This window comes from Orcinus orca, chromosome 2 (genome assembly GCF_937001465.1).
Source record: "Orcinus orca chromosome 2, mOrcOrc1.1, whole genome shotgun sequence".
Taxonomy (NCBI): Eukaryota; Metazoa; Chordata; class Mammalia; order Artiodactyla; family Delphinidae; genus Orcinus; species Orcinus orca.
This window is the reverse complement of record NC_064560.1, coordinates 80416316-80488404: the sequence shown is the minus strand read 5'-3', so window position 1 is coordinate 80488404 and position 72089 is coordinate 80416316.

Below are 72089 nucleotides of genomic sequence, written 5' to 3'. Positions count from 1 at the left end.
ATGTCCATTGGTGTAAGTGAGGTGATAAAGTCCCCCACTATTATTGTGTTACTGTCGATTTCCTTTTTTATAGCTGTTAGCAGTTGCCTTATGTATTGAGGTGCTCCTATGTTGGGTGCATATATATTTATAACTGTTATATCTTCTTCTTGGATTGATTCCTTGATCATTATGTAGTTTCCTTCCTTTTCTCTTGAACCGTTCTTTATTTTAAAGTCTATTTTTTCTGATATGAGTATTGCTACTCCAGCTTTGTTTTGATTTCCATTTTCATGGAATATCTTTTTCCATCCCGTGACTTTCAGTCTGTATGTGTCCCTAAGTCTGAAGTGGGTCTCTTGTACACAGCATATATATGGGTCTTGTTTTTGTATCCATTCAGCAAGCCAATGTCTTTTGGTTAGAGCATTTAACCCATTAACATTTAAGGTAATTATCGATATGTATGTTCTTATGACCATTTTCTTTATTGTTTGGGGGTTGTTTTTGTAGGTCCTTTTCTTCTCTTGTGTTTCCCACTTAGAGAAGTTCCTTTAGCATTTGTTGTAGAGCTGGTTTGGTGGTGCTGAATTCTCTTAGATTTTGCTTCTCTGTAAAGCTTTTGATTTCTCCACTGAATCTGAATGAGATCCTTGCTGGGTAGAGTAACCTGGGCTGTATGTTCTTCCCTTTCATCACGTTAAGAATATCATGCCTACTAGAGCATGGACTTGAGGATATGGGGAGGGGGAAGGGTAAGCTGTGACAAAGTGAGAGAGTGGCATGGACATATATACACTACCAAATGTAAGGTAGATAGCTGGTGGGAAGCAGCTGCATAGCACAGGGAGATCAGCTCGGTGCTTTGTGACTGCCTGGAGGGGTGAGATAGGGAGGGTGAGAGGGAGGGAGACACAAGAGGGAAGAGATATGGGAACATATGTGTATGCATAACTGATTCACTTTGTTATAAGGCAGAAACTAACACACCATTGTAAAGCAATTATACGCTAATAAAGATGTAAAAAAAAAGAATATCATGCCACTCCCTTCTGGCTTGTAGAGTTTCTGCTGAGAAATCAGATGTTAAACTTATGGGAGATCCCTTGTACATTATTTGTCATTTTTCCCTTGCTGCTTTCAATAAATTTTCTTTGTCTTTAATTTTTGCCAATTTGATTACTATGTGTCCTGGTGTGTTTCTCCTTGGGTTTTTCATGTATGGGATTCACTCCTCTTCCTGGACGTGGGTGGCTATTTCCTTTTCCGGAAGTTTTTGACTATAATCTCTTCAAATATTTTCTCTAGTCCTTTTTCTCTCTCTTCTCCTTCTGGGACTCCTATAATGTGAATGTTGTTGCGTTTAATGTTGTCTATGAGGTCTCTTAGGCTCTCTTCATTGCTTTTCATTGTTTTTTCTTTATTCTGTTCCACAGCAGTGAATTCTACCTTTCTGTCTTCCAGGTCACTTATCTGTTTTTCTGCTTCAGTTATTCTGCCATTGATTTCTTCTAGTGTAGTTTTCATTTCAGTTATTGTGTTGTTCATCTGTTTGTTTGTTCTTTAATTCTTCTAGGTCTTTGTTAAACATTTCTTGCATCTTCTCGATCTTTACCTCCATTCTTGTTCTGTGGTCCTGGATCATCTTCACTATTATTATTCTAAATTCATTTTCTGGAAGGTTGCCTATCTCCACTTTATTTATTTGTTTTTCTGGGGTTTTATCTTGTCCCTTCATCTTGTACATAGCCCTCTGCCTTTTCATCTTGTCTATCTTTCTGTGAATGTGGTTTTTGATCCACAGACTGCAGGATTGTAGTTCTTCTTGCTTTTGCTGTCTGCCCTCTCTATTCATTTCTCATTGTAAGCATTTAAGAGTTTTCTACTTTTTCTTGATAAGATTTATGAGATTTGGCATCTATACTAATCCTTTTATAACAACTGACTTTTAAAAATGAAAAACCTTTATTGAAGGTTTCTTTTTCTTTCATTAATGTCTTTCTCTCTGATTCTTTTTCAGTTAGTGTCTTATTTAAGGTAACCTCTTGAATTGGGTGATTTTTATAAGAGATATTTTCCCTTTACCATTTTCTCATGTATACGTTTAAAGTTATAAAATTCCCATTGAGAAACATTGCCTTAGCTGCATCATACAATGTCTTTTGAAGAGGACATTTTTATTAACAATCAAATCAAAATAATTTTTATTATTTTGACCAATTGTGAAAATGATCCCTGGTGGTCCACTGGTTAAGATTCTGCCTTCCAATGCAGGGAACATGGGTTTGATCCCTGGTCAGTGAACTATGATTCCACATGCTGCAGGGAAACTAAGCCTGTGTGCCACAACTACTGAACCCATGTGCTCTGGAACCTGTGCTCCACAACTAAAGAGAAGCCCTTGTGCTGTAGCGAAGAGCCCACACACCACAACGAAAGATGTCACATGCCGCAGTGAAGACCCCACGTGCCGCAACTAAGGCTTGATGCAGCCAAATAATAAAATAAAATTTGAAAATTTTTCAGTGGGCTTCATTTTTTCTTTGAACCATTAGTAATATAGAAATGTGCTAATTGAAATTTCAATATATCAGTAACTTTCTACCTAACATTTGTTATTCATTTCTGGAAATCTAAGAGTATCATCAAAAAATATTATTCTAAATGATTTTAAGTCTTTGAAATTATTGAGATAAGATTTGGGTTCAGTGTGTCATCAATCAACAAGTACTTGAAAAGAATGTGCCATCTAGTTCAGACGGTCTTGGCTTTCTATATATGCCAACTAGCTCAACTTTATTATGTTGGTCAAAACTTTCCAATTCTTGCTGACTTTTCTTTCTTTACATACAGCGACACCTAGTGTTCCAAAATATTAGTGCATGGACTCAGATTGCTAACACTGGATGTTGAAGGGAGATCAGTTAGACAGTTCAATTACTTACTAATGACATTTCACCATTTCTTTAAAAATAGCCAAAACATTCTGGTGGGGAAGAGGGCCACAAAATGCACTAGGACATATTTTACAAGTATTTACTCCTATTAAATTTTAAAAACTCCTTCTCCCTGGATGCAAAATATCGATTAATTCCTTTGATTCTTGCTCTGTGGCCTTTACATGCTTGCATGCATTTAACACGTCCCACCTTCATGACTGAGAATTTCCTCTTTTCTGATCCTATAAAGGAAGTGTTGTGGCTCAAACACTGTGTGTGTGTGTGTGTGTGTGTGTGTGTGTGCATGTACCTCAGCAGATACTGAGTTCAAACAATGTGTTTAGATTGTATGATTTATTAAAGAAAACGGAAAGTAATTTTGTAAGAAAAGTTATAAAAATTTTACTTGCTTCTTTTTGCAGAAACATTATCAACCAATATTCCCTCAACAAGTGTTTAATGCAAATATTCTATTGAAGTATAACATATATCAAAAACTGCATAAATAATAAATATATAACTTGATAAATTGTCAAATTACTTTAATGCAATTAGATAATTAAAGAGAATTATCAGCCCCATCATGCCCTCTTCCAGTTACTAAAATTCTCATCAATTTCTATCCTGTTTTCTAACACCAGAGATTGAATTTGACTATTTTTTAACTTTACAATTATGGAATTGCAAATTATGTGTTTGTATCTAGCTCCTTTCACTCACCTTTATATTTGTGAGATATATACATGTCATTGCATGGAGTTGTAGTTTATTCAATCTCATTGTTATGTACCATGCCTTTTTATGGATATACCAAATTTTTAAATCATTCTACTATTGAAGAACATTTAATTTTTCTCCAGTTTAGGCAGTTAAACTAGTGCTCTATGAACATTCTAATACACAGTGGAAATATTACCTAGCAGAACATTTTGGTTCTTTTGGTTATATGCTGGGGTTGCTGCACCATAAGGTAAAAATATCTTCAGTAATTAAACAAGGTTCCAAAGTAAGTATATCAATTTAAATACTCACCAGATGTTTATGGATCTGTCAGTTGCCTCATTTCTACTCCAACCCTCAGCAGCTCTGACTTTTTAATTTTAACCATTTGGAAAATGTGTGATTACATGGTGGAACAATTTGCATTGACCCTTTTTTATATGTTTACCACCATTCCAATATCCATTTCTCTGATGTTTTTACTGGGCAATCTACATTTTTCTTATTGATTTTTAAGAGTATTTGAAATAGTCTGCACATTTTTTGGTATATGTATAATAATTATAGTCTGTCACAGTATGTCTTGATTTCTCACTTTCTTAATGTTTTCAATGACCAGGAGTTATTAATTTTAATGTAATACAATGTATCAATATTTTGTCTTGATAGTAAGTGTTTTGTGCTCTTGTAAATAAATGTTTGAAAAATCCCAATGCCATGAAGATATTTCCCGAAGTTTTCTTTTGGAGTATGAAAGATATATACTTGTAATATATATGACAGTAAAGCACAAAGGGAGATGAAGTAGAGTATGCTGTGTTTTACCACAATTAGGTTGATACAAACCTAAAGAAGTTTGGGATAATTAAGGCTATATCTAATAATCCCTAAAACTGCCTCTGGTAAAATGTCTTTTGAAATAGAGTTAAAAATCAACATAAGATTTAATAGAACTCAGTAGAATATCTGTTTAACACAAAATAAGAAGTAAAGGAGGAGAAAGAAACAACAACAACAAAAAAGATATAAAAACGTAGAAAACAGTAAAATTGCAGGTATAAATCCAAGAGTATCAATAATTACATTAAATCAAAAGGTATAAATGGTTACCTTAGATAAAAAAGCAAGTCTGAAATATATGCTGTCAGGAATTGCTGGCAAGATGGCAGAGTAGGACATGAGCTCATCCCTTCTTAGAAAAACACCAAAATCATAACTACCTTCTGAACAACCATTGACAAAAAAAAAATGCTGGAATCTACCCAAAAGTACCCTACACCCAAAGACAAATAAGAAGCCACAAAGACATGGTAGGAGGGGTGCAATCACAATAAAATCAAATCCCATACCCACTGGGTGGGTGACCCACAATCTGGAAAATAATTATACCACAGAAGTTCTCCCAGAGGAGTAAAAGTCCTGAGCCTCACATCAGGCTTTGCAGGCTGAGGGTCTGGCAATGGAAGGAGGAGCTCCCAGACAATCTGGCTTTAAAGGCCAGCAGAGTTTGATAGGAATTCCACAGGACTGAGAGAAAGAGAAACTCTACTCTTGGATGGTGCACAAAAGGTCCAGTGCACACCACGATACAGGGAAAACAGCATTGACTTCATAACAGACTGGGCCAGACCTACCTGCTAGTATTGGAAGGTCTCCTGCAGAGGAAGGGGGTGGAAGTAGTTCACTGCAGGGACAAGAACACTGGAAGAAGCAGTTCTGGTAAGTACTCATTGGCATGAGCCCTCTCGGAGGCCACTAATTCCACTACCACCACAAGACCTAGAGCCACCCAACATCCTGTAGGCTCTAGTGCTCGGACACCTCAGGCCATACAACCAAAAGCGTTGGAACACAGTCCCACTCATCATCAGACAGGCTGCTTAAAGTCTTCCTGAGCACGGCCCTTCCCAAGAGAGGGACAAGACCCAGCTCCAACCACCAGTGGGCAGGAACTAGACCCTATCAACAGGAAACCTGCAAAATCCTCTTAGACAGCCTCATCCACCAGCAGGCAGACAGCAGAAGCAAGAAGAAATACAACTCTGCAGCCTACAGAATGGAAACTGCAATCACTGAAAGGTCATATTCCTCTGCTGTATCATCATGTCTACAATCATTTGTAGACAAGATGATACAGCAGAGGAATATATCCCAGATGAAGAAACAAAATAAAACCCCAGAAGAACTACTAAGTGAAGTGGAGATAGGCAATCTACCAGAAAATAATTCAGAGAAATGATAGTGAAGATGATCCAAGACCTCGGAAAAAGAATGGAGGCACAGATTAAGAAGATACAAGACATGTTTAACAAAGACCTAGAAGAACTGAAGAAAAGATGGAGATGAACAATGCAATAACTGAAATAAAAACTACACTAGTAGGAATCAATAGCAGAGTGACTGAGGCAGAAGAAGGGATAAATGAGCTGGAAGAGAGAATGGTGGAATTCGCTGCCTCAGGACAGAATAAAGAAAAAAGAATGAAAACAAATGAAGATAGTCTAAGAGGCCTCTGGGACAACATTAAATGCACCAACATTTGGATTATAGGGGTCCCAGGAAAAGAAGAGAGAGAGAAAGGACCTAAGTAAATATTTGATGAGATAATAGCTGAAAACTTCCATAACATGGGAAAGGAAACAGTCACCCAAGTCCAGGAAGCACAAAACGTCCCAGGCAGGATAAACCCAAGGAAGAAGATGCCGAGACACATAATAATCAAATTGAGAAAAATTAAAAACAAAGAAAAATAGTAAAACAACAAGGGAAAAGCAACAAATAACATGGATGGGTGGAAAATATATTCCATGCAAACAGTAACCATGAAAGAACAGGGATAACTATATTAATATCAGACAAAGTATATTTAAGACACTATATATTGCTGGAGACAAAGAGAAACATTTCATAATGATAAATGATTACAGATCAGAACGATATAATAATTATTACACATACCTAAATAACAGAGCTCCCAAATTCATGTAGCAAAACTGGCATCACTGAAAGGGGAAATGTACAGTTGATCACATAGTTGAAGATTTTAATATGATACCCCAGGAATTGATAGAAGAATAAACATAAGATCAGTAAGCATATAGATGTGAACAATCAACCAACTTGATGTGACATTTAGCACATTCTTTTTAGAATCATATGGAACATTCTCAGGGGGAAAAAAAAACATATAGTAAGCCATAAAACAACTCTCCATATACTTAAAGGGATAAATCATGCAATGTGTTTTCTCTCATGAAGACCAAAGTATGTTCTCTTACAGCATAATTACATTAAAATTGGTGATTTGAATTTATTTGAGAAATTATCAAATATTTGACCATTTATGACAATTAATTTGGTCAATAACAAATTACAAGAAAAATTAGAAAACATTTTGAATGCAATTAAAATGAAGAATATATATATATATATATATATACACACACACATATATGCCAACAAATTGGACAATGTAGAAGAAATAGACTAATTTCTAGGAATGTACAACCTGTCAAGACTGAAACAAGAAGAAATTGACCATTTGAACAGACTGATCACTAGAAGTAAAATTGAATTTAGAATAATAATAATATAAAAAACTTCCAGCAAACAAGTCCAGATGAGACTGGTGTCCACATCAAATCCAGCCCTCCCACCAAAGACACTGGGCACATACAGTTTGCATAGGGACACTCCCACATAAGAACACCTCTTTAAGACCATAATAGGTAACTATTTCACCTAAATTCATAGAGGCAGAGAAAGTTAAGTAAATAAGAAGGCAGAAGAACTACTTTCAATGGAAAGATCAAGAGAAAACCCCTGAAAAAAATAGTGAAAGAGAAATAAACAATTTCCCAGAAATAAAACCTAACATACACAGTCAACTAATATTTGAAGGGAGGCAAGAATACTCAATCTGAAAGGATAGTCTCTTTAGTAAATGGTATTGGGAAAAAGTAACCATATGCAAATAAATGAAATTTGGCACATATATTACACCACTCACAAAAATGAACTTGTAATGAATTAAAGATTTAAATGTTAGACCTGAAACTCCTAGAAGAAAACATAGGAAAAAGTTCCTTGACGTTGGTCTTGGCAAATATTTTCTGAATATGACACCAAGAGCACAAGAAAAAAATAAAAATAAATAAGTAGGACCACATCAAACTAAAAATTTCTGCACAACAAAAGAAACAACAATATGAAAAGGCAACTTATGGAACGGGAGAAAATATTTGTAAATAATATATATGATAAGGGATTAATACCCAAAATACACAAAGAACTCTTAAAATTCAATAGCATAAAAAAACAGCCCAATGGAAAAATGGGCAGAGGAACTGAATAAACATTTCTCCAAAGAAGATGTACAAATATCCAACAAGTATATGAGAAAGTGCTCAACATCACTAATAATTAGGGAAAAGCAATCAAAACCATAATGAAATATCACCTTACCCCTGTTAGAATGGCCATCACCAAAAATACAAGCCATAACTACTGTTGGCAAGAATGTAGATAAATGGCAACACTTGTGCTCTCTTGATGGGTATGTAAATTGGTTCAGCCACTATGAAAAACAGCATTGAGATTCCTCAAAAAATTAAACTAGAGCTACCATATGATCCAGCAATCCCATTTCTGGGTATATATCTAAAAGAAATGAAAGCAGGATCTTAAAGAGATACATGCACCTCTATGTTCATTGCAGCATTATTTACAATAACCAACATATGGAAACAACTGAAGTGCCCATCGACAAATGAATGAATAAAGAAGATGTGGTGTATATATGTACAATGGATTATTATTCAGCCATGAGAAAGAAGCAAATACTGCCTATTGTGACATTATGGATGAGCCTTGAGACATTATGCTAAGTGAAGTAAGTCAGACAGATAAAAACACTGTATGATGTCACTTTTTAAAAATGTGAAATCTAAAAAAAAAGAAAAAACAACTCAAAAGCAGAAGGTAGAGTGATGGTTATCAGGGGCTAGGGGTGGAGGAAATAGGGAGATATTGGTTAAAGGGTAAAATTTCCAGTAATAAGATGAACAGATCCTCAGATCTAATGTACAGCATGGTGATTATGAATAATACCGTATTATATACTTTAAAGTTGCTGAGAGAGTAGATCTTAAATGTTTTCAGGAAAAAAATTGGTAATTATATGGTGGAATGGAGGTTTTAGTTAATTCTATGGTGGTAATCATTTGCAGTATATAAGTGTATCAAATCATCACATTGTACATCTTAAACATTGTGTGTCAATTACATCTCAATAAAACTGGAAAAATAATAAAAATTCAGAAAAGGTAATATTTATTGTATAAGAAAATGAAAATAAAATCTATAAAATTAATAAAGTTTGCTGAACTCTGTTTGGGTTGGGAGAAAATCTAAAAGCATATACACACTTCTAATTATAGAAGTAGTATTTTGTATGTTTGAGAGAGGAGATAATAGGGTGGATAGTGGTTATTAAACTATCTTACATTTTATTTCTCTACATTTACTTTATAGTTTAAGTGACTCTAATGGTCAAATAATAAAAGTTGTACACTAGAGCAAAGTTTAAAAAAGGAAATGATCTCAATGTGATAAAGGCTACAGGGGAAAAGCTCACAGTTAACATCATACTCAAAGATGAAAAACTGAAAGATTTTCCTAGAAGAGGAATAAGGCAAGGGTTTCCACTATTGTCACTTTTTCCACAATGTATGGGAAGTTGTAACCAGAGCAATTAGGAAAGAAATAGAAATAAAATATATCTAAATTGGAAAGGAAAATATAAACTTCTCCTTTTTACAAATGACATGATCTTATATGTAGAAAACCCTAAAGAATCCACCAAAACACTGTAGAGCTCATAAACATACTTGGTACAGTTGCAGGATATAAAATCAACATACAAAAATCAATTACATTTCCATACGCTAAAAACAAGCTCTCTGGAAAGGAAATTTTAAAAAGTAATACCATTTACAGTAGCAACAAAAACAGTAAAATGTTTAGACATCACCTTAACTAAGGAAGTGAAAGCCTTTACACTGAAAAATATAAAACATAAATAAAACAAAGAAAATATAAGTACATAGAGAGACATCCTGTGTTCATTGAATGGAAGACTTAATATTGTAAAATGTCCATTCTACCCAAAGTGATGTACAAATTCTATGCAATTCCTATTAAAATGCCAATGGCATTTTTTTTTACAGAAATAGAAAAAAAAGTCTAAAATTCTTATGATACCGCAAACGAGTCTGAATAACCAAAAATTTCTGGGAAAGAACAAAGCTAGAGGCAACACTCTTCCTGATTTCAAGCTATATTACAAAGTTATGGTAATTAAAACAGCATGGTATTTGCAGAAAGACAGATAAAAAGACAAAGGGAAGAATAGAGAGCCAGGAAATATACCTATGTGTATACAGTCAACTGATCTTCAACAAGAGTGCCAACAATACTCAATGAGAAAAAGACAGTCTTTTTAACAAATGATGTTGGGGGAATTGCATATTCACATGCAAAAGAATAAAACAGTACCCTTATTTTACACCATACACAAAAATAACACAAAATGCATCAAAGACTTAAACATAAGATCTGAAACTAAAATTTCTAGAATAAAATGTAAGGGAAAAGCTTTGTGGCATTAGACTTGGCAATGATTTCTAGGATATGGAACCAAATGTGCAGACAACAAAAATAAAAATAGACAAATGGGACTATATCAAAGTAAAAACAAAGACACAAAAAGAATAAAACAACAACAAAAAACTTTTGTATAGGAAATGAAACTAGTAATGGAAAAGAAAAAGCAACTTCCCAAGTGGGAGAAAATATTTGCAAACCATATATTTGATAAGGGGTTAAACCCCAGATATATAAGGAACTACAACTCAATTAATAACCTGGTTAAAAAATGGACAAAGGAATTGAATAGACATTTCTCCAGAGAAGACATACAAATGACCAATGGGTGTATTAAAAAGTACTTAACATCACTAATTATCAGGTAATGCAAATCAAAACCACAATGAGATATCACCTTACACATATCAGAATGGCAAGTACCAAACAACAACAACAAAAAAGAGATAACAAGTTTATGAAGAAGTGGAAAAACTGGAATCATTTTACACTTTGGAGGGGAATGTAAAATGGTATGGAGGTTCATTAAACAGGATAAAGATAGCACTACCATATGATCCAACAAACTCACTTCTGGGTATTTATCAAAAATAATTGAAATCAGGGTCTCTATGAGATATTTGGACTCATGTTCACTGCTGTACTATTCACAATAGCCAAGACGTGGAAAAAAACTGCATGTCCATCAAAGAATTAATGCATACAGAAAATGTGGTAAATATACTGTGGGATATTTTTTAATGTTAAAAAGGAAATAAATCATGCCATGTGTGACAACATGGAAGAATGTCTAGAACATTATGCTAAGTGAAATAAGTCAGTCACAGTAAAACAAATACTGCATGATGCCATTTATTATGAAGTATATAAAATATTCAAACAAATAGAAGCACAAAGTAAATTAGTGGTTGCCAGAGGATTGGGGAGGGGAAAATTGGTAGTTGCAATTCAGCAGGGATGAAATTTCACTTATGCAAGATGATTATATTCTACAGATATGCTGTACAATATTTCACCTATAATTAACTATATTATATTGTACACATAAAAACTTTTTTAGTGTAGATCTCATATTGTGTTCTTACTGCAATGAAAAAAGTTTTCAAAGCCTCAAACTCTAAATTTAAAGATTAAAGTTAATATTTTAAAGCTTAAAAAGATAGTTACAAATGTTGAACCAATAGTTATAGGTAAAATAATGGGCTTAATAATGAAAATTAATGTTATTTTCCAATAACAAGAAATATTTAATAAACATGACCATAAGATGATCAGCCTCAAGCAAGACTCATCATATTTCACCTGAATGAATTTAATCAGTCAGAATTAGGCAAGAAAACAATTAGAAAATGATAATGTGAGTATCCTAGGTTCTTAGAAATTAAACATGGCTAAGAGAAAAAATTACACAGAAATTTTAAAATGCTCTGAACAGAACAATAAGGAAAGTATGTTGTAGAAATCTTGGTTAAAAAGCTAATGCAGAGAGCACCTTCAAGATGGTGGAGGAGTGAGACATGGAGATCACCTTCCTCCCAACAATTACATGAAAAATACATCTACATGTGGAACAACTCCTACAGAACACCTACTGAACACTGGCAGAAGACCTCAGACTTCCCAAAGGGCAAGAAACCCCCCATGTACCTGGGGAGGGTAAAAGAAAAAGAAAAAACAGAAACAAAAGAATAGGGACAGGACCTGCACCTCTGGGATGGAGCTGTGAAAGAAGAAAAGTTTGCACACACTAGGGAGCCCCTTCACTGGTGGAGACAGGGGCTGGGTGGGGAAGGAAGCTTTGGAGCCATGGAGGAGAGCACAGCAACAGGGGTGCAGAGGGAAAAGTGGAAAGATTCCCACACAGAGGACCGGTGCTGACCAGCACTCACCAGCCTAAGAGGCTTGTCTGCTCACCTGCTGGGGCGGGTGGGGGCTGGGAGCTGAGGCTTGAGCTTCGGAGGTCAGATCCCAGGGAGAGGACTGAGGTTGACTGCGTGAACAGAGCCTGAAGGGGGCTAGTGCACAACAGTTAACCAAGAGGGAATCCTGGAAAAACTCTGGAACTGCCTAAGAGTCAAGAGACCATTGGTTTGGGGTGCGTGAGGAGAGGAGATTCAGAGCACCGCCTAGCTGCAGAAACAGGCACAAGCTGCAGCTATCAGCATGGACACCAGAGACGGGCATGAAATGCTAACACTGCTGCTGCAGCCACCAAGAATCCTGTGTGCAGGCACAGGTCACTTATCCACACCTCCCCTCCCAGGAGCCTGTGCAGCCCACCACTGTCAGGTTCCCGTGATCCAGGGACAACTTCCCTGGGAGAACACATGGCATGCCTCAGGCTGTTGCAATGTCATGCTGGCCTCTGTGGCCACAGGCTTGCCCTGTATTACGTACACCTCCTTCCCCCCAGACTGAGTGAACTAGAACCCCCTAATCAGCCACTCCTTTAACTCTCTCCTTTCAAGGTGAAGAACAGATGCCAGAGGGTGACCTACATACAGAGGCCAGTACAAATCCTAAGCTGAACCCCAGAAGCTGTGAGAACAAAGAAGAGAAAGGGAAATTTTTCCATGCAACCTCAGGAGCAGTGGATTAAATCTCCACAATCTACTTGATGTACTCTGTATCTGTGGAATACCTAAATACTCAATGAATCATCCCAAAACTGAGGCAGTGGACTTTGGGAGAAACAGTAGACTTGGGGCATGCTGTATGCAACTGACCAGTTTCTGATTTTTATATTTATCTTAGTTTAGTTTTTAGTGCTTCTTATCATTAGTGGATTTGTTAATTGGTTTAGTTGTGCTCTTCTGTTTTTTAAATTACTTTAAATTTTTTTTGTATTTTAAAAACATTTTTTATTTTAATAACTTTATTTTATTTATTTCTTATGTTTTTTTCTCCCTCTTCTTCTGAGCCGTGTGGCTGACAGGATCTTGGTGCTCCAGCCAGGTGTCAGGCCTGAGCCTCTGAGGTGGGAGAGCCAAGTTCAGGACATTGGACCACTGCACACCTTCCAGTCCCATGTAATATCAATTGCTGAGAGCCCTCCCAGAGACCTCCACCTCAAAGCAAAGACCCAGCTCCACTCAGAGACCAGCAAGCTACAGTGCTGGACACCCCATGCCAAACAACTAGCAAGCCAGGAACACAACCCCAACCATTAGCAGAGAGGCAGCCTAAAATCATAATAAGTCCACAGATACCCCAAAACACACCACCGGACATGGTCCTGCCCACCAGAAAGACAAGATACAGCCTCATCCACCAGGACACAGGCACCAGTCCCTTCCACCAGGAAGCCTACACAACCCACTGAACCAACCTCACCCAACGGGGGAAGGCATAAAAACAATGGGAAGTACGAACCTGCAGCATACGAAAAGGAGACCCCAAACACAGTAAGTTAAACAAAATGAGAAGAGAGAGAAATATGCAGCAGATGAAGGAGCAAGGTAAAAACCCACCACACGAAACAAAAAAAAAAAAAGGAAATAGGCAGTCTACCTGAAAAAGAATTCAGAGTAATGATAGTAAAGATGATTCATATATACATGCATACATATATGTAATTATATTTATATTTATAAGTAACTTGCTTTTTTTATGTAACAATTTATAGTGAATGTTTTTCATGGCATTAAATATTCTTCTATATTATTATTTTTAATTGCTGCCTAGTACTGTATCATATTAATTTGCCATAATTTATCATACCAACCGTTTGATTGTTTATAGTTTTCAACACTGTTAATATGATTGCAATGGTAATCCTTATAGCTTGAAGTATGAACTTCTATTTATATAACTGCCAAAAAATAAAATTCCTGGGTTAATAAGAAAAAAGAAAAAAGATGATCCAAAATCTCAGAAATAGAATGGAGAAAATATAAGAAATGTTTAACAGGGACCTAGAAAAACTAAAGACAAAACAAACAATGATGAACAACACAATAAATGAAATTAAAAATTCTCTAGAAGGAATCAATAGCAGAATACCTGAGGCAGAAGAATGGATAAGTGACCTGGAAGATAAAAGAGTGGAAATAACTACCTCAGTTCAGAAGAAAGAAAAAAGAATGAAAAGAATTGAGGACAGTCTCAGAGACTTCTGGGACAATATCAAATGCACCAACATTCAAATTATAGGGGTCCAAGAAGAAGAAGAGTAAAAGAAAGAGACTGAGAAAATATTTGAAGAGATTATAGTTGAAAACTTCCCTAACATGGCAACGGATGTAGTCAGTGAAGTCCAGGAACCACAGAGAGTATCCTACAGGATAAATGCAGGGAGAAAAATTCCAAGACACATATTAATCGAACTGTTAAAAATTAAAAACAAAGAAAAAATATTGAAAACAGCAAGGGAAAAGCAACAAATAACATACAAAGGAATCCCCATAAGGTGAACAGCTGATTTCTCAGCAGAAATTCTGCAAGCCAGAAGGGTGTGGCAGGACATATGTAAAGTGATGAAAGGGAAAAACCTACAACCAAGATTACTCTACCCTGTAAGGGTCTCATTCAGCTTCGATGGAGAAATTAAAATCTTAACAAACAAGCAAAAGCTAAGAGAATTCAGCACCACCAAACTACCTTTACAACAAATGCTAAAGGAACTTTTCTGGGCAGGAAACACAAGAGAAGGAAAAGACCTACAATAATAAACCCAAAACAGTTAGGAAAATGGTAATAGGAACATACATATTGATAATTACCTTAAATGTAAATGGATCAAATGCTCCAACCAAAAGACATAGATTGGCTGAATGGATAAAAAAACAAGACCCGTATACATGCTGTCTACAAGAGACCCACTTCAAACCTAGGGACACATACAGACTGAAAGTGAGGGGATGGAAAAAGCTATTCCATGCAAATGGAAATAAAAAGAAAGCTGGAGTAGAAATTCTTATGTCAGACAAAATAGACTTTAAAACAAAGACTATTACAAGAGAAAAAGAAGGACACTATATAATGATCAAGGGATCAATCCAAGAAGAAGATATAGTGATGGTAAATATTTATGCACTCAACATAAAAGCACCTCAATACATAAGGCAAATACTAACAGCTATAAAAGGGGAAATCAACAGTAACACAATCATAGTAGGCGACTTTAACACCCCACTTTCACCAATGGACAGATCCTCCAAAATGAAAATAAATAAGGAAACACAAGCTTTAAATGATACATTAAACAAGATGGACTTAATTGATATTTATAGGACATTCCATCCGAAAACAACAGAATACACATTCTTCTCAAGTGCTCATGGGACATTCTCCAGGATAGATCATATCTTGGGTCACAAATCAAGCCTTAGTAAATTTAAGATAATTGAAATTCTTTCAAGTACCTTTGCCGACCACAACGCTATGAGACTAGATATCAATTGCAGGAAAAAATATGTAAGAAATACAAACACATGGAAGCTAAGCAACACACTAAATAATAACCAAGAGATCACTGAAGAAATCAAAGAGGAAACCAAAAAATACCTAGAAACAAATGACAGTGAAAACACGACGACCCAAAACCTATGGGATGCAGCAAAAGCAGTTCTAAGAGGGAAGTTTATAGCAATACAATCCTACCTTAGGAAACACAAAACATCTCAAATAAACAACCTAACCTTACACTTAAAACAATTAGAGAAAGAAGAACAAAAAACCCCCAAAGTTAGCAGAAGGAAAGAAATCATAAAGATCAGATCAGAAATAAATGAAAAAGAAATAAAGGAAATGATAGCAAAGATCAATAAAACTAAAAGCTGGTTCTTTGAGAAGATAAACAAAATTGATAAACCATTAGACAGACTTATCAAGAAAATAAGGGGGAAGACTAATCAATAGAATTAGAAATGAAAAAGGAGAAGTACCAACTGACACTGCAGAAATACAAAGCATCATGAGAGATTACTACAAGCAACTCTATGCCAATAAAATAGACAACCTAGAAGAACTGGACAAATTCTTAGAAATACACAACATTCTGATACTGAACCAGGAAGAAATAGAAAATATGAACAGACCAATCACAGGCACTTAAATTGACTTTGAGATTAAAAATCGTGCAACAAACAAAATCCCATGACCAGGTGGCTTCACAGGAAAATTCTATCAAACATTTACAGAAGAGCTAACACCTATCCTTCTCAAACTCTTCCAAAATATAGCAGAGGGAGGAACACTCCCAAGCTCATTCTATGAGGCCACCATCACTCTGATACCAAAGCCAGACAAAGATGTCACAAAGAAAGAAAACTACAGGCCAATATCACTGATCAACATAGATGCAAAAATCCTCAACAACATACTAGCAAACAGAATCCAACAGCACATTAAAAGGATCATACACTGTGATCAAGTTAGGTTTATCCCAGAAATGCAAGGATTCTTCAATATACACAAATCAATCAACGTGATACTCCATATTAATAAATTGAAGGAGAAAATCCATATGATCATCTCAATAGATGCAGAGAAAGCTTTTGACAAAATTCAACACATATTTATGACAAAAACCCTCCAGATAGTAGGCATAGAGGGAACTTTCCTCAACATAATAAGGGCCATATATGACAAACCCACAGCCAACATCATCCTCAATGGTGAGAAACTGAAACCATTTCTAAAAAGATCAGGAACAAGACAAGGTTGCCCACTCTCACCACTCTTATTCAACATAGTTTAGGATGTTTTAGCCACAGCAATCAGAGAAGAAAAAGAAATAAAAGGAATCCAAATCGGAAAAGGAGTCAAACTGTCACTGTTTGCAGATGACATGATACTATACCTAGATAATCCTAAAAAGCTACCAGAAAACTACTAGAGCTAATCACTGAATTTGGTAAAGTAGCAGGATACAAAATTAATGCACAGAAATCTCTTGCACTCCTATACACTAATGATGAAAAATCTGAAAGAGACATTAAGGAAAACCTCCCATTTTCCATTGCAATAAAAAGAATAAAATACCTAGAAATAAACCTACCTAAGGAGACAAAAGACCTGTATGCAGAAAATTATTACACTGATGAAAGAAATTAAAGATGATACAAATAGATGGAGAGATATACCATGTTCTTGGATTGGAAGAATCAACATTGTGAAAATGACCCTACTACACAAAGCAATCTACATATTTAATGCAATCCCTATCAAACTACCACTGGCATTTTTCACAGAACTAGAACAAAAAATTTCACAATTTGTATGGAAACACAAAAGACCCTGAATAGCCAAAGCAATCTTAAGAATGAAAAATGGAGCTGGAGGAATTAGGCTCCCTGACTTCAGACTATACTACAAAGCTACAGTAATCAAGACAGTATGGTACTGTCACACACCAAAAAAAAAAAGATCAATGGAACAGGATAGAAAGCCCTGATAAACCCACAAATGTATGATCACCTTATCTTTGATAAAGGAGGCAAGAATATACAATTGAGAAAGGACAGCCTCTTCAAAAAGTGGTTCTGGGAAAACTTGACAGCTATATGTAAAAGAATGAAATTAGAACACTCCCTAACATCATACACAAAAATAAACTCAAAATGCATTAAAGCCCTAAATGTAAGACCAGACACTATAAAACTCTTAGAAAAAAACTTAGGCAGAACACTCTCTGACATAAATCACAGCAAGATCCTTTTTGACCCACCTCCTAGAGAAATGGAAATAAAAACAAAAATAACAAATGGGACCTATTGAAACTTAAAAGCTGTTGCACAGCAAAGGAAACCATAAACAAGATGAAAAGACAACCCTCAAAATGGAAGAAAATATTTGCTAACAAAGCAACTGACAAAGAATTAATCTCCAAAATATACAAGCAGCTCAATATCAAAATAACAAACAACCCAATCCTAAATTGGGCAGAAGTCCTCAACAGACATTTCTCCAAAGAAGATATACAGATTGCCAACAAACACATGAAAGGATGCTCAACATCACTAATCATTAGAGAAATGCAAATTAAAACTACACTGAGGTATCACCTCACACCAGTCAGAATGGCCATCATCAAAAAATCTACAAACAATTAATGCTGGAGAGGGTGTGTAGAAAATGGAACCCTCCTACACTGTTGGTGGGAATGTAAATTGTTACAGCCACTATGGAGAAGAGTATGGACTAAAAATAGTACTACCATATGACTCAGCAATGCATTACTGGGCATAAACCCTAAGAAAACCATAATTCAAAAGGAGTCATGTACCACAATGTTCACTTCAGCACTATTTACCATAGCCAGGACATGGACACAACCTAAGTGTCCATCAACAGATGAATAGATAAAGATGTGGCACATATATACAATGAAATATTACTCAGCCATACAAAGAAATGAAATTCAGTTATTTGTAGTGAATTGGACCTACAATCTGTCATACAGAGTGAGGTAAGTCAGAAAGAGAAAAATAAATACCATATGCTAACACATATATATGGAATTTAAAAGAAAAATTGTTCTGAAGAACTATGGGCAGGACACGAATAAAGATGCAGACATACAGAACAGACTATGGACATGGGGAGGGGGATGGATAAGCTGGGATGAAGTGAGAGAGTGGCATTGACATATATTCACTACCAAATGTAAAACAGATAGCTAGTGGGAAGCAGCTGCATAGCACAGGGAGATCAGCTTGGTGCTTTCTGACCACCTAGAGGGTGGGATATGGAGGGTGGGAGGGAGATGGAAGAGGTAGGGTATATGGGGATATAAGTATACATATAGGTGATCCACTTTGTTATACAGCAGAAACTAACACAACAATGTAAAGCAATTATACTGCAATAAAGTTTAAAAAAAAGCTAATGCCTAGCTTTCAGAGAAATTCATATCATTAAAATTAAATATTAGAAAGGCAGAAAGCCTGAAATCAGTGATCTAAGTGTTCAAGAATTAAAAACCAACAGAAAAGCAATAAGTAAATAAAGTCAGATAAATAAAATATTGAATAAAAGGTCATAAAGCAAAGTTATAATAAAATATCAGCAACTAGTTGGTTCTTTGAGAGTATTAATTATATTGATAAACATTAGTAACTGTTTGATTCTGTCCTTTGGAACTCAGGGAAGGTCTAGGATGCTGAAACCTTTTTCCTAAAAACAGAAAATGGAGGACACAGAAAGTCTTTTGTACTTGGGAATGCCCCACAGGATCCTGCTTGGTTTGGTCAACACATACACAAAAATTATAAGTATTTAGGCAATGTTACGTGTTTGCTAATCTTATTGTTGTCACCATTTCACAATATATACATATACCAAATCATCACATTGTATATTTTAAACTTACACAATGTTAAGTGTCAATTATGTTACAGTAAAGCTGGAAAAAATCCCACTGTATTACAATTCACCCTTTGATATCTTTTTGATTTAATTGAGGTATATATTGGAAGCTTTGCTATCTTGACATCAAATTTGAACTAAATTAGTTGGAATATTTGAGTGGCCTGAATAATAGTGATACTTTTATAGAGTACAGTATAGGTTGCCCCAAAACTGTAGAAACATTTTATCATAAGAATAAAAAAGAAGAAAACAAGCAAGACAATAAGGAGTTCTTGTAGACTGGCCCATAACCAAGTTCTTTATTTATATGCCATTAACAAGAAAAGATCTGAAATTTCTGGAGTCTCCAACAATATCTCAGTGTAGTTGTAAAAATGTGTTAAATTTATAAATTATATTTTTATGACAATTATATCTGGTATTTCTTGATTCTTTCAATATTTAACAATAGGTTAACTTTGGCAGACATCATGATGGAGTGGTGCAGGGGTGAGATATTTCTTTCCTTGTCCCTCTGAATTAACACTGGGCTATTGGTCTCCACGTTGTGGACCACAATATCTCTCAGATTCTAGGAGCATGAAGATAACTCCCAGAATGAGAGCAAAGGTATGCAGTAGGAAAGAGGACTGTGGCTTGCTACCTCTGGAGACAGGCTGGGACCTGGTACCCTTTGCTGCAATGCTGTAACAGGGAAGAGCTAAATCAGACTCCACATTGGACCTGTTTCTTTAAATTTAACCTTTGCTTTTCATTGCTTTTTTTATTATAATCATACATAATGGCCTGACTCAAGGAACACAGACCCTCTGCTTAAACGTTAAACTAAAGTTCTTCTGTTCAGCTCCCAAGGAGACAATCTGACCCTGCCCACCTGTAAATGGCTGAAATTAACACATCCCCTCACCAAGGCTGGCAATTCCAAGGAGATGTCTTGCAAGATTGATGGCCATTTTTACTCTACTTCCTCACTGCCTCTCACTATTTTGCCTTTTTACTTTACTTCCCTCTCTGATTCTATAAAAGAAACTGGCATCCAGACCCTGATAAGATGGCTATTTTGAGACATTAGTCTGCCATCTTCTCAGTCTGCTGGTTTTCCGAATAAAGTCATATTTCTTGCCTCAACATCTCATCTCTGATTTATTGGCCTGTCATGAGGTGAGCAGAGTGAACTTGGACTCAGTAACAAATATGGCTTAGCCAGCCAGGAACCTTGATGCTTGTGGCTAGCCGGCCCCAGTCTGGGAATATTGGGGCAAGACCCTAGCAGCTGCCAGGACAATTTGTCCTGAGGATCTTCCCTTCAAAATTCCCTGAAGTGGCACCAGCTACCCCATCACATGGCAGTTGAAGCAAGGAACCAACAAACTTCTACGAGTCAGACTCAATTTGATTTTGGAGGGCAAGTCTCTCTGGCATGCACACTGGGAACATATCCCCCTCAATTTGGGCTTTTCCTTTATGGGACAAGCCAATTTGGTTGGGGTGCTCTGTTGGAGAAGGAAATTGTTGTTGGACTCTACCTGATTTTTGGAACCAGTTCATTGGGAGCTAGTTCGCTCGTTCTGTAGGGTAAGTCAACTGATTTGGGAACTAGTTCGTTGGTTTTGGTCTTGGTTTTGTGTGCATCGGTGGTAGAATTTGTGCCTTTTGTGTTGGAATTTGTTTGCATTTTCTTTGTTTTGGTGTTATCAAACTTGTAAAAATGGGAAATACTACATCTATCCCGAAGGAGAGCTCTTTGGGGCATATATTAGATAAATGGGCAAAACATAGCCATGAGCCTATGACTAACAAAGACATGATATACTATTTTAATAGGGTGTGGACCCAATATGTTTTAGGATCAGAAGAGCAATGGCCCCTGAATGGCTCCCTCAGTTATTATACGATCTCACAGCTAGAAGTGTATTGCAAAAAAGAAGGGAAAAGAGATGAGATTCCATATGTAGAAGCATTTATGCTATCTCATCAAGAGGAAAACGAGTCAGAGGACTGCCACCTTATGCTGCAATGGTCTGAAAGGAAACCCAAGGGGAAACCCATTCTACAAGGTAAAGAGGGAGAAATGAGAGTGGAGACATGTTATTTCAAGACTTAAAACCCACCTCCCCAGCCTATCCAGCGCCCCAGTGGCTGAGCAGGCTGCACTGGCAGTTGTTGCAACTGCCCCACCCCCCATGCCACCAACATATTCACTGCCTCCTGTTTCCCCTGCCCAGAGGGATCAAATAGAAGTTTCTATGGTAACCCCCGGGGCACAGGGATCTGGTTTAGCATCACCATCTAAGACCCAACAGTGCACCCAATTGGGACGAAGAACCACTTCCACAGCAGGGCAATTTCCCTTGGGCCTATATCCTATAAGATGCCAGGGGACTCCCTTCGACTTGAGGTGTCCAATTCTGTTTTTGCCTCAGGAGCCCCTGATAACTTCAACAGTGGGGAACAAGTTGATTGACCTTCTAATAGATATGGGTGCCACATATTCTGTGGTAAACACCAAGGTGACAAAGAAAACATCTCAGTCTATCCTGGTCATGGGAGTCTGTGGAGACGCACAAAACCGTTCATTCTTACAACCTCTAGAATGTCAACGAGGAGACCTCACTCTGAAACATAGCTTTTTATATATGCCATAGTGTCCAATCCCCCTTTGGGGGACAATATCTTCTTTGTAATTAAATGCTCAAGTAACTTTTTTGCCAGAACAGCTTGACATCAGGGTCCCACAGGCGCCTTTTTGATCTTGTCCATTTGGGGAACTTCAATTCCATTTGCAAGGCGCCACTTTGGATAAAGGTCACAGTTCTATTGGGACTGGGAAGTCACTTTTGGGGCATGTTTGCCATTTGGCTTTTGATTTCTGGGCATCTCTTTGCCATCTGTTTTACTTTGAGTGTGACTTCCGGCTGGTGAGGTTTTGGTTTGGTTTGGTTACTTTGGTTTGAGTGCACAGATATCTGGTACTAACTGCTCGAACTAAAATGGGAAGCACTTCCTCTAAAGTTCCACCCCCAACTGCGAGCCCCTTGTGAAATTTTAAATGACTGGTCGACCTACAGATGTGATCCGGTGCCAAAGAAAACTGGCCTAAAAATTGTTCTCTTACAGTGAGATATTTATTGCCACAGATTGGGGAAATGGACTGAGGTTCCCTTATGTCCAGGACTTTCTCCTATAATTAAAAGCCTGGGGAATCAGAAAAACAAAACTGTCACTTGTTTTACAAATATAGTCTTTACAGGACCAGAAGTGTGGCTGCAAAAATAATCTAAAGCCCACATATCCTTTTACCACTCCCAAAACCTTCCCTATTTATCTTAAGAGGCTTCTAAATATTAAACAAAGGGGAAATAAAGTCATCCTAGGAGAAACTTGCCTGTATTTTTGAGATGCAAATGTCCTATCTGGTCCTCTCAGGAACCATTTCTCTACCATCTTTTTAAAATGCAAATTTTGAAAAAGAGGGTACAGTAATTTAGAACTTGACTTGTTTTCCATAAATATTAGTAAAAAGGGTTTAGCTATCTAGACAAGTGAGCTTGATTTTTTCCATCTGCCAGAAAGCCAACTTTAATCCAACCTCTTTTGTAAACTGATGGGTTTTATATTGCTGTACCTGATTCAGGGCTGAAATCTTGAAATGAGAACTATGATGTCTCTCTTTTAGTGTGTTTGTATGTATCTTTGTCTTTGGATAACATTGTTGAGGTTAATCTCTAAATGAGCTCTATTTAATTGGCTTAAAGAAAACTAAGTGTTCTAATTTCATACTTTTACATGTACCTGTCCAGTTTTCCCAGCACCACTTTTTGAAGAGGCTGTCTTTTCTCCACTGTATATTCTTGCCTCCTTTATCAAAGATAAGGTGACCATATATGCGTGGGTTTATCTCTGGGGTTTCTAACCTGTTCCATTGATCTATATTCCTATTTTTGTGTCAGTACCATACTGTCTTGATTACTGTAGCTTTGTAGTATAGTCTGAAGTCAGGGAGCCTAATTCCTCCAGCTCCATTTTTCATTCTTAAGATTGCTTTGGCTATTCAGGGTCTTTTGTGTTTCCATACAAATTGTGAAATTTTTTGTTCTAGTTCTGTGAAAAATGCCAGTGGTAGTTTGATAGGGATTGCATTAAATATGTAGATTGCTTTGTGTAGTAGGGTCATTTTCACAATGTTGATTCTTCCAATCCAAGAACATGGTATATCTCTCCATCTATTTGTATCATCTTTAATTTCTTTCATCAGTGTAATAATTTTCTGCATACAGGTCTTTTGTCTCCTTAGGTAGGTTTATTCCTAGATATTTTATTCTTTTTGGTGCAATGGTAGAAATTCAGTTATTTGTAGTGAAGTGGATGGACCTAGAGTCTGTCATACAGAGTGAAGTCAGAAAGAGGAAAACAAATATCATATGCTAACACATATATATGGAATCTAAGGGGAAAAAAAGGTCATGAAGAACATAGGGGCAAGACAGGAATAAAGACACAGACCTACTAGAGAATGGACTTGAGGATGTGGGGAGGGGGAAGGGTAAGCTGTGACAAAGTGAAAGAGTGGCATGGACATATATACACTACCAAACGTAAAATAGATAGCTAGTGGGAAGCATCCACATAGCACCAGGAGATCAGCTCGGTGTTTTGTGACCACCTAGAGGGGTGGGATAGGGAGGGTGGGAGGGAGGGAGATGCAAGAGGGAAGAGATATGGGAACATATGTATATGTATAACTGATTCACTTTGTTATAAAGCAGAAACTAACACATCATTGTAAAGCAATTATACTCCAATAAAGATGTTAAAAAATCATACTGAGTAAAAAAAAAAAAGAAAAGAAAAGTAAGTGCTTACAAACCAAACATTTCTAAATACAAGAGAATTTAAGCTAAATGAGTTTCAGGTTCACATGAACTGGGACATATTTAGTATTAAGTTAATGCCTGGCATTAATGTTTAAGTTTGTTGATCTAATTAATATAGACATGTCTTTAGAGCCATCAACATTAAGTATAGTACTTTCACTGCACCTAGGTTTAATAGAAGTTAAATGAAATCTTGTTATATCCATTGAAAATTTGTCAGCAAGAAAATAACTTGATCTGATGAAACTTTAAAGTCAATGTAGGGCTTCCCTGGTGGCACAGTGGTTAAGAATCCACCTGTCAATGCAGGGAACACGGGTTCGAGACCTGGTCTGGGAAGATCTCACATGCCACAGAGTGACTAAGTCTGTGTGCCACAACCACTGAGCCTACACTCTAGAGCCCACATGCCACAACTACTGAACCCACGTGCCACAACTATTGAAGTCCATACACCTAAAGTCCATTCTCCTCAACAAGAGAAGCCACTGCAATGAGAAGCCTGTGCACCACAATGAAGAGTAACCCCTGCTCACCGCAACTAGAGAAAAGCCCGTGCACAGCAACAAAGACCCAACACAGCCAAAAACAAATAAATAAAATAAATAAATTAAAAGAAAATAAAGTCAATGTAAGCAAGATAATGATGTCAAGCAGGGCCCTGTGGGGCTCCCGGACAGGGTGGCCTTTTTGTCTCCAGTTTCTTGTAGGCAAGACTCCAGCTTCCATGACCTTCCCCGAGTTCCAAAGGGCAGATTCAAACAGTTACTAATCAAGGGAGGAGCAGCCATGAAAACACCTGAGGCAAGATTAAAAGGACCAGAGAAGCTCATCAAGATTAGGAGACCCAAGACCACCAGAGACCCTGCACACACCCTAATCTTGTCAGCAACCCCACCCTTTTGAAACTTTGCAGAAGAAAGAAGAATGAAAGACTATTACTGCCTTGATCCTTATCACATACCTCTGAGCACTACCACTGACTATATAACCTATCCCTATTCTCCAGTGAGGGGTACACAGTTCTTGAGGTGCTAGCCTGCTGTGTTCTCTCTCTGGCTGGCAAAGAAATAAAGCTACTCTTAATTTCTCCTCCGTAAATCTGTCTCCATATTTCTGTTTGGCATTGATGCAAGAGAGGGTCTACTAAGGCTTCTATTTTAGCTTCAGATTTTATCTGTTCCTTTTTGCTTTTTGTTAGAACCAATTGGTGATGAGGGTGTTTCCCTTGCCCTTCGAGAACCAGAGTGGCCCCTCACGTAGTTAATAAATCTCTTCCTATTAAAGGGATGGGACAATCAGGCACAAACAGAAAGGAATATAAAAACAGCTGTCCAATGATCTTGCACAAAAGGGGTTCTAGGAAAGTGTGCCCCTGTCTCTTCCCTAACAACCCCATTACGTATTTCTTATGATTGCTAAGGTTTCCAATCCTTTGGGTTAAGACCAAGAAGGTTGCACCAGTGTCTATAAGAAATTCTACCAAGTGGCCCACCACATTAATGACCACCCGAGGCTTGACATTATTTATGTAGATAGTATCTCTAGGCAGAGCTACTTTCGGCCTTGGACCACCTCATTTTTCTGATTGCAAAACCATCAGTGGCCGAGGGGTCCCCATCACTCTCTGGCACCTGGGGCATTCCCTCTTCCAATGTGATGGCTGTTTGAAAAGGGCACATCGATCACAGTCCTCCCTCCAGTGTCCCTTTTGTCCACACCGGGTACATTGGCCTTGTATGTGTACACGTGGGCCTTGTTGCCAGCCATGGCCAGATTGGCCCAGAAAAGCCAGCTTCCCCTTCGGTGGTCTCTGAGTGGACAAAGTCACCGAAATCATTTGGGCCTTTTGCATATTTCTCTGGGTGCATTCAGCCTTTTTGGTCATATCCCTATTACTGAAAACCAAATGAGCCAATTGGAACAAATCATTCATTGGAGTCTGAGGACGAGCAGTTGTTTTCTGAATTTTGCACCTGATTTCTGGAGCAGACTGGGCTATGAAATGCATAGCAAAAAGGGCCTGTACTTCTGGGGAGGAGGGATCCACTTTCACTAGGGGTCCATGGCCCTGTAGGGTGGGTCAGTTAAAATGTCCTCTGTGTCCTTCCTAGAGTTATCCCTCCAAGCTACACACACCTTAAATTCCTTTTGTGTTCCATTGCCTAGATACAGGCCATGAAAATTTGAACATAGGGTACTTCTCTCCTTTTTAAATTTCTTAACTCATATTGTGGCCAAACCTGATTACATAACCTACTAAGTTTTTTCCTATTAATTCCTGTTGTCTAAATCATTCCCAATCCCAGAGTATATGGCCCAGAGGGGTATTGGTTGGGATTGATACAGCCTGACCCATTTCAGACAAGCCTGAGGTGATGGAGGTGAAGTCCCTCTAACTCCCGAGCTATCCGAAATTCCATTGTTAATTCAAAATCCACCGCACAGTTTGGTCAAGATTTGCGCTTAACGATTTTAGATGGTATCCCTTCCATGGTAGTCTCCCAATGAGGTGTTAGTGCCCCAAAAGTTGTCACAAAGAAATGGCACAGGAGACATCCCCAGTAGTGCTGACAATGAGTGGGAGTTCGTTTAGCTGTAAGTTGGGAATAAAGGGTCAGCATTTGTAACGGTCAGAGGGAGGAGAGTAAAAGCAATGAAAAGTACACCTTGGTAGTCACACATGACATCTAGGGTTAACAGCAGAAAGAAAGAAAGAAAGAAATAGAGTAGGAATGAACAAGAATGTAAGAATGTAGGAGAAAAACCTCAGAGTCAAGGAGAAGAGTATATAGAGATTAACAGTTCTGTCCTGGAACTGCTGCTGGATGTGCATAAGCATATGGGGTTGACCCACTGGTCAAAAATGAGCAGACATCAGCAGAGCGTCCTCCCTAGTTACCTGGCTCATGGCGTCCCATGAGTCTCTTAAGGACCAAGACCTAACTCTCAAAATTTTCTTCCTTTATCACCGTGACCTTCATGGTCACCTGCTGAAACCGTGCACCTCAGATTTCAACTTGAATCCATGTGCTGGGACTCAAACTCAGCCTAAACCCAGAACGGGACCTAAACCCACATGGCTGGGACTCAAACCCTGTCAAAACCCTGATAGGGACTCAAACCACCACACGGCTGTTTCAGAAGTGTCCCCTTTTTTTTTTTTTTTTTTTTTTGGTGGTATGCGGGCCTCTCACTGTTGTGGCCTCTCCCATTGTGGAGCACAGGCTCCAGACGCGCAGGCTTAGCGGCCATGGCTCACAGGCCCAGCTGCTCCGCGGCATGCGGGATCTTCCTGGACCGGGACACGAACCTGTGTCCCCTGCATCGGCAGGTGGACTCTCAACCACTGCGCCACCAGGGAAGTCCCAGAAGTGTTCATTTTTGATAACAGATTGTATGAGTTTCTGTGCCCTTAGGTGATCCATATTTGTTTTCTTTCAATCGTTTTGTGACTTTGGTTAAATGAATAAGTATTGTTTCACAGTGACCTATGTTCCTGTTGTGTTTTAAAACATTTTTGATACTTTTAACAAACTTCCCAAATATCAAAATCTGACTAAAGCTTTTTAGTCTCCAGCTGACTCTGGGATACTTCAAAAGAACATCTCTGAGACATCTCAGAGAGGAATGTCAAACTAAGTTTATTTGGTATGTTAAATTACTTCAAAAACATTGTCAGGTGATTGGAGATGAACCTCAGGTTATAGTGTATGGATAAATGTCATTAATATAGATATTCCAAAATTTATATGGAATCACTAACATCCTGACATATTATCAATCATAATTCTAGTTATTCTAAAATGTTATATGTCATAGAAATATCCAAGTTTCCTGCTAATTGTATTGTACTCAAATCTTTAACCATGTTATTTTAAGTTTTGTCCTGGTGCATTTACAAAATGAAGATATTCAGGAAGACTCATAAAAGGAACTTTTTAACAAATATAAGTTTCTGATAGCCTTTAGATAATGTCACTGGACTAGGTGACAAATGACAAAACTAATGGAAAACCTGATTACTTCATCCAGATCTACAGGAATTAATTATCATGGGGCTGAAAGAACAGATGAATGTGGTTTATACCTTTACAAATTTGTGAAATATACTAGCTCTAACCTTTGTTTTTCAGAAAAAAAGCTTTTCTATTATGCTATGACCTACAAGAAGTTGATAAAGTATGTCTTTGTGAAAAAAGATGAAACATTTGTCTTTTTCTCTCTACCTGATTCTGACAGAATTTGGCATCTCTAGCTGGCTCTCCTGTGGACTTGATATTATGCTAATCATTGTTTTAATTTGTTCTTTGTTTCCAAATTGTTTGTGCTTTGTGTATCCCTGCTGCATTATGTCTTTGTCAATGTTACTAGATGCATTATTTATATCCCATCTATTTTATAAGGTTGTTGTCTCTTACAGTACCCAGTGTGTAACCAGGCCTCCAACAAAACTTCTATGGCTAAACATGTTAAGGAAATAGATCACATTTCTAACATAAAATAATTGTAATAGTGTGATTCTAGGTATGGGAAGAAGCAATAATGAAAAATGTCTCCTGGATCATAATTAGACAGAGGATCTAAAGAATGTTTAATTATCAGTAGGGCCTGATCCTAAAATTAGCACCTGGAGTGGTATATCAAGAATTTTCACCTGGGGACTGAGGGAAGATGGCAGAAGAGTAAGTCTCAGAGATCACCTTCCTCCCCACAGATACACCAGAAATACATCTACACGTGGAACAACTCCTACAGAACATCTACTGAATGCTGGCAGAAGACCTCAGACCCCCAAAAGGCAAGAAACTCCCCACGTACCTATGTAGGGAAAAAGAAAACAAGAATAAACAGAGACAAAAGGATAGGGACGGGACCTGCACCAGTGGGAGGGAGCCATGAAGGAAGAAAGGTTTCCACACAGTAGGAAGTCCCCTCGTGGGCGGAGACTGCGGGTGGAAGCTTCGGAACCACAGAGGAGAGCCCAGCAACAGGGGTGCAGAGGGCAAAGCGGAGAGATTCCCACACAGAGGATCGGTGCCAACTGGCACGCACCAGCCCAAGGCTTGTCTGCTCACCCACCGGGTCAGGCAGGGGCTGGGAGCTGAGGCTTGGGCTTCAGTTGGAGCACAGAGAGAGGACTGGGGTTGGCAGCGTGAACACAGCCTGCAAGGGGTTAGTGCACCACGGCTAGCAGGGAGGGAATACGGGGAAAAGTCTGGACATGCCGAAGAGGCAAGAGACTTTTTCTTCCCTCTTTGTTTCCTGGTGAGCGAGGAGAGGGGATTAAGAACGCTGCTTATCTCTATTTACAATAGCCCAGAGATGGAAACAACCTAAGTGCCCATCATTGGATGAATGGATAAAGAAGATGTGGGACATATATACAATGGAATATTACTCAGCCATAAAAAGAAACGAAATTGAGCTATTTGTAATGAGGTGGATAGACCTAGAGTCTGTCATACAGAGTGAAGTAAGTCAGAAAGAAAAAGACAAATACCGTATGCTAACACATATATGTGGAATTTAAGAAGAAAAAAATGTCATGAAGAACCTAGGGGTAAGACAGGAATAAAGACAGACCTACTGGAGAACGGACTTGAAGATATGGGGAGGGGAAAGGGTGAGCTGTGACAGGGCAAGAGAGAGTCATGGACATATACACACTAACAAACGTAAGGTAGATAGCTAGTGGGAAGCAGCCGCATGGCACAGGGATATCGGCTCGGTGCTTTGTGACAGCCTGGAGGGGTGGGATAGGGAGGGTGGGAGGGAGGGAGATGCAAGAGGGAAGAGATATGGGAACATATGTATATGTATAACTGATTCAATTTGTTATGGGGCAGAAACTAACACACCATTGTAAAGCAATTATACCCCAATAAAGATGTTAAAATAAATAAATAAATAAATAAAAAAGAACGCTGCTTAAAGGAGCTCCAGAGACGGGCGTGAGCCGCGGCTAAAAGCACGGACCCCAGAAACGGGCATGAGACGCTAAAGCTGCTGCTGCCACCACCAAGAAGCCTGTGTGCGAGCACAGGTCACTATCCACACCCCACTTCCGGGGAGGCTGGGCAGCCCACCACAGCCAGGGTCCCGGGATTCAGGGACAACTTCCCCGGGAGAACACATGGTGCGCCTCAGGCTGGTGCAACGTCACTCTGGCCTCTGCCGCCGCAGGCTCGCCGCGCACTCCATGCCCCACCCTCCCCCCGGCCTGAGTGAGCCAGAACACCCGAAGCAGCTGCTCCTTTAACCCCATCCTCTCTGAGCGAAGAGCAGATGCCCTCCGGCGACCTACATGCACTGGCGGGGCCAAATCCAAAGCTGAGCCCCTGGGAGCTGTGAGATCAAAGAAGTGAAAGGGAAATCTCTCCCAGCAGCCTCAGAAGCAGCGGATTAAAGCTCCAGAATCAACTTGATGTACTCTGCATCTGTGGAATACATGAATAGACAATGATTCATCCCAAATTGAGGAGGTGGACTTTGAGAGGAAGATTTATGATTTCCCCCCTTTTCCTCTTTCTGTGAATGTGTATGTGTATGCTTCTGTATAAGACTTTGTCTGTATAGCTTTGATTCCATCATTTGTCCTAGGGTTCTATCCGTCCATTTTTTGTTTTTTTTAATTTTTTTCTTAATATTTTTTATTTTAATAACTTTATTATATTTTATCTTACTTTATTTTGTTTTACTTTATCTTCTTTCTGTCTTTCTTTCCTTCCTTCCCTCCTTCCTTCCTCCCTCCCTCCCTCCCTCCTTTCTTTCTTTCTACTTCTACTAATTCCTTCTTTATACTTTTTCTCCCTTTTATTCTGAGACATGTGGATGAAAGGCTCTTGGTGCTGCAGCCAGGAGTCAGTGCTGTGCCTCTGAGGTGGGAGAGCCCACTTCAGGACACTGGTCCACAAGAGGCCTCCCAGCTCCACATAATACCAAACGGTGAAAATCTCCCAGAGATCTCCATCTCAAACCCAGCACCCAGCTTCACTCAACGACCAGCAAGCTACAGTGCTGTACACCCTATGCCAAACAACTAGCAAGACAGGAACACAACCCCACCCATGAGCAGAGAGCCTGCCTAAAATCATAGTAAGTCCACAGACACCCCAAAACACACCACCAGATGTGGACCTGCTCACCAGAAAAACAAGATCCAGCCTCATCCACCAGAACACAGGCACTAGTCCCCTCCACCAGGAAGACTACACAGCCCACTAAACCACTGGGGACAGACACCAAGAACAGTGGGAACTACGAACCTGCAGCCTGCAAAAAGGAGACCCCAAACACAGTAAGATAAGCAAAATGAGAAGATAGAAAAACACACAGCAGATGAAGGAGCAAGATAAAAACCCACCAGACCTAACAAAAGAGGAGGAAATAGGCTGTCTACCTGAAAAAGAATTCAGAATAATGATAGGAAAGATGATCCAAAATCTTGGGAATAGAATAGACAAAATGCAAGAAACATTTAACAAGGACCTAGAAGAACTAAAGATGAAACAAACAATGATGAACAACACAATAAATGAAATTAAAAATACTCAAGAAGTGATCAATAGCAGAATAACTGAGGCAGATGAACGGATAAGTGACCTGGCAGATAAAATAGTGGAAATAACTACTGCAGAGCAGAATAAAGAAAAATGAATGAAAAGAACTGAGGACAGTCTCAGAGACCACTGGGACAACATTAAACTCACCAACATTCGAATTATAGTGGTTCCAGAAGAAGAAGAGAAAAAGAAAGGGACTGAGAAAATATTTGAAGAGATTATAGTTGAAAACTTCCATAATATGTGAAAGGAAATAGTTAATCAAGTCCAGGAAGCACAGAGAGTCCTATACAGGATAAATCCAAGGAGAAATATGCCAAAACACATATTAATCAAACTGTCAAAAATTAAATACAAAGAAAACATATTAAAAGCAGCAAGGGAAAGACAACAAATAACACACAAGGGAATCCCCATAAGGCTAACTGCTGATCATTCAGCAGAAACTCTGCAAGCCAGAAAGGACTGGCATGACATATTTAAAGTGATGAAGGAGAAAAACCTGCAACCAAGATTACTCTACCCAGCAATGATCTCATTCAGATTTGATGGAGAAATTAAAACCTTTACAGACAAGCAAAGGCTGAGAGAGTTCAGCACCACCAAAGCAGCTTTACAACAAATGCTAAAGGAACTTCTCTAGGCAAGAAACACAAGAGAAGGAAAAGACCTATAATAACAAACACAAAACAATTAAGAAAATAGGGGATTCCCTGGTGGCGCAGTGGTTGAGAGTCTGCAGGGTTCTCAACCCAATGCAGGGTTCACGGGTTCATGCCTCAGTCTGGGAAGATCCCACACGCCGCAGAGCAGCTGGGCCCATGAGCCATGGCCACTAAGCCTGCACATCCAGAGCCTGTGGTCTGCAGGGGAGAGGGCAAAGCAGTGAGAGGCCTGCATATCACAAAAGAAAAAAAAAAAGAAAATGGGAACAGGAACATACATATAGTTAATTCCCTTAAATGTAAATGGACTAAATGCTCCCAACAAAAGACACAGATTGGCTGAATGGATACAAAAACAAGACCCATATATATGCTGTCTACAAGAGACCCACTTCAGACCTAGAGTCACATACAGACTGAAAGCAAGGGGATGGAAAAACATATTCCATGCAAAAGGAAACCAAAAGAAAGCTGGAGTAGCAATTCTCATATCAGACAAAATAGACTTTAAAATAAAGACAATTAGAAGAGACAAAGAAGGACACTACATAATGATCAAGGGATAGATCCAAGAAGAAGATATAACAATTGTAAATATTTATGCACCCACCATAGGAGCACCTCAATACATAAGGCAAATACTAACAGCCATAAAAGGGGAAATCGACAGTAACACATTCATAGTAGGGGACTTTAACACCCCACTTTCACCAATGGACAGATCCTCCAAAATGAAAATAAATAAAGAAACACAGGCTTTAAATGATACATTAAACAAGATGGACTTAATTGATATTTATAGGACATTCCATGCAAAAACAACAGAATACACATTTTTCACAAGTGCTCATGGAACATTCTCCAGGATAGATCATATCTTGGGTCACAAATCAAGCCTTGGTAAAATTAAGAAAATTGAAATTGTATCAAGTATCTTTTCCGACCACAATGCTCTGAGACTAGATATCAATTACAGGAAAAGATTTGTAAAAAATACGAACACATGGAGGCTAAACAATACACTACTTAATAACGAAGTGATCACTGAAGAAATCAAAGAGGAAATCAAAAATTACCTAGAAACAAATGACAATGGAGACACAATGACCCAAAACCTATGGGATGCAGCAAAAGCAGTTCTAAGAGGGATGCTTATAGCAATACAATCCTACCTTAAGAAACAGGAAACATCTCGAATAAACAACCTAACCTTGCACCTAAAGCAATTAGAGAAAGAAGAACAAAAAAAAAACCCCAAAGTTAGCAGAAGGAAAGGAATCATAAAAATCAGATCAGAAATAAATGAAAAAGAAATGAAGGAAACGATAGCAAAGATCAATAAAACTAAAAGCTGGTTCTTTGAGAAGATAAACAAAATTGATAAACCACTAGACAGACTCATGAAGAAAAAAAGGGAGAAGACTCAAATCAATAGAATTAGAAATGAAAAAGGAGAAGTAACAACTGACACTGCAGAAATACAAAACATCATGAGAGATTACTACAAGCAGCTCTATGCCAATAAAATAGACAACCTGGAAGAAATGGACAAATTCTTAGAAATGCACAACGTGCCAAGACTGAATCAGGAAGAAATAGAAAATATTAACAGACAAATCACAAGCACTGAGATTGAAACTGTGATTAAAAATCTTCCAACAACAAAAAAAAACCAGGACCAGATGGCTTCACAGGCGAATTCTATCAAACATTCAAAGAAGAGCTAACATCTATCCTTCTCAAACTCTTCCAAAACATAGCAGAGGGAGGAACACTCCATAACTCATTCTACGAGACCACCATTACCTTCATACCAAAACCAGACAAGGATGTCACAAAGAAAGAAAACTACAGGCCAATATCACTGATCAACATAGATGCAAAAATCCTCAACAGTCTACTAGCAAACAGAATCCAACAGCACATTAAAAGGATCATACACCATGATCAAGTGGGATTTATTCCAGGAATGCAAGGATTCTTCAATATACACAAATCAATCAATGTGATAAACCATATTAACAAATTGAAGGAAAAAAACATATGATCATCTCAATAGATGCAGAGAAAGCTTTCAACAAAATTCAATACCCATTTATGATAAACACCCTGCAGAAAGTAGGCAAAGAGGGAACTTCCCTCAAGATAATAAAGGCCATATATGACAAACCCACAGCCAACATCGTCCTCAATGGTGAAAAATTGAAAGCATTTCCACTAAGATCAGGAACAAGACAAGGTTTCCCAGTCTCACCACTCTTATTCAACATAGTTTTTCAAGTTTTAACCACAGTAATCAGAGAAGAAAAGGAAATAAAAGGAATCCAAATCAGAAAAGAAGTAAAGCTCTCACTGTTTGCAGATGACATGATATTATACATAGAGAATCCTAAACATGCTACCGGAAAACTACTAGAGCTAATCAATGAATTTGGTAAAGTAGCAGGATACAAAATTAATGCACAGAAATCCTGGCATTCCTATACATTAATGATGAAAAATCTGAAAGTGAAATCAAGAAAACACTCCCATTTACCACTGCAACAAAAAGAAAAAAATATCTAGGAATAGACCTACCTAAGGAGAAAAAAGACTTGTATGCAGAAAATAATAAGACACCCGTGAAAGAAATTAAAGATGATACAAATAGATGGAGAGATATACCATGTTCTTGGATTGGAAGAATCAACATTGTGAAAATGACTCTACTACCCAAAGCAATCTACAGATTCAATGCAATCCCTATCAAACGACCACTGGCATTTTTCACAGAACTACAACAAAAAAATTTCACAAATTGTATGGAAAAACAAAAGACCCCAAATAGCTAAAGCAATCTTCAGAACGAAAAACGGAGCTGGAGGAATCAGGCTCCCCGACTTCAAACTATACAACAAAGCTACAGTAATCAAGACAGTATGGTACTGGCACAAAAACAGAAAGATCAATGGAAGAGGATAGAAAGCCCAGAGTAAACCCAGGCACATATGGTCAACTTATCTTTGATAAAGGAGGCAGGAATGTACAGTGGAGAAAGGACAGCCTCTTCAATAAATGGTGCTGGGAAAACTGGACATGTGCATGTAAAAGTATGAGATTAGATCACTCCCTAAAACCATACACAAAAATAAGCTCAAAATGGATTAAAGACCTAATTGTAAGGGCAGAAACTATGAAACTCTTAGAGGAAAGTGTAAGGACAGCAGGTCCGGGGAAGGGCCGAGGGAGCTAGTCGGAACCCCCGCCAAGTAGGCTGATGCAACCGACACCCGGCATTGCCACAAAAATCTTCCCGCTCCCTGAGGGGCGGAACAAACGGCCCTGAGGCTGATGCAACCAAAACCTGACATTGCCAGAACACCCGAGAGATTACCAATAAAGGGCTGCTTCACACAGCAACCACCTGCCCTGCGTCCACCCCTATAAATTTTGTTCGTGCCCACACCCGGGCACGACGTCTCTGGCCCCATTCTCTTGGACCAGTGAACCTCGCCCAGGAGCATTCCCAAATAAAGCTTGCTTAAGCTCTCCTCCGTCTTTGGTGCCGTTCCTTACATTTGGTGCCGAAACCCAGGAGGGGTACCCAGCCCCACAAATTACCGCGGGGCCACCCCTCCCGACGGGGGACCTCTGCTCACCCACCAGATCTGGCAGAAGCGGGGTAAGTTCCTCCTTCGTTCCCCTTGACCCCCGGGGTCCCTACCCACCAGACACCCTGTCCTTAACCGCGGCCTCATCAGGGACTCCTCCATCATCCCTCCGAGCCTCGGGCGATTGTGGAGACGTCCCAACCTCCTGACTACTCTCTGATCTGCCGTGAACAGAGATTGAGACCAGAGACGTATTTCTCTTTCTCTGTTCACCCGGGGACAGGCCGGATGTCATGGGGACTTCAGAATCCAAACCAGATCCTAAGACAACCCTGGGGTGTCTCCTGCCCAACTTTTCAACACTCCGCATTTCTCAAGATCTCCGCCGCAGGCGGCTCATATTTTATTCCACCGAGGCCTGGCCACAGTACCCTCTAGACAATCAATCTAAATGGCCTGCTGAAGGGACTTTCGATTTCAACATCCTCCACAATTTAGATAACTACTGCCTCAGGACGGGTAAATGGTCCGAGGTCCCCTACGTCCAGGCTTTCTGGTATTTACACTCCCGCCCTTCCATCTGCATCGATTGTTCCACTTCCCAGATGCTTCTTTCCAAAGAGACATCTCCTACATCCAAGCCCCTAATTTCCTTTGACGATGACCACTCTCCACTAACCGACCTACCCGAATCTCTCACCTCTCCCCGCACCAGAGCTCCTCTCCAACCCCCACCCTACCCTGGACTGGCCCCTCTCCCTTCTGAGCCCATCCCAGTGCCCCCCCACTGCTCTCCCTCTTCCCCCAGCAGCCTCCCCCTTGGCTTCCCCTTCCCCCGCTTCCTCCCCCTCCACCCCTCTCTCCTTGCCCCTCTGCTCACCAATCAGCTCACACACCCGCTCTCACCACCACGACTTCCAAGACCCAAACCTTCTATTTCCCTAAAGAGACGTGGCTGGGGCGGAAGGATTAGTTAGGGTTCATGTTCCCTTTGCCCTCCAAGATCTCTCTCAAATGGAAAAGCGATTAGGCTCCTTTTCTGCCGACTCCTCCCACTACATCAAAGAATTTCGCTACCTCTCTCAAGCTTACCATCTAACCTGGCACGACATCTTTGTGATCCTAGCTTCTACTCTGACCCCCGATGAGAGGGAACGAATTCAAACTGCTGCCCGAAACCACGCAGATCAGGTCCACCTCACTGATAACTCTATGCCAGTCGGAGCCACTGTCGTTCCTGGCACGGGTGCGGGCTGGAGTTATCAGGATGGCCAAGATGGTCGCTGCAAATGTGATCTAATGATCCAATGCCTCTTGGCTGGTATGCAGGCTGCCTCCCACAAGACTGTCAACTTCGAAAAGCTAAAAGAGATAACCCAAGAGCCCAATGAAACTCCAGCCGTTTATCTCAACCGTCTTACACAGGACCTTACTCTGTACACCCGCTTGGACCCTGACAGCCCCGCAGGTGCAGCGGCCTTGGCCACCCACTTTATCACACAATCAGCTCCTGATATCAGAAAAAAAACTTAAGCGGGCACAGGACAGCCCCCAGACTCCCAACTGAGAACTGGTAAAAATGCCCTTTAAAGTCTATAATGCCCGTGAGGATTTGGCAGAATCCAGCCGACAGGTTCGGATGAACCAAAAGGTGGCCCTGCAAGCCCAGTCCTCATAGCCGCCCTGTCTCCGGCCAAATCCCATGGACAACGTCCATGGGACTCGCCGAAGGCATCCGCGCCAGGGGCCTGCTTCAAGTGCGGAAAAGACGGGCACTGGGCTCGCTAATGTCCCAATCCCCAGCCTCCTTCCAAGCCCTGCCCTGGCTGCGGGCTCAAAGGCCATTAGAAGAGGGACTAGCCTACGACCAGCCCTCCCTCAGCGCCTCCACGCGGAGAGCAAACCGACCCGATGGCTCTACCACTCAGACTCCGGGGATTGGCTGACGACTGACATCACCCGAACACGAGGACCCCCATCACCCTTGCCGAGCCCAGGGTAACGCTACAGGTAGCGGGTAAGTCCATCTCATTCCTTGTGGACACGGGGGCTACCTATTCGGTCTTCCCTACATATTCTGGGGCAGTTTTTCCTTCCCAGATGTCGGTTATGGGCATCGACGGTAAGCCGTCCTTCCCGCTCCAGACCTGCCCTCTCTCATGTTACATTGAGAGGCTCCCTTTCACCCATTCTTTCTTAGTCATACCGTCCTACCCAGTTCCTCTGCTACGTCGTGATGTTCTCCTCCAATTAGGGGCCTCTCTCCAAATGGCCAGACTTGATCCTAAGGTCTCCTCCTCTCAAATCCTGCTTCCCCTCCTCGGTCTGGCAGTAGAGCCCTCTCCCTCCTCTCTTCCTCCTCCCATCTCCCCCAACTGGATACACCCCAAGGTCTGTGATACATCAAAACCCATAGTAGCGACACACCAACACCCTGCCCTAATCCGTCTTAAAGACCCCTCCAAATTTCCAGCGAGGACCCAATTCCCCATTTCTGAAACTCATCTAAGGGGCTTACGACCTATTATCACCAGACTCTTAGACCAGGGGCTCCTCGTCCCCACGGACTCTCCCTGCAACACCCCCATTCTGCCTGTCGGCAAGGCCTCAGGAGATTACCACCTGGTCCAGGACTTCCGACTGATCAATGAGGCGATAATTCCCCTCCACCCAGTTGTGCCATACCCGTACACTTTGCTCTCCCATATGCCCCCGTCCAACACCCATTTTACGGTCCTCATTCTGAAAACCACTTTCTTTATTATTCCCCTACACCCTGATTCCTACTTCCATTTTGTTTTCACCTGGACAGATCTGGATACCCAGGCTTCCCGCAACCTCACCTGGACGGTTCTTCCCCAGGGCTTCCACAACAGCCCGCACCTCTTTGGACAGGGTCTGGCGCGGGACCTCGCTTCCCGCCCTCTCACCCCCAGTATAGTCCTCCAATACGGGGATGACCTCCTCCTCTGTAGCCCATCTCTCAACCACTCAGAAGAGCATACTGCTGACCTCCTCAATTATCTCGGCTCTCATGGCTATCGGGTCTCTCCAGCCAAGGCCCAACTGTCTACACCCTCAGTAACCTAGCTGGGAATCCACCTTACCCCCACAACAAAGAGCCTGACAGCCGACCGCACCCAGGCCATCCACGACCTCCAACCTCCAGAGACAGCTGACCAGATTCTCTCCTTTCTGGGCCTGATAGGATTTTTCCGACACTGGATCCCTAACTTTGCTCTTCTTGCTAAACCCCTATATTTGGCTGCTAAAGAAAACCCCCAAGGACCCCTTACCTCTCCCTCCCAGAACTTACCTTTTCCCCCTTTAAGAGTCCCCATATTTCTTGATTTACAAAAAAAGAACCTCACAATTTGCTATGGCAGCCACCCAAATTTAACTAATGATGCACTCCCTTGCAACTCATCCCTCCCTGTAACTACCCCAATGGGGGTCCCACCAGGCCTGTTCTTTTGGTGTAATGGCTCCCTTACAAAAGAGGTCAACTCTTCCTCCCCCTTCCCATGTATCCCCGTCACCCCTGTTCCACAACTCACATTATATGGCTGAGCCGAATTTCTCTCACTCACCACACAACTCTCTAGATGACAGAAAAGGGCCACCTTTCTCCCTATGGTTGCAGGCATTTCCCTCACCTGCTCTCTCTTGTCGAGGGGGGCATCGGGTGACGAGCCATAACACACAGTGTCTCAACATCCCGCGACCTAGAACAGAAATTCCAGCTAGACATCGAGGCCTCTGCTGCCTCTATCGCCTCCCTCCAGCGACAGATCACCTCTGTAGCCCAAGTTGTCCTCCAAAGTCGATGCACCCTGGACCTTCTGACAGCCGACAAAGGAGGTACCTGCGTTTTCCTACAGGAAGAATGTTGCTACCACATCAACAAGTCAGGGGTCATTGAGGACAATGTGGATGCTCTCCGACGCTTAAAAGAAGAACTCCAACGCAGGCAGTGACAATCCACCTACCCCATCCCCGACTGGTGGAGGACCACCCTCTATACCTGGCTGACACCAATCCGAGGCCCCTTAATCCTTACCTGCGTCCTATTCATGCTTGCCCCTGTTTCCTCAGGTTTCTCCTCAGTTGCATACAAGAAGTCTCTCGGGTGGCGGTGAATCAGTTGCTCCTCCAGGCATATACCTTACTACCCACAGAATCCCCCGCTGCCGCCCTGTCCTAACCTACGGTCCGTTGGCTGCACGACTCCCTTCCGGTGCCCACGTACAGCAGGAAGTAGCCAGAGACCAAACGTCGCCCATTACACCAAAAAAGTTGAGATGTAAGGCCAGCAGGTCCGGGGAAGGGCCCAGAGAACAAGTCGGAACCCCCGCCAAGGAGGCTGATGCAACCGACACCCGACATTACCACACACTCTCCCCCTTCCCGAGGGGCGGAACTAACGGCTCTGAGGCTGATGCAACCGACACCTGACATTGCCACAACACACGAGAGATTACCAATAAAGTGCTGCTTCACAGAGCAAGCACCTCCCCTGCGTCCACCCCTATAAATTTTGTTCACGCCCACACCCGGGCGCGAATTCTCTGGTCCCTTCCTCTCGGACCAGTGAACCTCGCCCGGGAGCATCCCAAATAAAGCTTGCTTAAGCTCTCCTCCGTCTTTGGTGCCGTTCCTAACATTTTGTGCCAAAACCCAGGTGGGGTACACAGCCCCACAAATTACCACGGGGCCACCCCTCCAGACCGGGGACCTCTGCTCACCCACCCAACCCGGCAGAAGTGGGGTAATTCCCTCCTTCGTTCCCCTTGACCCCCGGTGTCCCTACCCACCAGACTCCCTGTCCTTAACCGCGGCTGCGTCAGGGCCTCCTCCATCCATCCTCCGAGCCTTGGGCAATTGTGGAGACGTCCCAACCGACTGACTGCTCTCCGATCCGCCGTGACCAGAGACGTATCTCTCTATCTATGTTCTCCTGGGGACAGGCCGGATGTCATGGGGAGTTCAGAAATCAAACCAGATCCTAAGACACCCCTTGGGTGTCTCCTGGCCAACTTTACAAAACTCGGCTTTTCTCAAGATCTCCGCCGCAAGCGGCTCATATTTTATTCCACTGAGGCCTGGCCACAGTACCCTCTAGACAATCAATCTAAATGGCCTGCTGAAGGGACTTTTGATTTCAACATCCTCCACGATTTAGATAACTAATGCCTCAGGATGATTAAATGGTCCGAGGTCTCCTACGTCCAGGCCTTCTAGTATTTACGCTCCCACCCTTCCCTCTGCTTCGATTGTTCCACTTCCTAGGTGCTTCTTTCCAAACAGACATCTCCTACATCCAAGCCCCTAATTTGCTTTGACGATGACCCCTCTTCACTAACCAACCCACCCGAACTCTCGCCTCTCCCCACTCCAGAGCTCCTCTCCAACCCCCACCCTACCCTGGACTGGCCAGGCTCCCTCCTGAGCCCACCCCAGCGCCCCCCCCACCGCTCCCCCTCTTCCCCCAGCAGCCTCCCCCTTCGCTTCCCCTTCCCCCGCTTCCTCCCCCTCCACCCCTCTCTCCTCGCCCCACTGCTCGCCAATCAGCTCACACACCCGCTCTCACCACCACGACTCCCAAGACCCAAACCTTCTCTGTCCCTTAAGAGAGGTGGCCGGAGCGGAAGGATTAGTTAGGGTTCATGTTCCCTTTGCCCTCCAAGATCTCTCTCAAATAGAAAAGCAATGAGGCTCCTTTTCTGCCGACTCCTCCCACTACCTCAAAGAATTTTGCTACCTCTCTCAAGCTTACCATCTAACCTGGCACGACATCTTTGTGATCCTAGCTTCTACTCTGACCCCCGATGAGAGGGAACGAATTCAAACTGCTGCCCGAAACCACGCCGATCAGGTCCACCTCACTGATAACTCTATGCTCGTCAGAGCCACTGCCGTTCCTGGCACCGATCTGGGCTGGAGTTATCAGGACGGTCAAGACGGTTGCTGCAACTGCGATCTTATGATCCAATGCCTCTTGGCTGGTATGCAGGCTGCCTCCCACAAGATTGTCAATTTCGAAAAGCTAAAAGAGATAACCCAAGAGCCCAATGAAACTCCAGCCGTTTATCTCAACCGCCTTACAGAGGCCCTAACTCTGTGCACCCACTTGGACCCTGAGAGCCCCACAGGCGCAGTGGCCTTGGCCACCAACTTTATCACACAATCAGCTCCTGATATCAGAAATAAAACTTAAGTGGGCAGAGGACGGCCCCCAGACTGCCATCTGAGACCTGGTAAAAATGCCCTTTAAAGTCTATAATGCCTGTGAGGATTTGGCAGAATCCAGCCGACAGGCTCGGATGCACTGAAAGGTGGCCCTCCAAACCCAAGCCCTCGTAGCCGCCCTGTGGCCGGCCATCTCCCATGGACAACATCCACGGGACCGCTGAAGGCAACCCCACCAGGGTCCTGCCTCAAGTGTGGAAAAGAGGGGGACTGGGCTCGCCAATGTCCCAATCCGCGGCCCCTTCCAAGCCCAGCCTTGGCTGCGGTCTAACAGGCCATTGGAAGAGTGACTGCCCTACGACTGGCCCTCCCTCAGTGCCTCCACGCGGAGAGCGAACCGACCCGATGGCTCTACCACTAAAACTCCTGGGATTGGCTGACGACTGACGTCACCCAGACTCGATGACCCCCATCACACTCGCAGAGCCCAGGGTAACGCTACAGGTAGCGGGTAAGTCCATCTCATTCCTTGTGGACACCGGGTTACCTATTCGGTCTTCCCTACATATTCTGGGCCAGTTTTTCCTTCCCAGATCTCAGTTATGGGCATCGACAGTAAGCCGTCCTTCCAGCTCCAGACCGGCCCTCTCTCATGTTACGTCGAGAGGCTCCCTTTCACTCACTCTTTCTAAGTCATACCGTCCTACCCGGTTCCTCTGCTAGGTCGTGATGTTCTCGTCCAATTAGGGGCCTCTCTGCAACTGGCCAGACTTGATCCTAAGGTCTCCTCCTCTCAACTCCTGCTATCCCTCCTCGGTCTGGCAGCGTAGCCCTCTCCCTCCTCTCTTCCTCCTCCCATCTCCCCCAACCGGATACACCCCCAGGTCTGTGATACATCAAAACCCATAATAGCGACACACCACCCCCCTGCTCTAATGCATCTTAAAGACCCCTCCAAGTTTCCAGCAGGCCCCAATTCCCCATTTCTGAAACTCATCTAAGGGTCTTACGACCTATTATCACCAGACTCTTAGACCAGGGGCTCCTCGTGTCCACGGACTCTCCCTGCAATGCCCCCATCCTGCCTGTCCACAAGGCCTCAGGAGATTACCACCTGGTCCAGGACTTCCGACTGATCAATGAGGCGATAATTCCCCTCCACCCAGTTGTGCCAAACCCATACACTTTGCTCTCCCATATGCCCCCGTCCAACACCCATTTTACAGTCCTCGATCTCAAAACTGCCTTCTTTATTATTCCCCTACATCCTGATCCCTACTTCCATTTTGCTTTCACCTGGACAGATCCGGATACCCAGGCTTCCCGCCAGCTCACCTGGACGTTTCTTCCCCAGGGCTTCCGCGACAGCCCGCACCTCTTTGGACAGGCTCTGGCGCGGGACCTCACTTCCTGCCCTCTCATCCCAGTATAGTCTTCCAATATGGGGATGACCTCCTCCTCTGTAGCCCATCTCTCAGCCTCTCAAAACAGCATACTGCTGACCTCCTCAATTATCTCGGCTCTCGCGGCTATCGGGTCTCTACAGCCAAGGCCCAACTGTCTACACCCCCAGTAACCAATCTGGGAATCCACCTTACCCTCACAACAAAGAGCCTGACAGCCGACCGCACCCAGGCCATCTACGAACTCCAACATCCAGAGACAGCCGACCGGATATTCTTCTTTCTGGGCCTGATAGGATTTTTCCGACACTGGATCCCTAACTTTGCTCTTCTTGCTAAACCCCTATATTTGGCTGCTAAAGAAACTCCCCAAGGACCCCTAACCTCTCCCTCCCAGAACTTACCTTTTCCCCCTTTAAGAGTCCCCGCATTTCTTCATTTAGAAAAACAGAACCTCACAATTTGCAATGGAAGCCACCTAAATTTAACTAATGATGCACTCCCTTGCAACCCATCCCTCCCTGTAACTACGCCAATGGGGGTCCCACCAGGCCTGTTCTTTTGGTGTAATGGCTCCCTTACAAAAGAGGTCAACTCTTCCTCCCCCTTCCCATGTATCCCTGTCACCCTTGTTCCACAACACACATTATATGGCCAAGCCGAATTACTCTCACTTACCACACAACTCTCTAGCCGACAGAAAAGGGCCACCTTTCTCCGTATGGTTGCAGGCATTTCCCTCGCCTCCTCTCTCTTTTTGAGGCAGGCATCGGGGGACGAGCCCTAACAAACAGTGTCTCAATATCCTGCGACCTAGAACAGAAACTCCAGCTAGACATCGAGGCCTCTGCTGCCTCTATCGTCTCCCTCCAGTGACAGATCACCTCTGTAGCCCAAGTTGTCCTCCAAAGTCGATGCACCCTGGACCTTCTGACAGCCGACAGAGGAGGTACCTGCCTCTTCCTACAGGAAGAATGTTGCTACCACATCAACGAGACAGGGGTCATTGAGGACAATGTGGATGCTCTCCGACGCTTAAAAGAAGAACTCCAACGCAGGCAGTGACAATCCACCTCCCCCATACCCTACTGGTGGCGGACCACCCTCTATACCTGGCTGACACCAATCCTAGGCCCCTTAATCCTTATCTGCATCCTATTTATGCTTGCCCCCTGTTTCCTCAGGTTTCTCCTCAGTTGCATACAAGAAGTCTCTCGGGTGGCGGTGAATCAGATGCTCTTTCCCATATACCTTACTACCCACAGAAACCCCCGCTGCTGCCCTCCCCGAACCTACAGTCCGTTGGCTGCCCGACTCCCTTCTGGCGCCCACGTACAGCAGGAAGTAGCCAGAGACCAAACGTCGACCAATTACACCAAAGGAATTGGGATGTAATGCCAGCAGGTCCGGGGAAGGGCCCAGAGAACAAGTCGGAACCCCCGCCAAGTAGGCTGATGCAACCGATACCCGACATTGCCACAACAGTCTTCCCGCTCCCCGAGGGGCGGAACTAACGGCTCTGAGGCTGATGCAACCGACATCTGACATTGCCACAACACCCGAGAGGTTACCAATAAAGGGCTGCTTCCCACAGCAAGCACCACCCCTGCGTCCACGCTATAAATTTTGTTCGCGCCCACACCCGGGCACGAATTCTCTGGCCCCTTTCTCTCGGACCAGTGCACCTCGCCTGGGAGCATTCCCAAATAAAGCTTGCTTAAGCTCTCCTCCATCTTTGGTGCCATTCCTTACATTTTGTGCCAAATCCCGGGAGGGGTACACAGCCCCACAAATTACCACGGGGCCACCCCTCCAGACCGGGGACCTCTGCTCACACACCCGACCTGGCAGAAGTGGGGTAAGTCCCTCCTTCGTTCCCCTTGACCCCCGGGGTCCCTACCCACTGGACTCCCTTTCCTTAACTGAGGCCGCTTCAGGGCCTCCTCCATCCTCCCTCCGAGCCTCGGGCGATTGTGGAGACGTCCCAACCGACTGACTGCTCTCCGATTCGCCGTGACCAGAGACATATCTCTCTTTCTCTGTTCACCCGGCGACAGGCCGGATGTCATGGGGACTTCAGAATACAAACCAGATCCTAAGACACCCCTGGAGTGTCTCCTGGCCAACTTTTCAAAACTCCGTATTTCTCAAGATCTCCGCGGCAGGCTGCTCATATTTTATTCCACCTAGGCCTGGCCACAATACCCTCTAGACAATCAATCTAAATGGCCTGCTGAAGGGACTTTCGATTTCAACATCCTCCACGATTTAGATAACTACTGCCTCAGGACGGGTAAATGGTCCGAGGTCCCCTACGTCCAGGCCTTCTGGTATTTACGCTCCTGCCCTTCCTCTGCATCGATTGTTACACTTCCTAGATACTTCTTTCCCAACAGACATCTCCTACATCCAAGCCCCTAATTTCTTTTGACGATGACCCCTCTCCACTAACCAACCCACCAGAACTCTCGCCTCTCCCCACTCCAGAGCTCCTCTCCAACACCCACCCTACCCTGGACTGGCTCCTCTCCCTCCTGAGCCAACCCCAGAGCCCCCCCACCTCTCCCCCTCTTCCCCCAGCAGCCTCCCCCTTGGCTTCCCTTTCCCCCGCTTCCTCCCCCTCCACCCCTCTCTCCTTGCCCCTCTGCTCCCCAATCAGCTCACACACCCACTCTCACCACCACGACTCTCAAGACCCAAACCTTCTCTGTCCCTTAAGAGAGGTGGCTGGAGCGGAAGGATTAGTTAGGGTTCATGTTCCCTTTGCCCTCCAAGATCTCTCTCAAATAGAAAAGCGATTAGGCTCCTTTTCTGCCGACTCCTCCCACTACCTCAAAGAATTTCGCTACCTCTCTCAAGCTTACCATCTAACCTGGCACGACATCTTTGTGATCCTAGCTTCTACTCTGACCCCCGATGAGAGGGAACGAATTCAAACTGCTGCCCGAAACCATGCCGATCGGGTCCACCTCACTGATAACTCTATGCTCGTCAGAGCCACTGTCGTTCCTGGCACCGATCTGGGCTGGAGTTATCAGGACGGCCAAGACGGTTGCTGCAACTGTGATCTTATGATCCAATGCCTCTTGGCTGGTATGCAGGCTGCCTCCCACAAGATTGTCAACTTCGAAAAGCTAAAAGAGATAACCCAAGAGCCCAATGAAACTCCAGCCGTTTATCTCAACCGCCTTACAGAGGCCCTAACTCTGTACACCCTCTTGGACCCTGACAGCCCCGCAGGCACAGCGGCCTTGGGCAGCCACTTTATCACCCAATCAGCTCCTGATATCAGAAATAAAACTTAAGCGGGAGAGGACAGCCCCCAGACTCCTATCTGAGACCTGGTAAAAATGCCCTTTAAAGTCTATAATGCCCGTGAGGATTTGGCAGAATCCAGCAGACAGGCTCGGATGCACCGAAAGGTGGCCCTCCAAACCCAAGCCCTCGTAGCCGCCCTGTGGCCCGGCATCTCCCATGGACAACATCCACGGGACTTGCCGAAGGCAACGCCACCAGGGGCCTGCCTCAAGTGCAGATAAGAGGGTCACTGGGCTCACCAATTTCGCAATCTCTGGCCTCTTTCCAAGCCCTGTCCTGGCTGCGGGCTCAAAGTCCATTGGAAGAGTGACTGCCCTATGACCAGCCCTCCCTCAGCGCCTCCACACGGAGAGCGAACCGACCCGATGGCTCTACAACTCAAACTCCTGGGAATGGCTGACGACTGACATCACCCGGACTCGAAGACCACCATCACCCTCGCAGAGCCCAGGGTAACGCTACAGGTAGCGGGTAAGTCCATCTTATTCCTGGTGGACACGGGGGCTACCTATTCGGTCTTCCCTACATATTCCGGGCCAGTTTTTCCTTCCCAGATCTCGGTTATGGGCATCGACGGTAAGCCGTCCTTCCCGCTCCAGACCGGCCCTCTCTCATGTTACATTGAGAGGCTCGCTTTCACTCATTCTTTCTGAGTCATACCGTCCTACCCGGTTCCTCTGCTAGGTCGTGATGTTCTCGTCCAATTACGGGCCTCTCTCCAACTGGCCGCACTTCATCCTAAGGCCTCTTCCTCTCAACTCCTGCTTCCCCTCCTCGGTCTGGCAGCGCAGCCCTCTCCCTCCTCTCTTCCTCCTCCCATCTCCCCCAACCGGATACACCCCCAGGTCTGTGATACATCAAAACCCATAGTAGCGACACACCACCCCCCTGCCCTAATCTGTCTTAAAGATCCCTCCAAGTTTCCAGCAGGCCCCAATTCCCCATTTCTGAAACTCATCTAAGGTGCTTACGACCTATTATCACCAGACTCTTAGACCAGGGGCTCCTCGTGTCCACGGACTCTCCCTGCAATGCCCCCATCCTGCCTGTCCACAAGGCCTCAGGAGATTACCACCTGGTCCAGGACTTCCGACTGATCAATGAGGCGATAATTCCCCTCCACCCAGTTGTGCCAAACCCGTACACTTTGCTCTCCCATATGCCCCCGTCCAACACCCATTTTACAGTCCTCGATCTCAAAACCGCCTTCTTTATTATTCCCCTACACCCTGATTCCTACTTCCATTTTGCTTTCACCTGGACAGATCCAGATACCCAGGCTTCCCGCCACCTCACCTGGACGGTTCTTCCCCAGGGCTTCCGTGACAGCCCCCACCTCTTTGGACAGGCTCTGGCGTGGGACCTCGCTTCCTGCCCTCTCACCCCCAGTATAGTCCTCCAATACGGGGATGACCTCCTCCTCTGTAGCCCATCTCTCAGCCTCTCAAAACAGCATACTGCTGACGTCGTCAATTATCTCGGCTCTCGTGGCTATCGGGTCTCTCCAGCCAAGGCCCAACTGTCTACACCCTCAGTAACCTAGCTGGGAATCCACCTTACCCCCACAACAAAGAGCCTGACAGCCGACCGCACCCAGGCCATCCACGACCTCCAATCTCCAGAGACAGTTGACCAGATTCTCTCCTTTCTGGGCCTGATAGGATTTTTCCGACACTGGATCCCTAACTTTGCTCTTCTTGCTAAACCCCTATATTTGGCTGCTAAAGAAACCCCCCAAGGACCCCTTATCTCTCCCTCCCAGAACTTACCTTTTCCCACTTTAAGTGTCTCCATATTTCTTGATTTAGGAAAAAAGAACCTCACAATTTGCTGTGGCAGCCACCCAAATTTAACTAATGATGCACTCCCTTGCAACTCATCCCTCCCTGTAAATACGCCAATGGGGGCCCCACCAAGCCTGTTCTTTTGGTGTACTGGCTCCCTTACAAAAGAGGTCAACTCTTCCTCCCCCTTCCCATGTATCCCTGTCACCATTGTTCCACAACTCACATTATATGGCCAAGCCGAATTTCTCTCATTTCCCATGCAATTCTCTAGCGAACAGAAAAGGCCACCTTTCTCCGTATGGTTGCAGGCATTTCCCTAGCCTCCTCTCTCTCGTCGCTGCAGGCTTCGGGGGAGGAGCCCTAACACACAGTGTCTCAACATCCCGCGACCTAGAACAGAAACTCCAGCTAGAAATTGAGGCCTCTGCTGCCTCTATCGCCTCCCTCCAGCACCAGATCACCTCTGTAGCCTGAGTTGTCCTCCAAAGTCGACGCACCCTGGACCTTCTGACAGCCGACAGAGGAGGTACCTGCCTCTTCCTACAGGAAGAATGCTGCTATTACATCAACGAGACAGGGGTCATTGAGGACAATGTGGATGCTCTCCGACACTTAAAAGAAGAACTCCAGCGCAGGCAGTGACAATCCACCTCCCCCATCCCCGACTGGTGGCGGACCACCCTCTATACCTGGCTGACACCAATCCTAGGTCCCGTAATCCTTATCTGCATCCTATTCATGCTTGTCCCCTGTTTCCTCAGGTTTCTCCTCAGTTGCATACAAGAAGTCTCTCGGGTGGTAGTGAATCAGATGCTCCTCCACCCATATACCTTATTAACCACAGAAACTCCCGCAGCTGCCGTCCCCTAACCTACGGACCGTTGGCCGCCCGACTTCCTTCCGGCACCCATGTACAGCAAGAAGTAGCCAGAGGCCAAACGTCGCCCTATACACCAAAGAAGTTGGGATGTAAGGCCAGCAGGTCCGGGGAAGGGTCCAGGGAGCTAGTCGGAACCCCCGCCAAGGAGGCTGATGCAACCGACACCCGACATTGCCACAAACAGTCTTCCTGCTCCCCGAGTGGCGGAACTAATGGCTCTGAGGCTGATGCAAACGACACCTGACATTGCCACAACACCCGAGAGATTACCAATAAAGGGCTGCTTCACACAGCAAGCACCTCCCCTGCGTCCACCCCCATAAATTTTTTTCGCGCCCACACCCGGGCACAAATTCTCTGACCCTTCTCTCGGACCAGTGAACCTCGCCCGGGAGCATTCCCAAATAAAGCTTGCTTCAGGTCTCCTCCATCTTTGGTGCCGTTCCTTACATTTTATGCCGAAACCAGGGAGGGGTGCCCAGCCCCAAATATTACCACGGGGCTACCCCTCCTGACCGGGGAACTCTGCTCACCCACCCGACCCTGCAGAAGCGGGGTAAGTCCCTCCTTCGTTCCCCTTGACCCCCGGGATCCCTACCCACTGGAATCCCTGTCCTTAACCACGGCCGCGTCAGCGTCTCCTCCATCCTGCCTCCGAGCCTCGGGTGATTGTCGAGACGTCCCAACCGGCTGACTGCTCTCCGATCCGCCGTGATCAGAGACGTATCTCTCTTTCTCTGTTCACCCGGGGACAGGCCGGATGTCATGGGAACTTCAGAATCCAAACTAGATCCTAAGACACCCCTGGGGTGTCTCCTGACCAACTTTACAAAACTCGGCTTTTCTCAAGATCTCCGCAGTAGGCGGCTCATAGTTTATTCCACCGAGGCCTGGCCACAGTACCCTCTAGACATTCAATCTAAATGGCCTGCTGAAGGGACTTTTGATTTCAACATCCTCCACGATTTAGATAACTACTGCCTCAGGACGGGTAAATGGTCCGAGGTCCCCTACGTCCAGGCCTTCTGGTATTTCCGCTCCCGCCCTTCCTCTGCATCGATTGTTCCACTTCCCAGATCCTTCTTTCCAAACAGACATCTCCTGCATCCAAGCCCCTAATTTCCTTTGACGATGGCCCCTCTCCACTAACCGACCCACCCGAATCTCTCACCACTCCCCGCTCCAGAGCTCCTCTCCAACCCCCACCCTACCCTGGACTGGCCCCTCTCCTTCCTGAGCCCAACCCTGCACCCCGCAACCCTCCCCGCTTCCCCCAGCAGCCTCCCCCTTGGCTTCCCCTTCCCCCGCTTCCTTCCCCTGCACCTCTCTCTCCTCGCCCATCTGCTCGCCAATCAGCTCACACACCCGCTCTCACCACCCCGACTCCCAAGACCCAAACCTTCTCTTTCCCTTAAGAGAGGTAGAGGAGCAGAAGGATTAGTTAGTGATCATGTTCCCTTTTCCCTCCAAGATATCTCTCAAATAGAAAAGCAATTAGGCTCCTTTTCTGCCGACCCTCCCACTACATCAAAGAATTTCACTACCTCTCTCAAACTTGTGATCTAACCTGGCACATCTTTGTGATCCTAGCTTCTACTCTGACCCCCGATGATAGGGAAGGAATTCAAACTGCTGTCCGAAACCATGCAGGTCAGGTCCACCTCACTGATAACTCTATTCCCGTCGGAGCCACTGCCGTTCCTGGCACCGATCCGGGCTGGAGTTATCAGGACGGCCAAGACGGTCGCCGCAAATGTGATCTAATGATCCAATGTCTCGTGGCCGGTATGCAGGCTGCCTCTCACAAGATTGTCAACTTCGAAAAGCTAAAAGAGATAACCCAAGAGTCCAATGAAACTCCAGTCGTTTAACTCAACCACCTTACAGAGGCCCTAACTCTGTACACCTGCTTGGACCCTGACAGCCCCACAGGTGCAGCAGCCTTGGCCACACACTTTATCACACAATCAGCTCCTGATATCAGAAAAAAAACCTAAGCGGGCAGAGGACGGCCCCCAGACTCCCATCTGAGACCTGGTAAAAATGTCCTTTAAAGTCTATAACGCCCATGAGGATTTGGCAGAATCCAGCCGACAGCCTCGGATGCAATGAAAGGTGGCCCTCCAAACCCAAACCCTCGTACCGCCCTGCGTCCGGCCATCTCCCATGCACAACATCCATGGGACCCGTCGAAGGCAACCCCAACAGGCGCCTGCTTCAAGTGCGGAAAAGAGGGGCACTGGGCTCGGCAATGTCCCAATTCCCGGCCTCCTTCCAAGCCCAGCCTTGGCTGCAGGCTAACAGGCCATTGGAAGAGTGACTGCCCTACGACCGGCACTCCCTCAGAACCTCCACGCGGAGAGCGAACCGACCCGATGTCTACCACTTGAACTCCTGGGATTGGCTGACGACTGACATCACCCGGACTAGAAGACCCCCATCACCCTTGCCGAGCCCAGGGTAACGTTACAGGTAGCGGGTAAGTCCATCTCATTCCTGGTGGATACGGGGGCTACCTATTCGGTCTTCCCTACATATTCCGGGCCAGGTTTTCCTTCCCAGATCTCGGTTATAAGCATCGACGGTAAGCCGTCCTTCCCGCTCCAGACCGGTCCTCTCTCATGTTACTTCGAAAGGCTCCCTTTCACTCATTCTTTCTTAGTCATACCATCCTACCCGGTTCCTCTGCTAGGTCGTGATGTTCTCTTCCAATTACGGGCCTCTCTCCAACTGGCCAGACTTGAGCCTAAGGTCCTTTCCTCTCAAATCCTGCTTCCCCTCCTCGGTCTGGCAGCAGAGCCCTCTCCCTCCTCACTTACTCCTCCCATCTCCCCCAACTGGATAGATCCCCCGGTCTGCGATACATCAAAACCCATAATAGCGACACACCACCCTCTGCCCTAATCCGTCTTAAAGACCCCTCCAAGTTTCCAGCCAGGCCCCAATTCCCCATTTCTGAAACTCTTCTAATGGGCTTACGACCTATTATCACCAGACTCTTAGACCAGGGGCTCCTCGTCCCCACAGACTCTCCCTGCAACACCCACATCCTGCCTGTCCACAAGGCCTCAGGAGATTACCACCTGGTCCAGGACTTCCGACTGATCAACGAGGCAATAATTCCCCTCCACCCGGTTGTGCCAAACCCGTACATTTTGGTCTCCCATATGCCCCCGTCCAACACCCATTTTATGGTCCTCGATCTGAAAACCCCCTTCTTTATTATTCCCCTACATCCTGATTCCTATTTCCATTTTGCTTTCACCTGGACAGATCCGGATACCCAGGCTTCCCGCCAGCTCACCTGGACGGTTCTTCCCCAGGGCTTCCGTGACAGCCCCCATCTCTTTGGACAGTCTCTGGCGCGGGACCTCGCTTCCTGCCCTCTCACCCCCAGTATAGTCCTCCAATACGGGGATGACCTCTTACTCTGTGGCCCATCTCTCAGCCTCTCAAAACAGCATACTGCTGACCTCCTCAATTATCTCGGCTCTCGTGGCTATCGGGTCTCTCCAGCCAAGGCCCAACTGTCTACACCCCCAGTAACCTAGCTGGGAATCCACCTTACCCCCACAACAAAGAGCCTGACAGCCAACCGCACCCAGGCTATCCACGACCTCCAACCTCCAGAGACAGCTGACCAGATTCTCTCCTTTCTGGGCCTGATAGGATTTTTCCGACACTGGATCCCTAACTTTGCTCTTCTTGCTAAACCCCTATATTTGGCTGTTAAAGAAACCCCCAAGGACCCCTTACCTCTCCCTCCAAGAACTTACCTTTTCCCCCTTTAAGTGTCTCCATATTTCTTGATTTAGAAAAAAAGAACCTCACAATTTGCTATGGCAGCCACCCAAATTTAACTAATGATGCACTCCCTTGCAACTCATCCCTCCCTGTAAATACGCCAATGGGGGCCCCACCAAGCCTGTTCTTTTGGTGTAATGGCTCCCTTACAAAAGAGGTCAACTCTTCCTCCCCCTTCCCATGGATCCCCGTCACCCTTGCCCACAACTCACATTGTATGGCCAAGCCGAATTTCTCTCTCTTACTACACAACCATCTAGCCGACAGAAAAGGGCCACCTTTCTCCCTATGGTTGCAGGCATTTCCCTCACCTCCTTTCTCTCATCGAGGCAGCCATCGGGTGAGTATCCCTAACACACAGTGTCTCAACGTCCCACGACCTAGAACAGAAACTCCAGCTAGCCATCGAGGCCTCTGCTGCCTCTATCGCCTCCCTCCAGCGCCAGATCACCTCTGTAGCCTGAGTTGCCCTCCAAAGTCGACACACCCTGGACCTTCTGACAGCCGACAAAGGAGGTACCTGCTTCTTCTTACAGGAAGAATGCTGCTACCACATCAACGAGACAGGGGTCATTGAGGACAATGTGGATGCTCTGCGAAGCTTAAAAGAAGAACTCCAACGCAGGCAGCGACAATCCACCTCCCCCATCCCCGACTGGTGGCGGACCACCCTCTATACCTGGCTGACACCAATCCTAGGTCCTTTAATCCTTATCTGCATCCTATTCATGCTTGTCCCCTGTTTCCTCAGGTTTCTCCTCAGTTGCATACAAGAAGTCTCTCGGGTGGCGGTGAATCAGATGCTCCTCCACCCATATACCTTACTAAACACAGAAACCCCCGCAGCCGCCGTCCCCTAACCTACGGACCGTTGGCCGCCCGAGTTCCTTCCAGCACCCACGTACAGCAGGAAGTAGCCAGAGTCAAACATCGTCCCATTACACCAAAGAAGTTGGGATGTAAGGCCAGCAGGTCCGGGGAAGGGTCCAGGGAGCTAGTCGGAACCCCTGCCAAGGAGGCTGATGCAACCGACACCCGACATTGCCACAACACCCGAGAGATTACCAATAAAGTGCTGCTTCACAGAGCAAGCACCTCCCCTGTGTCCACCCCTATATATATTGTTCGCGCCCACACCCGGGCGCGAATTCTCTGGCCCCTTTCTCTCGGACCAGTGAACCTCGCCCGGGAGCATTCCCAAATAAAGCTTGCTTAAGCTCTCCTCCGTCTTTGGTGCCGTTCCTAACATTTTGTGCCAAAACCCGGGTGGGGTACACAGCCCCACAAATTACCATGGGGCCACCCCTCCAGACCGGGGACCTCTGCTCACCCACCCAACACGGCAGAAGTGGGGTAATTCCCTCCTTCGTTCCCTTTGACCCCTGGGGTCCCTACCCACCAGACTCCCTGTCCTTAACCGTGGCTGCGTCAGGGCCTCCTCCATCCACCCTCCGAGCCTTGGGCAATTGTGGACACGTCCCAACCGACTGACTGCTCTCCGATCCGCCGTGACCAGAGACGTATCTCTCTATCTCTGTTCTCCTGGGGACAGGCCGGATGTCATGGGGACTTCAGAATCCAAACCAGATCCTAAGACACCCCTTGGGTGTCCCCTGGCCAACTTTACAAAACTCGGCTTTTTTCAAGATCTCCGCCGCAGGCGGCTCATATTTTATTCCACCGAGGCCTGGCCCCAGTACCCTCTAGGGAATCAATCTAAATGGCCTGCTGAAGGGACTTTCGATTTCAACATCCTCCACGATTTAGATAACTAATGCCTCAGGATGATTAAATGGTCTGAGTTCTCCTACGTCCAGGCCTTCTCGTATTTACGCTCCCGCCCTTCCCTCTGCTTCGATTGTTCCACTTCCTAGGTGCTTCTTTCCAAACAGACATCTCCTACATCCAAGCCCCTAATTTGCTTTGACGATGACCCCTCTCCACTAACCGACCCACCCGAACTCTCGGCTCTCCCCACTCCAGAGCTCCTCTCCAATCCCCACCCTACCCTGGACTGGCCCCTCTCCCTCCTGAGCCCACGCCAGCGACCCACAATGCTCCCCCGCTTCCCCCAGTAGCCTCCCCCTTGGCTTCCCCTTCCCCCGCTTTCTCCCCCTCCACCTCTCTCTCCTCGCCCCTCTGCTAGCCAATCAGCTCACACACCCGCTCTCACCACCACGACTCTCAAGACCCAACTCTTCTCTGTCCCTTAAGAGAGGTGGCCGGCGGAAGGATTAGTTAGGGTTCATGTTCCCTTTCCCCTCCAAGATCTCTCTCAAATAGAAAAGGGATTAGGCTCCTTTTCTGCCGACTCCTCCCACTACCTCAAAGAATTTCGCTACCTCTCTCAAGCTTACCATCTAACCTGGCATGACATCTTTGTGATCCTAGCTTCTACTCTGACCCCCGATGAGAGGGAACGAATTCAAACTGCTGCCCGAAACCACGCCGATCAGGTCCTCCTCACTGATAACTCTATGCTCGTCAGAGCCACTGTCGTTCCTGGCACCGATCTGGGCTGGAGTTATCAGGACGGCCAAGACGGTTGCTGCAACTGTGATCTTATGATCCAATGCCTCTTGACAGGTATGCAGGCTGCCTCCCACAAGATTGTCAACTTCGAAAAGCTAAAAGAGATAACCCAAGAGCCCAATGAAAGTCCAGCCATTTATCTAAACTGCCTTACAGAGGCCATAACTCTGTGCACCCACTTGGACCCTGACAGCCCCACAGGCGCAGCAGCCTTGGCCACCCACTTTATCACACAATCAGCTCCTGATATCAGAAATAAAACTTAAGTGGGCAGAGGATGGCCCCCAGACTCCCATCTGAGACCTGGTAAAAATGCCCTTTAAAGTCTATAATGCCCGTGAGGATTTCGCAGAATCTAGCTGACAGGCTCGAATGCAATGAAAGGTGGCCCTCCAAACCCAAGCCCTCGTAGGCACCCTGTGGCCGGCCATCTCCCATGGACAACATCCATGGGACCCGCCGAAGGCAACCCCACCAGGGGCCTGCTTCAAGTGCGGAAAAGAGGGGCACTGGGCTGGCCAATGTCCCAATCTGCGGCCTCCTTCCAAGCCCAGCCTTGGCTGCGGGCTAACAGGCCATTGGAAGAGTGACTGCCCTACGACCGGCCCTCCCTCAGCGCCTCCACGTGGAGAGCGAACCGACCCGATGGCTCTACCACTCAAACTCCTGGGAATGGCTGACGACTGACGTCACCCGGACTCGATGACACCCCTCACCCTCGCAGAGCCCAGGGTAACGCTACAGGTAGTGGGTAAGTCCATCTCATTCCTTGTGGACACCTGGCTACATATTCGGTCTTCCCTACATATTCTGGGGCAGTTTTTCCTTCCCAGATCTCAGTTATGGGCATCGACAGTAAACCGTCCTTCCAGCTCCAGACCGGCCCTCTCTCATGTTACATCGAGAGGCTCCCTTTCATTCATTCTTTCTGAGTCATACCGTCCTACCCGGTTCCTCTGCTAGGTCGTGATGTTCTCGTCCAATTAGGGGCCTCTCTGCAACTGGCCAGACTTGATCCTAAGGTCTCCTCCTCTCAACTCCTGCTTCCCCTCCTCGGTCTGGCAGCGGAGCCCTCTCCCTCCTCTCTTCCTCCTCCTATCTCCCCCAACCGGATACACCCCCAGGTCTGTGATACATCAAAACTCATAAGAGCGACACACAACCCCCCTGCTCTAATGCATCTTAAAGACCCATCCAAGTTTCCAGCAGGCCCCAATTCCCCATTTCTGAAACTCAACTAAGGGGCTTACCACCTATTAGCACCAGACTCTTAGAACAGGGGCTCCTCATCCCCATGGACTCTCCCTGCAATGCCCCCATCCTGCCTGTCCACAAGGCCTCAGGAGATTACCACCTGGTCCAGGACTTCCGACTGATCAATGAGGCGACAATTCCCCTCCACCCAGTTGTTCCAAACCCGTACACTTTGCTCTCCCATATGCCCCCGTCCAACACCCATTTTACAGTCCTCGATCTCAAAACCGCCTTCTTTATTATTCCCCTACACCCTGATTCCTACTTCCATTTTGCTTTCACCTGGACAGATCCAGATACCCAGGCTTCCCGCCACCTCACCTGGATGGTTCTTCCCCAGGGCTTCCACGAGAGCCCCCACCTCTTTGGACAGGCTCTGGCGCGGGACCTTGCTTCCTGCCCTCTCACCCCAGTATAGTCTTCCAATATGGGGATGACCTCCCCCTCTGTAGCCCATCTCTCAGCCTCTCAAAACAGCATACTGCTGACCTCCTCATTTATCTCGGCTCTCGTGACTATCGGGTCTGTCCAGCCAAGGCCCAACTGTGTACACCATCAGTAACCTAGCTGGGAATCCACCTTACCCCCACAACAAAGAGCCTGACAGCCGACCACACCCAGGCCATCTATGACCTCCAACCTCCAGAGACAGCTGACCAGATTCTCTCCTTTCTGGGCCTGATAGGATTTTTCCGACACTGGATCCCTAACTTTGCTCTTCTTGCTAAACCCCTATATTTGGCTGCTAAAGAAACTCCCCAAGGTCCCCTTACCTCTCCCTCCCAGAACTTACCTTTTCCCCCTTTAAGAGTCCCCGCATTTCTTCATTTAGAAAAAAAGAACCTCACAATTTGCAATGGCAGCCACCCAAATTTATCTAATGATGCACTCCCTTGCAACCCATCCCTCCCTGTAACTATGCCAATGGGGGTCCCACCAGGCCTGTTCTTTTGGTGTAATGGCTCCCTTACAAAAGAAGTCAACTCTTCCTCCCCCTTCCCATGTATCCCTGTCACCCTTGTTCTACAACACACATTATATGGCCAAGCCGAATTTCTCTCACTTACCACACAACTCTCTAGCCGACACAAATGGCCACCTTTCTCCCTATCGTTGCAGGCATTTCCCTCGCCTCCTCTCTCTTTTTGAGACAGGCATCGGGGGACGAGCCCTAACACACAGTGTCTCAACATCCCGCGACCTAGGACAGAAACTCCAGCTAGACATCGACGGCTCTGCTGCCTCTATCGCCTCCCTCCAGCGACAGATCAACTCTGTAGCCCGAGTTGTCCTCCAAAGTGGACGCACCCTGGACCTTCTGACAGCCAACAGAGGAGGTACCTGCCTCTTCCTACAGGAAGAATGCTGCTACCACATCAACGAGACAGGGGTCATTGAGGACAATGTGGATGCTCTCTGACACTTAAAATAAGAACTCCAATGCAGGCAGTGACAATCCACCTCCCCCATCCCCGACTGGCGGCGGACCACCCTCTATACCTGGCTGACGCCAATCCCAGGCCCCTTAATCCTTATCTGCATCCTATTCATGTTTGCCCCCTGTTTCCTCAGGTTTCTCCTCAGTTGTATACAAGAAGTCTCTTGGGTGGCGGTGAATCAGATGCTCCTCCACCCATATACCTTACTACCCACAGAAACCCCGCTGCTGCCCTCGCCTAACCTATGGATGGTTGGTTGCCCGACTCCCTTCTGGCTCCCACGTACAGCAGGAAGTAGCCAGAGACCAAACGTCGCCCCATTACACCAAAGAAGTTGGGAAAAAAGGCCAGCAGGTCCGGGGAAGGGGGCAGGGAGCTAGTCAGAACCCCTGCCAAGGAGGCTGATGCAACCGACACCCGACATTGCCAAACAGTCTTCCCACTCCCTGAGGGGTGGAACTAACGGTTCTGAGGCTGATGCAACCGACACCTGACATTGCCACAACACCCGAGAGGTTACCAATAAAGGGCTGCTTCACACAGCAAGCACCTCCCCTGCGTCCACCCCTATAAATTTTGTTCGCGCCCACACCCGGGCGCGAATTCTCTGGCCCTTTTCTCTCGGACCAGTGAACCTCGCCTGGGAGCATTCCCAAATAAAGCTTGCTTAAGCTCTCCTCCATCTTTTCTGCTGTTCCTTACATTTTGTGCCAAATCCTGGGAGGGGTACACAGCCCCACAAATTACCACGGGGCCACCAATCCAGATTGGGGACCTCTGCTCACCTACCCAACCTGGCAGAAGTGGGGTAAGTCCCTCCTTCGTTCCCCTTGACTCTCGGGGTCCATACACACTGGACTCCCTGTCCTTAACTGAGGCCGCTTCAGGGCATCCTCCATCCTCCCTCCAAGCCTCGGGCAATTGTGGAGACGTCCCAACCGACTGACTGCTCTCCGATCCGCCGTGACCAGAGACGTATCTCTCTTTATCTGATCACCCAGGGACAGACCGGATGTCATGGGGACTTCAGAATACAAACCAGATCCTAAGACACCCCTGGAGTGTCTCCTGGCCAACTTTTCAAAACTTGGCATTTCTCAAGATCTCCGCCGCAGGCGGCTCATATTTTATTCCACCGAGGCCTGGCCACAGTACCCTCTAGACAATCAATGTAAATGGCCTGCTGAAGGGACTTTCGATTTCAACATCCTCCACGATTTAGATAACTACTGCCTCAGGACGGGTAAATGGTCCGAGGTCCCCTACCTCCAGGCCTTCTGGTATGTACGCTCCCGCCTTTCCCTCTGCATCGATTGTTCCACTTCCTAGATGCTTCTTTCCCAACAGACATCTCCTACTTCAAGCCGCTAATTTCCTTTGACGATGACCCCTCTCCACTAACCGACCCACCCGAACTCTCGGCTCTCCCCACTCCAGAGCTCCTCTCCAATCCCCACCCTACCCTGGACTGGCCCCTCTCCCTCCTGAGCCCACCCAGCGCCCCCCCATGGCTAATCCTCTTCCCCAAGCATCCTCCCCTTTGGCTTCCCCTTCCCCAGCTTCCTCCCCCTCCACCTCTCTCTCCTCGCCCCTCTCCTCGCCAATCAGCTCACACACACGCTCTCACCACCACGACTCCCAAGACACAATCCTTCTCTGTCCCTTAAGAGAGGTGGCCGGAGCAGAAGGATTAGTTAGGGTTCATGTTCCCTTTGCCCTCCAAGATCTCTCTCAAATAGAAAAGCAATGAGGCTCCTTTTCTGCCGACTCCTCCCACTACCTCAAAGAATTTTGCTACCTCTCTCAAGCTTACCATCTAACCTGGCACGACATCTTTGTGATCCTAGCTTCTACTCTGACCCCCGATGAGAGGGAACGAATTCAAACTGCTGCCCGAAACCACGCCGATCAAGTCCACCTCACTGATAACTCTATGCTCGTCAGAGCCACTGTCGTTCCTGGCACCGATCTGGGCTGGAGTTATCAGGACGGCCAAGACGGTTGCTGCAACTGTGATCTTATGATCCACTGTCTCTTGGCTGGTATGCAGGCTGCCTCCCAGAAGATTGTCAACTTCGAAAAGCTAAAAGAGATAACCCAAGAGCCCAATGAAAGTCCAGCCGTTTATCTCAACTGCCTTACAGAGGCCATAACTCTGTGCACCCACTTGGACCCTGACAGCCCCACAGGCGCAGTGGCCTTGGCCACCCACTTTATCACACAATCAGCTCCTGATATCAGAAATAAAACTTAAGTGGGCAGAGGACGGCCCCCAGACTCCCATCTGAGACCTGGTAAAAATGCCCTTTAAAGTTTATAATGCCCGTGAGGATTTGGCAGAATCCAGCCGACAGGCTCGGATGCACCGATAGGTGGCCCTCCAAACCCAAACCCTCGTACCGCACTGCGGCCGGCCATCTCCCATGGACAACATCCACGGGACCGCCGAAGGCAACCCCACCAGGGGCCTGCCTCAAGTGCGGAAAAGAGGGGCACTGGGCTCGCCAATGTCCCAATCCGCGGCCTCCTTCCAAGCCCTGCTCTGGCTGCGGGCACAAAGGCCATTGGAAGAGTGACTGCCCTATGACCTGCCCTCCCTCAGCGCCTCCACGCGGAGAGCGAACCGACCCGATGGCTCTACCACTCAAATTCCTGGGATTGGCTGACGACTGACATCACCCGGACTTGAAGACCACCATCACCCTCGCAGAGCCCAGGGTAACGCTACAGGTAGCAGGTAAGTCCATCCCATTCCTGGTGGACACGGGGGCTACTTTTCGGTCTTCCCTACATATTCCGGGCCAGTTTTTCCTTCCCAGATCTCGGTTATGGGCATCGACGGTAAGCCGTCCTTCCCACTCCAGACCGGCCCTCTCTCATGTTACATCGAGAGGCACCCTTTCACTCATTCTTTCTGAGTCATACCGTCCTACCCGATTCCTCTGCTAGGTCGTGATGTTCTCTTCCAATTAGGGGCCTCTCTCCAACTGGCCAGACTTCATCCTAAGGCCTCTTCCTCTCAACTCCTGCTTCCCCTCCTCAGTCTGGCAGCACAGCCCTCTCCCTCCTCTCTTCCTCCTCCCATCTCCCCCAACCTGATAGACGCCCAGGTCTGTGATACATCAAAATTCATAATAGTCACACACAACCCCCCTGCCCTAATCCGTCTTAAAGACCCCTCCAAGTTTCCAGCCAGGCTCCAATTCCCCATTTCTGAAACTCATCTAAGGGGCTTACGACCTATTATCACCAGACTCTTAGACCAGGGGCTCCTCGTCCCCACGGACTCTCCCTGCAATGCCCCCATCCTGCCTGTCCACAAGGCCTCAGGAGATTACCACCTGGTCCAGGACTTTTGACTGATCGATGAGGCGATAATTCCCCTCCACCCAGTTGTGCCAAACCCGTACACTTTGCTCTGCAATATGCCCCCATCCAACACCCATTTTACGGTCCTCGATCTCAAAACCGCCTTTTTTATTATTCCCCTACACCCTGATTCCTACTTCCATTTTGCTTTCACCTGGACAGATCCGGATACCCAGGCTTCCCGCCAGCACACCTGGACGGTTCTTCCCCAGGGCTTCCGTGACAGCCCCCACCTCTTTGGACAGGCTCTGGCACGGGACCTCGCTTCCTGCCCTCTCACCCCCAGTATAGTCCTCTAATACGGGGATGACCTCCTCCTCTGTAGCCCATCTCTCAGCCTCTCAAAAGAGCATACTGCTGACCTCCTCAATTATCTTGGCTCTCGTGGCTAACGGGTCTCTCCAGCCAAGGCCCAACTGTCTACACCCTCAGTAACCTATCCGGGAATCCACCTTACCCTCACAACAAAGAGCCTGACAGCTGACCGCACACAGGCCATACACGACCTCTAACCTCCAGAGACAGCTGACTAGATTCTCTCCTTTCTGGGCCTGATAGGACTTTTCTGACACTGGATCCCTAACTTTGCTCTTCTTGCTAAACCCCTATACTTGGCTGCTAAAGAAACCCGCCAAGGACCCCTTACCTCTCCCTCCCAGAACTCACCTTTTCCCTCTTTTGGAGTCCCCATATTTCTTGATTTAGAAAAAAAGAACCTCACAATTTGCAACGGCAGCCACACAAATTTAACTAATGATGCACTCCCGTGCAACTCATCCCTCCCTGTAACTAGGCCAATGGGGGTCCCACCAGGCCTGTTCTTTTGGTGTAATGGCTCCCTTACAAAAGAGGTCAACTCTTCCTCCCCCTTCCCATGTATCCCCGTCACCCTTGTTCCACAACTCACATTATATGGACAAGCCGAATTTCTCTCACTTACCACACAACTCTCTAGCCGACAGAAAAGGGCCACCTTTCTCCCTATGGTTGCAGGCATTTCCCTCGCCCCCTCGCTCTTGTCGAGGCGGGCTTCGGGGGATGAGCCCTAACACACAGTGTCTCAACATCCTGCGACCTAGAACAGAAACTCCAGCTAGACATCGAGGTCTCTGCTGCCTCTATTGCTCCCTCCAGTGCCAGATCACCTCTGTAGCCCAAGTTTTCCTCCAAAGTCGATGCACCCTGGACCTTCTGACAGCCGACAGACGAGGTACCTGCCTCTTCCTACAGGAAGAATGCTGCTACCACATCAACGAGTCAGGGGTCATTGAGGACAATGTGGATGCTCTCCGACGCTTAAAGGAAGAACTCCAATGCCGGCAGCAACAATCCACCTACCCCATCCCCGACTGCTGGAGGACCACCCTCTATACCTGGCTGACACCAATCCTAGGCCCCTTAATCCTTATCTGCATCCTATTCATGCTTGCCCCTGTTTCCTCAGGTTTCTCCTCAGTTGCATACAAGAAGTCTCTCAGGTGGCGGTGAATCAGTTGCTCCTCCACTCATATACCTTACTACCCACAGAACCCCCCAGTGCCGCCCTGCCCTAACCTATGGTCTGTTGGCTGCACGACTCCCTTCCGGTGCCCATGTACAGCAGGAAGTAGCCAGAGAACAAACGTTGCCCATTACACCAAAGAAGTTGAGATGTAAGGCCAGCAGGTCCGGGAAAGGGCCCTGAGAACAAGTCGGAACCCCCGCCAAGGAGGCTCATGCAACCAACACCCGACATTGCCAGAACACTCTCCCCCTTCCCGAGGGGTGGAACTAACGGCTCTGAGGCTGATGCAACCGACACCTGACATTGCCACAACACACGAGAGATTACCAATAAAGTGCTGCTTCACAGAGCAAGCACCTCCCCTGCGTCCACCCCTATATATATTGTTCGCGCCCACACCCGGGCGCGAATTCTCTGGCCCCTTTCTCTCGGACCAGTGAACCTCGCCCGGGAGCATTCCCAAATAAAGCTTGCTTAAGCTCTCCTCCGTCTTTGGTGTCGTTCCTAACATTTTGTGCCAAACCCCGGGTGGGGTACAGCCCCACAAATTACCACGGGGCCACCCCTCCAAACCGGGGACCTCTGCTCACCCACCCAACACGGCAGAAGTGGGGTAATTCCCTCCTTCGTTCCCTTTGACCCCTGGGGTCCCTACCCGCCAGACTCCCTGTCCTTAACCGCGGCTGCGTCAGGGCCTCCTCCATCCACCCACCGAACATTGGGCAATTGTGGACACGTCCCAACAGACTGACTGCTCTCCGATCCGCCGTGACCAGAGACGTATCTCTCTTTCTCTGTTCTCCTGGGGACAGGCCGGATGTCATGGGGACTTCAGAATCCAAACCAGATCCTAAGACACCCCTTGGGTGTCCCCTGGCCAACCTTACAAAACTCGGCTTTTCTCAAGATCTCCGCCGCAGGCGGCTCATATTTTATTCCACCGAGGCCTGGCCACAGTACCCTCTAGACAATCAATCTAAATGGCCTGCTGAAGCGACTTTCGATTTCAACATCCTCCACGATTTAGATAACTAATGCCTCAGGATGATTAAATGGTCTGAGGTCTCCTACGTCCAGGCCTTCTAGTATTTACGCTCCCGCCCTTCCCTCTGCTTCGATTGTTCCACTTCCTAGGTGCTTCTTTCCAAACAGACATCTCCTACATCCAAGCCCCTAATTTGCTTTGACGATGACCCCTCTCCACTAACCGACCCACCCGAACTCTCGGCTCTCCCCACTCCAGAGCTCCTCTCCAATCCCCACCCTACCCTGGACTGGCCCCTCTCCCTCCTGAGCCCACGCCAGCGACCCACAACGCTCCTCAGCTTCCCCCAGCAGCCTCCCCCTTCGCTTCCCCTTCCCCCGCTTCCTCCACCTCCACCCCTCTCTCCTCGCCCCTCTGCTCGCCAATCAGCTCACACACCCGCTCTCACCACCATGACTCCCAAGACCCAAACCTTCTCTGTCCCTTAAGAGAGGTGGCCGGAGCGGAAGGATTAGTTAGGGTTCATGTTCCCTTTGCCCTCCAAGATCTCTCTCAAATAGAAAAGCAATGAGGCTCCTTTTCTGCCGACTCCTCCCACGGCCTCAAAGAATTTCGCTACCTCTCTCAAGCTTACCATCTAACCTGGCACGACATCTTTGTGATCCTAGCTTCTACTCTGACCCCCGATGATAGGGAAGGAATTCAAACTGCTGCCCGAAACCACGCCGATCAGGTCCACCTCACTGATAACTCTATGCTCCTCAGAGTCACTGTCGTTCCTGGCACCGATCTGGGCTGGAGTTATCAGGACGGCCAAGACGGTCGCTGCAACTGTGATCTTATGATCCAATGCCTCTTGACAGGTATGCAGGCTGCCTCCCACAAGATTGTCAACTTCGAAGAGCTAAAAGAGATAATCCAAGAGCCCAATGAAAGTCCAGCCGTTTATCTCAACTGCCTTACAGAGGCCATAACTCTGTGCACCCACTTGGACCCTGACAGCCCCACAGGCGCAGCAGCCTTGGCCACCCACTTTATCACACAATCAGCTCCTGATATCAGAAATAAAACTTAAGTGGGCAGAGGACGGCCCCCAGACTCCCATCTGAGACCTGGTAAAAATGCCCTTTATAGTCTATAATGCCCGTGAGGATTTGGCAGAATCCAGCCGACAGGCTCGGATGCAATGAAAGGTGGCCCTCCAAACCCAAGCCCTTGTAGCCGCCCTGCGGCTGGCCATCTCCCATGGACAACAACCACAGGACCCACCGAAGGCAACCCCACCAGGGGCCTGCTACAAGTGCGGAAAAGAGGGGCACTGGGCTCGCCAATGTCCCAATCCCTGGCCTCCTTCCAAGCCCAGCCTTGGCTGCGGGCTAACAGGCCATTGGAAGAGTGACTGCCCTACGACCGGCCCTCCCTCAGCGCCTCCTCGCGGAGAGCGAACCGACCCGATGGCTCTACCACTCAAATTCCTGGGATCGGCTGACGACTGACGTCACCCGCACTCAATGACCCCAATCACCCTCGCAGAGCCCAGGGTAATGCTACAGGTAGCGGGTAAGTCCATCTCATTCCTTGTGGACACCGGGCTACCTATTCAGTCTTCCCTACATATTCCGGGCCAGTTTTTCCTTCCCAGATCTCGGTTATGGGCATCGACAGTAAGCCGTCCTTCCAGCTCCAGACCGGCCCTCTCTCATGTTACATCGAGAGGCTCCCTTTCACTCATTCTTTCTGAGTCATACCGTCCTACCCGGTTCCTCTGCTAGGTCGTGATGTTCTCGTCCAATTAGGGGCCTCTCTGCAACAGGCCAGACTTGATCCTAAGGTCTCCTCCTCTCAACTCCTGCTTCCCCTCCTCGGTCTGGCAGCGGAGCCCTCTCCCTCCTCTCTTCCTCCTCCCATGTCCCCCAACCGGATACACCCCCAGGTCTGTGATACATCAAAACTCATAATAGCGACACACCACCCCCTGCTCTAATGCATCTTAAAGACCCATCCAAGTTTCCAGCAGGCCCCAATTCCCCATTTCTGAAACTCATCTAAGGGGCTTACGACCTATTATCACCAGACTCTTAGAACAGGGGCTCCTCGTCCCCACGGACTCTCCCTGCAATGCCCCCATCCTGCCTGTCCACAAGGCCTCAGGAGATTACCACCTGGTCCAGGGCTTCCGACTGAGCCGATAATTCCCCTCCACCCAGTTGTGCCAAACCCGTACACTTTGCTCTCCCATATGCCCCCGTCCAACACCCATTTTACGGTCCTCGATCTCAAAACCGCCTTCTTTATTATTCCCCTACACCCTGATTCCTACTTCCATTTTGCTTTCACCTGGACAGATCCAGATACCCAGGCTTCCCACCACCTCACCTGGACGGTTCTTCCCCAGGGCTTCCGTGACAGCCCCCACCTCTTTGGACAGGCTCTGGCGGGGGACCTCGCTTCCTGCCCTCTCACCCCAGTATAGTCTTCCAATATGGGGATGACCTCCTCATCTGTAGCCCATCTCTCAGCCTCTCAAAACAGCATACTGCTGACCTCCTCAATTATCTCAGCTCTCGTGGCTATCGGGTCTCTCCAGCCAAGGCCCAACTCTCTACACCGTCAGTAACCTAGCTGGGAATCCACCTTACCCCCACAACAAAGAGCCTGACAGCCGACCGCACCCAGGCCATCCACGACCTCCAACCTTCAGAGACAGCTGACCAGATTCTCTCCTTTCTGGGCCTGATAGGATTTTTCTGACACTGGATCCCTAACTTTGCTCTTCTTGCTAAACCCCTATATTTGGCTGCTAAAGAAACTCCCCAAGGTCCCCTTACCTCTCCCTCCCAGAACTTACCTTTTCCCCCTTTAAGAGTCCCCGCATTTCTTCATTTAGAAAAAAAGAACCTCACAATTTGCAATGGCAGCCACCCAAATTTATCTAATGATGCACTCCCTTGCAACCCATCCCTCCCTGTAACTATGCCAATGGGGGTCCCACCAGGCCTGTTCTTTTGGTGTAATGGCTCCCTTACAAAAGAGGTCAACTCTTCCTCCCCCTTCCCATGTATCCCCGTCACCCTTATTCCACAACACACGTTATATGGCCAAGCCGAATTTCTCTCACTTACCACACAACTCTCTAGCCGACAGAAAAGGGCCACCTTTCTCCCTATCATTGCAGGCATTTCCCTCGTCTCCTCTCTCTTTTTGAGGCAGGCATCAGGGGTCGAGCCCTAACAAACAGTGTCTCAATATCCTGCGACCTAGAACAGAAACTCCAGCTAGATATCGAGGCCACTGCTGCCTCTATCGCCTCCCTCCAGCGACAGATCACCTCCGTAGCCCGAGTTGTCCTCCAAAGTCGACGCACCCTGGACCTTCTGACAGCCGACAGAGGAGGTACCTGCCTCTTCCTACAGGAAGAATGCTGCTACCACATCAACGAGACAGGGGTCATTGAGGGCAATGTGGATGCTCTCCGACACTTAAAATAAGAACTCCAATGCAGGCAGTGAGAATCCACCTCCCCCATCCCCGACTGGTGGCGGACCACCCTCTATACCTGGCTGACACCAATCCAAGGACACTTAATCCTTATCTGCATCCTATTCATGCTTGCCCCCTGTTTCCTCAGGTTTCTTCTCAGTTGCATACAAGAAGTCTCTCGGGTGGTGGTGAATCAGATGCTCCTCTATCCATATACCTTACTACCCACAGAACCCCCCACTGCTGCCCTCGCCTAACCTACGGACCGTTGGCAGCTCGACTCCCTTCTGGCGCCCACGTACAGCAGGAAGTAGCCAGAGACCAAACGTTGCCCCATTACACCAAAGAAATTGGGATGTAAGGCCAGCAGGTCCGGGGAAGGGTGCAGGGAGCTAGTCAGAACCCCTGCCAAGGAGGCTGATGCAACCGACACCTGACATTGCCACAACAGTCTTCCCGCTCCCCGAGGGGTGGAACTAACGGTTCTGAGGCTGATGCAACCGACATCTGACATTGCCACAACACCCGAGAGGTTACCAATAAAGGGCTGCTTCACGCAGCAAGCACCTCCCCTGCGTCCACCCCTATAAATTTTGTTCGCGCCCACACCTGGGCGCGAATTCTCTGGCCCTTTTCTCTCGGACCAGTGAACCTCGCCTGGGAGCATTCCCAAATAAAGCTTGCTTAAGCTCTCCTCCATCTTTGGTGCCGTTCCTTACATTTTGTGCCAAATCCTGGGAGGGGTACACAGCCCCACAAATTACCACGGGGCCACTAATCCAGACCGGGGAGCTCTGCTCACCCACCCAACCTGGCAGAAGTGGGGTAAGTCCCTCCTTCGTTCCCCTTGACCCCCGGGGTCCCTACCCACCGGACTCCCTGTCCTTAACTGCGGCCGCTTCAGGGCCTCCTCCATCCTCCCTCCGAGCCTCGGGCGATTGTGGAGACGTCCCAACAGACTGGCTACTCTCCGATTCACCGTGACCAGAGACGTATCTCTCTTTCTCTATTCACCCAGCGACAGGCCGGATGTCATGGGGACTTCAGATTACAAACCAGATCCTAAGACACCCCTGGGGTGTCTCCTGGCCAACTTTTCAAAACTTGGCATTTCTCAAGATCTCCGCCGCAGGCGGCTCATATTTTATTCCACCGAGGCCTGGCCACAGTACCCTCTAGACAATCAATCTAAATGGCCTGCTGAAGGGACTTTCGATTTCAACATCCTCCACGATTTAGATAACTACTGCCTCAGGACGGGTAAATGGTCCGAGGTCCCCTACGTCCAGGCCTTCTGGTATTTACGCTGCCGCCTTTCCCTCTGCATCGATTGTTCCACTTCCTAGGTGCTTCTTTCCCAACAGACATCTCCTACATCCAAGCCCCTAATTTCCTTTGACGATGACCCCTCTCCACTAACCGACCCACCCGAACTCTCGGCTCTCCCCACTCCAGAGCTCCTCTCCAACCCCCACCCTACCCTGGACTGGCCCCTCTCCCTCGTCAGCCCAGCCCAGAGCCCCCCCACCTCTCTCCGTCTTCACCCAGCAGCCTCCTCCTTGGCTTCCCCTTCCCCCACTTCCTCCCCCTCCACCCCTCTCTCCTTGCCCCTCTGCTCGCCAATCAGCTCACACACCCGCTCTCACCACCACGACTCTCAAGACCCAAACCTTCTCTGTCCCTCACGAGAGGTGCCGGAGCCGAAGGATTAGTTAGGGTTCATGTTTCCTTTGCCCTCCAGGATCTCTCTCAAATAGAAAAGCAATTAGGATCCTTTTCTGCCGACTCCTCCCACTACCTCAAAGAATTTCGCTACCTCTCTCAAGCTTACCATCTAACCTGGCACGACATCTTTGTGATCCTAGCTTCTACTCTGACCCCCGATGATAGGGAAGGAATTCAAACTGCTGCCCGAAACCATGCAGATCAGTTAACCTCACTGATAACTCTATGCCCGTCGGAGACACCGCCGTTCCTGGCACCGATCCGCGCTGGAGTTTTCAGGACGGTGAAGACGGTCACCGCAAATGCGATCTAATGATCCAATGCCTCTTGGCTGGTATGCTGGCTGCCTCCCACAAGATTGTCAACTTCAAAAAGCTAAAACAGATAACCCAAGAGCCCAATGAAACTCCAGCCATTTATCTCAACCGCCTTACAGAGGCCCTAACTCTGTACACCCTCTTGGACTCTGACAGCCCCGCAGGCGCAGCGGCCTTGGCCACCCACTTTTTCACACCATTAGCTCCTGATATCAGAAATAAAACTTAAGTGGGCAGAGGACGGCCCCCAGACTCCCATCTGAGACCTGGTAAAAATGCCCTTTAAAGTCTATAACGCCCATGAGGATTTGGCAGAATCCAGCCGACAGGATGGCTCCCTTACAAAAGAGGTCAAAAGAGGTCAACTCTTCCTCCCCCTTCCCATGTATCCCCATCACCCTTGTTCCACAACTCACATTTTATGGCCAAGCCGAATTTCTCTCATTTACCACAAACTCTCTAGCTGACAGAAAAGGGCCACCTTTCTCCCTATGGTTGCAGGCATTTCCCTCGCCTCCTCTCGTTCCTCGCTGTGGGCATCGGGGGAGGAGACCTTAACACACAGTGTCTCAACATCCCGTGACCTAGAACAGAAACTCCAGCTAGACATCGAGGCCTCAGCTGCCTCTATCACCTCCCTCCATCCCCAGATCACCTCTGTAGCCCGAGCTGCCCTCCAAAGTCGACGCACCCTGGACCTTCTGACAGCCGACAGAGGAGGTACCTGCCTCTTCCTACAGGAAGAATGCTGCTACTACATCAACGAGACAGGGGTCATTGAGGACAATGTGGATGTTCTCCGACGCTTAAGAGAAGGACTCCAACGCAGGCAGCGACAATCCACCTCCCCCGTCCCCGACTGGTGGTGGTCCACCCTCTATACCTGGCTGACACCAATCCAAGGCCACTTAAAATTTATCTGCATCGTATTCATGCTTGCCCCCTGTTTCCTCAGGTTTCTCCTCAGTTGCATACAAGAAGTCTCTCGGGTGACAGTGAATCAGATGCTCCTCCACCCATATACCTTACTTTCCACAGAAACCCCCGCTGCCACACTCTCCTAACGTACGGACCTTTGGCTACACAACTCCCTTCTGGTGCCCCCGTATAGCAGGAAGTAGCCAGAGACCAAATGTCACACCATTACACCAAAGAAGTCGGGATGTAAGGCCAGCAGGTCCGGGGAAAGGCCCAGGGAGCTAGTCGGAACCTCTGCCAAGGAAGCTTATGCAACCGACACCCGACATTGCCACAGCAGTCTTTCCGCTCCCCGATGGGCGGAAATAATGGCTCTGAGGCTGATGCAACCAACAACTGACATTGCCACAACACCTGAGAGATTACCAAAAAAGGGCTGCTTCACACGGCAAGCACCTCCCGTTGGCCCACCCCTATAGATTTTGTTCGCGCCCACACCCGGTCGCGACTTCTCTGGCCCCTTTGTCTCGGACCAGTGAACCTCGCCCGGGAGTGTCCCCAAATAAAGCTTGCTGAAGCTCTCCTCCGTCTTTGGTGCCGTTTCTTACAGAAAACATAGGCAGAACACTCTATGACATAAATCACCGCAAGATCCTTTTTGACCCACCTCTTAGAGAAATGGAATTTAAAACAATTATAGACAAATGGTACCTAATGAAACTTCAAAGCTTTTGCACAGCAAAGGAAACCATAAATGAGACCAAAAGACAACCCTCAGAATTGGAGAAATTGCTTGCAAATGAAGCAACTGACAAAGGATTAATCTGCAAAATTTCGAAGCAGCTTATGCAGCTCAATAACAAAAAACCAAACAACCC